We start from the raw sequence: 71,219 nt of genomic DNA on the forward strand, positions 1-71,219 counted from the left end.
ACATGAGATTTAATGGTCCATGATGCATTTTTCATGGCTGTGAGTTTGGCAGAGCCCTAAATATCAGTAACTGCGTGGATAGACAGCCTCTTGTAAACAGCATTGGCTCCCTCTTGTTGCATGCAGCAATTTTGCAGCAGGTCTCTTTGCAGAGCTTTGGAGGATAGGGTCATAATTCGAAATGACCTGGACAAATTGGAGAAATGGTCTGAGGTAAATAGGATGAAGTTTAATAAAGACAAATGCAAAGTGCTCCACTTAGGAAGGAACAATCAGTTTCACACATAGGCTACGTCTACACTGGCATGATTTTCCGAAAAAGCATTTTCGGAAAAGCATGTCTAGATTGGCAGGATGCTTTTCCGCAAAAGCACTTTTTGCGGAAAAGCGTCCGGGGCCAATCTAGACATGGTTTTCCGCAAAAAAGCCCCGATAGCCATTTTCGCAATCGGGGCTTTTCTGCGGAAAACAGTACTGTGCTGTCTACACTGGCCCTTTTGCGCAAAAGTCTTTCAGAAAAAGACTTTTGCCCGAACGAGAGTAGCACAATATTTCCGGAAAAGCAGACGATCTTACGGAAATTCAAGCAGCTGTAGACAGCTGGCAAGTTTTTCCGCAAAAGCAGATGATTTTGCGGAAAAACTTGCCAGTCTAGACACAGCCACACAGAATGGGAAGCGACTGTCTGGGTAGGAGTACGGCAGAAAGAGATCTAGGGATCATAGTGGACCACAAGCAGAAGATGAGTCAGATGTGTGAAGCTGTTGCAAAGAAAGCAAATATGATTCTGAGATGCATTAACAGGAGTGTCATGAGCAAGACATGAGGAGTCAGTCTCCTGCTCTACTCTGCGCTGATTAGGCCTCCGTTGGAGGATTGTGTCCAGTTTGGGTGCCGCATTTCAAGAAAGATGTGAAGAAACTGTAGAGGGTTCACAGAAGAGCAACAAGAACGATTAAAGGTCTAGAGAACATGACCTATGAGGGAAGGCTGAAGGAATTGGGTTTGTTTAGTTTAGAAAAGAGAAGATTGATGGGGGACATGATAGCAGTTTCCAGGTATCTAAAAGAGTGTTATAAGGAGGAGGAAGAAAACTTGTTCTCCTTGGTTTCTGAGGGCAGGACAAGAAGCAATGGGCTTAAACTGCAGCAAGGGAGGTTTAGGTTGGACATTAGGAAAAAGTTCCTAACTGTCAGGGTGGTCAAACACTGGAATAAATTGCCCAGGGAGGTTGTGGAATTCCCATCTGTGGAGCTATTTAAGAGCAGGTTAGAGAAATGTGTATCAGGGATGGTCTAGACAGTATTTGGTCCTGCCATGGGGCAGGGGACTGGACTCGATGACCCCTCGAGGTCCCTTCCAGCCCTAGTATTCTATGCTTCTATGAGCTGGGGCTGGCTGTGTGCTGGGCAGGGCAGGAGCAGTGCTCAGGGGTTCTGGTCTCTGTTCTGATCTTTTCTCCATACAGTTCCTTCTCATGCTGACCCTGATGATTCTTGTGCAAGATTTCAGCATGATCTGAATGTGAATGAATTCCTGCAGCTGCCAAGCCTGCTGACCATGACTCACGTCACCCAGTAAGACGGGAAACATGCTGATTTAGAGGAAGGCTAATCACAGCACTGCTTTATTGTTAGCAACAGCCACATGTACCAGAGCAGATTAAAATAAACGGGGGAGAGGGTTTTGTAGGGTGGGAAGATAAATTCGTATCTTTTTCAGGAACAAGTACTACTGAGTGTGCGAAGCTGGGTCCACATGGAGCACAGATTTCTCTTAATTGGGCCTAGGGGAAGCTTCCAAACCCCTTCCTGGTTGGCTCCCATGGGAACCAAGCAGGGCTGACAGAGCTCAAGGCCTGCTGTACATGAAGTAGGGTGACCAGGTGTCTGGTTTTCAATCAGAACAACCAGTCAAAAAGGGACCTTGGCAGCTGTGGTCAGTACATTGCCCAGGCTGTGACTGTCCGGTTGTTGGTGCCACACAGTGGGGCTGGCAGGCTACTGGCCACCTCACCATGTCACTCCCAGAATCAGTGACGTGTTCCTTCCCTGGCTCCTACCTGGGGGGGGGGCAACTAGAAGGCTCTACACGCCGCCCCCACCACTCTCATTGGCTGGGGATTGCACAGAGCTGTCTGGCCATATCTCTGCCTAGGAGCAAGAAGGGGGAGATGCTGCTGCTTCAGGTCAGCACTGCCCAGAGCCGGCCCCCCTGGTCTCCTTCCAGGCGCCAATCCCCAACTCCCGCTCCAGCCCTGATCCTCTCCCCCTCCAATTCTCCCAAAGCACCCTCCTGCCCAACCCCACCCCTCATCCCCAGTCCCACCCCAGCGCCTGCACCCCCTCAGAGAAGGGGCGGGGCAAGGGTGTTTGGTTTTATGTGAGGAGAAAATTGACAACCAAATCCGTAAGGGGTGTGAATTTTTTACCCATGTAGTGATGCTGATACAAACCCTAGAAGGGACGCAGTTATCCTGGAACAAAGATGCCATGTGCTGAGGATGTTTAATCTCCTACCCTGACAGGAATAGGTGGTGTCAATAAGCATCTTCATACCTGGATAACTCAGTCCACAGTCGGGAACTGAACCACTTCAGCCCAGTGGGGCCACTTTTGTGTACAGCCAGGCAGACTTCACAGGCAGGGGTTCAATCTAGCCCCAGGTAGCATTGGAAGCTGCTGCCATCAGGTCTGTCTTTGGGGCCTCCATCCTGAACTGGTTGGGCACTTCCATGGCACAGACTCCTTAGCAACCTACAGGTGAACCAACCGGCCTACATACTCATCCCCCACTTGCCCTAGTAAAGTGTCTCCTCCAGCTCAGGGTGAAGGCCATTGGCAGGCAGAGCAGGGCAACAGGGATGGGGTCCCACAGGAAGTAAGGCCCATCCCTCCCCTTGTCCTAAGAGCAGGCCAGGGAGCAAGTTTCCCATCCTGCAATTTTTTCCTCTTCCTGGTTTGGGACCAAAAAAACCCAAATCAGAATCTCAGACATTTTTGCAAACCAAGCCCCCCCCCCCCAAACCAAAAGCCAAAATGATTCAGCTCCATGAAAAAATTTTGTTTCATTTTCAAGAGAACAACCCTCCTGGGCCAGACGTGGCTCCATGCCGGTGCTGTAATGGAATAAGCAGCTGTATAAAGTACACCTAGTCTGTGAAAAGTGGGGCCAGGCTGTGAGGCCAACCCTTAGCACCCACAGTGCAGAGAAAGCAAACCAGCTCCAGTGAGCTTGGCTGAGGCAGAACATGGCCACATCACCTTGTAAACAGGCTCAGACAAGATTCTGAGCAGCGTAGGTGATTCCAGGGCATCCACATGGCTGCATCCAAAGGATAATGGTTAGGTTCTTCTGTCCTCCACTCTGGCATCCTCCTGCCTCGAAGCTGCTGTCCACACTCAGAGCCTAAGTGTAAATGAGCAGGACACCGAGGGTGTTATTTTGTTAATAAGGGCTGATCTTTGGCAGTTTTCCTGTGAGGACTGTGCATACACCTTGAGCGGACAAAGGGAATGTCATTAGCCTGCCACTCAGCTGACTTGCCGCTGTTGTTCGTGGGAGTCAGTGATATTGTGACTTTGTAGCTGCTTGCCTCCCAGTTCCCATCCCACATCTGCTGCCCTGGTTTGTACATGCACTGGGTTTGGTGCCATGACTGTAATGTCTGAGCCTCCCCCCACAACAGGAGCCTGCTGGGTCCTTCCTGGACAGATGGGAACTGAGTCACAGAGAGCCTAAGGATACGACTCTCAAAAGCACAGAACCAACCTACGTGCCACATCTCATTGTCAGAAGGGATTTAGGCACTTTGGAGTCCACATCCCAGAGATTTTCAATGAGCTATAGTCTTAAGTGACTTAGGTGACACTGTTGCAAAAAAAGCAAACATCTTTCTTGATGCATTAACAGGAGCATTGTGAGCAAGACATGAGACATCATTCTTCCACTCATGTGCTGATTAGGTCTCAGTTGGAGTATTGTGTCCAGTTCTGGGCACCACATTTCAAGAAAGATGTGGAGAAATTGGAGAAGGTCCAGAGAAGAGCAACAAAAATGATGAAAGGTCTAGAAAACATGAGCTATGAAGGAAGACTGAAAGAATTGGGCTTATTTATTTTGGAAAAGAAAAGACTGAGAGGGGGCATGATAGCAGCTTTCAAGTACCTATAAGGTGGAGGGAGAAAAACTGTCCTTCATAACCTCTGAAGATAGGACAAGAATCATTGGGCTGAAATTGCAGCAAAGGACACTTAGGTTGGACATTAGGAAAAACTTCCCAACTGTCAGGCTGGTTAAACACTGGAATAAATTGCCTAGGGAAGTTGTGGATTCTTCATCATTGGAGATATTTAAGAGCAGGTTGGATAGACATCTATCAGGGATGATCTGGATGGTGCTTGGTCCTGATGTGAGGGCAGGGGACTGGACTTTGTGCCCTCTCAAGGTCACTTCCAGTTCTAGTGTTCTGTGAAATGTGACCCTTACTGAGTAGCTCCAGGTGGCATAGAAAGCCTATGGTGGAGCAGGAATTGGAGCCAGGTTTTGGCAAAGCTTGACCATCCTTCCCCTCTTGCCTGTTACACTGGACCAGGCTGGCAGTGTGCCAGGGTCTGTACATAAGCACATGCCTCCACGGCGTAAAGGAGCCTCAAGTATTATGCTGCAAAATGTTTTGTCGTTTAGGTTTGCTTTGTGCCTACTGTACTGCCAGGCTCTCACATATCCATTGCCAGGGCCATGGAATCACCCCTTTTTGTAATCCAGCCACTGCTCATCTCCTCAGGTCATGGGAGGACGGACACGGAGAACACACTTTGCCATGCAGTGACGTAGTCACAAGGGGCCTCTTCTACTGCATGCAACAAGTTCTAGTGACAAGCACCTGAAACAAGAACCCTATGTGGCAAACACTGAGAGCTCACATAAAAAGTGCCCATTACACCAATTCCCCTGTATTTTCTTGGCTGGATTGAATGGCAAATTGTGCAGGTTTTAGCTACCCTTTATTCTTCCTGCCCTCTTGTCTTTGGACTCCCTTTGGGACTCTAAGGTTACTGTGGAAGAGGTCGTGTTTATCCGGAAGACAGACAGAGGTCTTCAGTGAACGTGGGAAGCTTGGCAGCTTGAGAATTTACTCCTTTATTTTCACAATCGTCTTTCAATTTAAACAGCACGCGTTTCAGATTACCGGCTCCTGCTGAGTTGGATGCGGAGATTTTAAGGCCTCCCTAGGAGGAAGTGCCTCCTCAGAATCCCTAGCCCTCTGTGTGCTTTGGAGACACTACACACAGAACCGACTGAAATACCGCTTGCTCTTCTGTTTGTTTGCTGAGTTTTGAAAGGAAACAATTGTATGCCATTGGCTTTGGCAAGTGCCCCCTAAAAGTGCTTGATAAGCCCTTCCCTAACCTTGACTTCTTCTTCACCAACCCTGTTGTTGCAACCGAGAAGGACTTAGACTGAAATCCAAGCAGAACAGAGGGTAAGGAGACAGTTCTGTATTTCTGTGGGAAACAGGATCCATCTTCAAGAGCCAGGCTGAGTACAAGGGGATCTTTTGGGCAGGATCTTTCTTTGAAAGAAATGCTTTCCCCAGCCTGCTTCCCTGCTGGAAGCACTGTAGAACATGAGAGCAATTTACACCACTTCCGCCTGTCTCACACTGCCATAAGAGATGTCCCCCAACTGTTCCTAGAGTTCAGTGGATGTGCTGCCCTTTGCATTTGGCCTGACTTGGAGCATGGAGGTTTGGGGAACCAAGTGTCATTCTGGGGCTACTGTTTTTCCAGGCTCAGGTCAGGGCTCAGCTGGTGGCGTGACCCCCCCCCATGACATATCTATACCACTCAACCCCTCCCAATCCTTCCCCCCCCCCGTGTGCACAGCACAGTCAGCAGGTGAGCATCTCTCCCCAACATCACTAGCTCCCCCAATGGGAGAGAACTCACCGGCCGCTTTAGTGCATCTTCATTAATGCGCTTCAGTGGTGCCAGTGCCCCGAGGCCCCACTCCTTCCCAAAGCTCCACCCACTCACTCCATCCCCCCCCCTCTGTTGCTTGTTGTCCCCACCCTCATTCACTTTTGCTGGGCCAGAGAGGTATGGGTGCTGGCTTGGAGAGGGGGTCAAGGCTGTGGCAGGTGCAGGAGAGGATTCGGGTGCAGGGGGGTAGGTGTTCTGGCTGTGGAGGGGGGTTAGGGTTGGAGCAGGAGGTTGAGGTTCAGGAGGGGATGTGGAGGGCTGGGGGGTGCAGCAGGGGGTCCTGGGCATGCATCTGCAGCATCTCCATCCCCGCTACTAGTAGGCTTGTGCGACCCCAAGCAGGAAACGCAACTGCAGTAGGGTTGAGGGTGTTACAGCTGCATGGCCAGGAGGCACTGCCAGCATGGGGCACTGGCTCCTGGGAGCTCTGACACAATGTCTCCAGGTAGCAGTGAATACCTATGTCTGTCTGTGGGGAGACATTTGTATCTGCGCAGGGCTCCACACACTGCTCCTTGAAGGGGCCAACAAACCTCTGTGGCTCTGGAAGCGAGGAGAGGGGACACATGGAGCCACACACTGCTCCTTTCTGCCAGCACCGCCCATCAGCTCCCATTGGCCACAGTTTCCCATCTCAGCCAATGGGAGCTGAAATGGGTGAGGCTTGCTGAGGCTCCTCCCCCCTGATGGGGCTACACTGGCCACCATGTGGGTCAGGGCAGGCAGGGAGCGGCCAACTATCTAAATCAATCATGATGGACCAGTTGGTGATCACTGAGTTTGAGCACCAGCCAGGCAGGCCAGGGGAGAGGCTGGCCACCCCCAGCATGCAACAAGCATGTCAGGCATGTGATCACAGCTGCCCTTTCATGTCAGTGCTCTGCCACCAGCCGAGCTAGCGTGGGCAGGGCTCTAGGAGGGGGGCAGACAGGCCTAGTGCCAGCTGCGTGGGCCCAAACCAAACCACAGCATGTCACACCTTTCTGTCTGCCGGAGGAAACAAACCACACAGGGCAGCTGTCAGTCAGGCCTTTCCTGCAGCCCTGGGAGGTGCTGAGCTCCTGAGATATGAACGTGGGCAGAACAGAATGGATTCATTTAGTGGGAGCTGTAGTAACTGCTCGGCAGGGACCCCAACCAGGGGCGGAGCTGGTCACAGAGATGTGCCACTTCTGGATTCCTCATCCACTGTCTGGACAGAAATTCCGTTCTTTGTTTCCCCTCCCCACCCTTCTCCGTTCCTGGCTGCAGAACGGTTCAGCCTGGGACAGTGTCCCCTGTGGTCTGGGCATATTGTCTCTGCCCCAGGTTCACAGCCTAGCTTAGCACAAAAGCTGGAGCCAGCGCTCTAGCTGAATGCCCTGATGTCCTTTCTGTGTGAATCTGCAGGGCGTTCATAGACTCCTGCATCCAGGGCTTCTCTGGTATAACGAGTCGAACTGCCGGACCCTGGTCATTGGTAGCAGGGCTTGAACCTGCAAGTGTGGGGCTAAAGCCAAGTGTCTCTAGCATGAGCTAAAAGCAGCCGTCAAGCTCTCTTGGCAGTGGTCAAACGGGGATTTCCCCTGGTCTATCGCTAGTAGTCAGCATGGGCCCATTTTATAGCTTTGATTGTACTACACACACACAGAGACGCGCGCACACACACACATGCCATCATCACAACCGTGCACATGCACACACACACACACCATCAGCAGGCACACAGTGCAGTCCCCGGGGCACGGACTGACTCATTCTAGCTTGTTCAGCATCTAACCCAATGTGAACAAGCCCTGCACTGAGCTTTTGTGAGATTCCTTCCTGCAGATACTTAGTAATAAAGGGAAAGGCCCAATCGATGGTGACAGTTACTCTGCTGCCCAGCTGGAGGGGCAGCACGAGGCAAACGAGCTGCCCTGGTTGGACAGGCACTAAAAATAGAGGTGTTTGCTTTATTTGACATTTCTGGGAAAACAGCATTTAATTGTGCATTGATTTTTCAGGCTGTGGGACTTTGCCCGGCGGAGGACTGTGATGATGAAAAGGTGGATCAACCCTGGGGTGAGCCTCATAAAGCCCTGACCTTGCCAGCCCCTGGACTGGTATGTCTTGGAGTTGCTCCATAGGTTTGTGATATATCCCTCTTCTCTGACATGGAGAAAGAAACCATGGGCACTTGGGCCCAGGCCTGCAATTAGACCCCCAGCAGCCCCGGGATCCGCTCAGAGATCTCAGTGGGGTTCTGGGCAGGCAATGCAGAGCCAGTTGCAGACATAAGGCCTTGTGTGGTTACACAAATGGAAACCTGGCACGCAGGTGGCAGTAGAATAATGTATGGGCCGAACAAGATGATGTGAACTGGGCCTGGCCTTCTTCCAGTACTGCCAGCTCCTGCACTTGCATTACAGCCCTCAACTTTGGGGTGTTTCCTTCTGTAGAGGATCACCTGCGTCCGTGTCCCCTATTTCCCGGATGCACCCCTTTGTGCTTATTTGAAGTTATTTGGTTTATTACAGGCTATTGCCTTACAAATCCCGTAACGCGATCGATTGCCCTCCACACGCTAGGGAAGGGGGTTCGGGCTCACCCTTGCTCCGAACCCCGACCCAGGGCCCTAAGGTCAGGACTCACATCCCCACCTAGCGGAGGGGGTTGAAACCCCTAAACTCCCTCGCTCTTGGGGTCCACGCCCCCATCCTGGGCCACTTCTTCCCTCGCCTCTGTCCGTCACTAGCCAGGGGACCCCGGGTTAGGACTCTCCCAGGGTCTCCAGAGCGCTGGCCCGCCTTGCCTCTGATGCTGGGCTCCGGCTCCCCGGGGATCCGCCTCCCCACCCTCAGGCATGGAGCCTGTTTTTAAATTGCCTGCCGGACGCGGGGGGATGACGCCCCCCTTGACGTCATCCCACCGTGCCGCCTCCGAGTCTCAGAAAGATGATGTCACCGTGGACGTCATCGCGGCCGGCCCCCAATCCCCGCGGGTGCGCTCACCCGAGCCGCTGCTCACACGGAGCGCCACTGCTCCCCGCCCAGGGCTCTCCGCGGCTTTCTGCCCCGACGCGGCGCAAACCCGCCTCCCGGTCTCTGCGGAGACACGGGGGCTTTAGGAGGAGCGGGGCCGCCCCTCCACACCTTCCCTGGCTCATGAAAATGTGACAAAAAGCACCAACTCTGGAACAATCCCTTATTCCCAATTGGACCCCCTCCCCCATTCCTGCAGCCAGCACAGGGCCTGCCGTGCAGGCTAGCTGCAGGTGGGAGTTGGCTGCCACCTCCCAGTCAGTGGCTCATGGCACGTGGCCCATGTTTGTTCTCTGTCTGTGCTCAAAACACACAGGACGTTACCCACATGCTGGAAGTTTCAAGCCAGGTAACCTGGGGGGACTTTGCTTTGGCAGCCCCTTGTTCGGAGTCCTCCTGCAAACTTCTTGCTGGACATGGAGCCGGGAAACGGCACTGGAGCTGCGCCAACTGCTGCTGTGGGATTGAGCACAGAGCCCACCTGGCGCTCTCACCAGAAACAGGCTTCCACCTTCCCTGGGCTGCATCCCACTGGTTCTGTCCGTGCTCAAAGGATGGCCATGCTACTGAGTGGCTGACAGGCAGGGAATGCTGGGCCAGCAGAGGAGGTGAGGAGTGCAGAGCAGGGCAGCCGGGGCCTAGTGTGTTGTGAGTTTTGTGGAGCCCCAGCAATCGGAGGTGCACAGGTCCACAAGGCTCCCTCTCCTGCCCCACACCCAGGTACCCCAGCGCTTCCAGCCTGGCACATTCCTTCCTGACCCAGCTGTGAACAAGCGCATGTTCCGCCTGGGAGGCCGTGCATCTGCTCCAAGCCCGGAGCCTGACTCACTTCCACCCACGTGCTGGGGCTCACGCCCTGTTGGGATCGTCAGCCTGAGCAAGGCTGTGGAGATGTGCGCAAGGCCAGGCTGCCTGCTGAGTGGCAGGAAACAGGGCAGAGCTCAGGTCAGGGGAAGGCCAGAGGTCTCCCCCACATTTCTCGAGAACCAGAGATAGTCACACACTCTTGTTAATATTAATGGCAGCCACACGCCAGACTCTAGAAATCACATCCCTGGGGCTCCTGAATATCTCACCTTGGCAGATGTCACCAGCATCCCACACGTCTTCCTTCGCGCCCCCCTCCCTTGCCACGCTTAGGATCAAACAAGGGCAGGGGGATGCAGCCCTGCAGGAGGAAACTGTGGAAGCTGAAATCCCAGGTGTGTCTGCAGCCACTTAGCCCTGCAAGCCAATTCAGGAGGGTTCTTGCATGCTAAGCCCATGAAGCGCCATTCCTTAGGGTTCAGCCCCACACAGTCTTGTGCTGAAGGGGAGTTGTTGTTTGTCTCTTGAGTGGTGAAGTGAAGAGCTCCAGATGCAACGGGCTTTGCCCAGAAGGGAGTGTTAAGAGCAATGTCCGAGAAATGCAGAATCCCAGACCAGTCTCAAATGTGGTTCATGTAAAGCACATGCCCTGAAGAGCTGGCAGCGTGTCAGTCCCCGGCCTGTATTTGATTATGTGCAGAAAACACATAACTCAACACAAACTGATGGGCTGAGGAAAGGAGGTCAGATTTTAGCAGCATGCAGACATACAACTATAAACCTGTCACAAAACAACCTTGCTCTCCTTCTCCAGGCCTTTGTATGCTCTCAACACCAGTGTGTAGGGTTGCCAGATGGTCTCCCAAAATATACCGGATACACAGTATTTTCTGGTCGAGCAAAAAAAAAAAAGAAAAGAAAAGGAACGCGGGATAATAAGCCCCCCCCGTTCTGGGACTCCCAGGCTGGGGGGCAGGGCCACAATTGGCACTGGGAGCCTGTGATTGCGCGGGAGCCTGGCGGGAATGCGGGGGGATTGGCTGGGAGTCCAAGCCACTCCCCCCACCAGGCTTCTGCGCAATCACAGGCTCCTAGTGCCGATCGTGGCCCCGCCTTCCAGCCACTCCTCCCATCCACGCCAGACTTCTGTCCGGTGCGCAACTGGAAAAATCAGAAAATACCGGACATTGCACATGTCCAGTATTCTCTGATTTTTTTACCAGACAAAGAGCGCAAATACTGGACTGTCGGGTAGAATACCGGACACCTGGCAACCCTACGTGTGTCTGCGTTTCACACTAAGGGGGGTTTGTATTCATTTCCTTGATCAAATCATAGACAGTGAGATATTGGATCAAAGTAGGCAAAGCTCAAGAACAAGCAGAACAAATCAAGTCTGTAAACCCTTTTCAGAGCATTCCCTGGAGTGGGCGGGGAAATCTCTCAAACAATAATATTCCCTGTGACTAAGGCTGGGTTTGCATGGCCTGCGTGCACAGCCGTGTCTCCTTCCCTTTGCATGAATATTCCAGCCAGCCAGTCCACAGGAAAACAAGTGCATTCCTTGGACTATGGCAGGGTAGGCAGGTGAAGTCTGATGTGCCAACTGTGAGTATTTGCACCTGATCCCTGCTTCCCAGAGATTGCATCATTAGAAATCTCCCGTTGTAGGCCAAGGAGCAAAGTGGCTTTGTGATCAAATGTGCAGCTGAAAAGCCTCTTTTTACTTTTTAGCAAATTCAAATCTTCCCTGAGCTCTTGAGAGACGCTGGCCTGGAGAACATGCAGGGAATGCTCAGAACATACTGCAGTGTAGACGCCAATGGTTCTTTGCACACCTGATACACGGCAGGTTCCCACCCAGATCCCTAAGGGTATGTCTACACTACCCTCCTAGTTCGAACGAGTGGAACGAGGTGTACCGGTAGTTCGGAATAGGAATCCTAGTCCGAACTACCTAGTTTGAGCCCCGTGTAGCCGCGCTGCACGGGGTTCGAACCAGCGGGGTTTTAAAAATGGCGGCTCCCCGCTTATGCAAATGAAGCCCGGGAAATTCAAATCCCGGGCTTCATTTGCAAGTGCGGTATGCCTACATTACCCCGCTAGTTTGAACTAGGAGGGTAGTGTAGACATACTCTAAGACCCCTCCACGACCCGAACTCACGCCCAGAGCCTGTACCCTGAATCTCCTACATCCCAATCCCCTGTGCCATCCTTGACCCCGCCCATAACCCAGTATCACTGCAACTATTTTCAGAATGCGGGTGCTGAACTGCGCTCCCCTGACCTGTTCACACCCCTCACTGCTTCAGGCTGGGGTCACACCAAGGGCTGCCAAGTCTCCTGGACTGGCTGGACCGGATGCCTTTACCACAAATGGTGTTCAATATGTCTGCTGTGGGAGAGCTGGCAAGCAGGCCCCAGCTGGAAGCAGCTGTGGAGACCCAGGACAAGGCCAGGAGCAGAGTCCCAGGCCGGTGGTGGGAGCCCCAGTGGCCTAGAGCTCCACTCATGCCAGCTGGGCTTGTCGGGAACAGAGCCAAACCTGAGCAGTGCTGCCAGCCTGGAGGTTGTAGTGCCCAGAGCAGAGAGCCGAGCCCAGCCAGCCCTATACACAGGGGCTGCAGCTGCCACTGCGGGGTGAGCCTGACTGGATCTGCCCCAGGGCCTCCCCCCAGATTATTTATGGGAGGCCATAGAGGGGTACTGAGCCCACTGGTCTGAGGTACCCAGGGGTCCTGGAGTGAGATCTCTCCTAGCCTGCCCTTGCTACATGACAGGACCCAACAGAATGGCCAGAAAAAGCAGGGAGGGTCCCAAGAGCTGCAAACACTGACCCTCCTGCATTGTGCAGGCCCCTAGAAAGGGGTGACTCCCTGCCGGACTCTTGGCCAAGCTGCAGGAAGCCAGCCGGATAGGGAATGGTAACCCGGGGCAGGAATGTTGCCTTTCCAGAGAGAGCAGCAGAGCACAGCCCCGGCACCCACGGCCCCCACTCACGCTCCATAAATTTGCTCTGACAGCTCCTCCCTTGGCCCACAGGACAGGAGCTGCTCCTCCAGCAAGGAGTTTTCAGCTGAACCAACACAGGCACCAAGGGGAAATTCTTTGCAACCGTTTGCCCTTCAGTCAGCAGCACAAAGGAACGCAGCAAAATCCTCCCGTCACCCCAGACCCCAGTTTGAGCTGTGACCTAAGAGAGCTTGGGCCCATTTGCTCAGTTAGTTTTTCTGCTTTGGCCAGTAACACCACTTAGAGCTGCCCTACCCCATCCCCATCAATTCAGTCCCCATTCATCAGGGTCCATTGTGTGTTGGGCTCGGGGGGAGCGCTCCCTGGACTGGGGAGGAGAAATCAAACTCGCTCTGCAGGCAGAAACTCAACTGAAGACTGAGCAGGACTGGGAAGATTCAGGGTGACTTTAACAACATAAAGAATAAAGAGTTAAGAATGGGCTCTGTGATGGAGCAGGGACAGGTCAATGGCCAGACCAAGTCAGACTGGAGAGAAGGTGTATGTTGTTAACACCGAGGGTATGTCTAGACTGCGCAGGCAGTCTGGACGCGCTGCGGTCGACAAGGGAAGCCTTTGTCGACCGCTCTGGTATGCCTTGTGAAATGAAGTTTACCAGAGCGGTCAACAAAGGCTTCCCTTGTCAACCGCGGTGCGTCCAGACTGCCCCGCTGTGCCGCCAAACAGCTGATCAGCACAGCGCGGTGGCCATTTTGATGTAAATGAAGTGGCGATTATTTAAATTGCTGCTTCATTTTCCTATATCTAGTAAACTCATCTACATGGCTCTGTCGATGGAGCCATGTAGTCTAGACATACCCTGAGAGTAAATCACCATTGGAACAATGTACCAGGGGCGAAAGGGGGTATAGCATGGAACCTACCCCTCAGCCCATCTGTCCTCACCACCACCACTGTCCCCCCCACTTGCCATCTGCCTCCACACCTCACAATCAGTCTGGAAGGGCATATTGAGTGGAGCCCTGCAAGGATCTTTCCTGGCTCCAGTTCTAGCCAATATCTTTATAAATGATTAGGATAGTGGCACAGAGAGAACACTTACAAAGTTTGTGGATGATACTAAGCTGGGAGGGGTTACACACACTTCGGAGGGCAGCATTAGAATTCAAAATGACCTTGATATATTGGAGAAATGGGCTGAATTAAATAGGGTGCAATTCATTAATGTCAAATGAAGAGTCCTACACACAGGAAAGAACAATCAAATGCACAGAGTGGGAAATGAATGTCTAGGAAGGAGTACTGCAGAAAAGGATCTGGGGTAATAGTGGATCACAAACTAAATAGGAGTCAACAATGTAACACAGTTGCAAAAACAGCAACCATAATTCTGGGATATACTAGCAAAGGGTGGACAACCTGCAGACCAAGGACCACATGTGGCCCATCGGAGTTCTAGTTGTGGCCCATGAGACATTGTGTTTATTGTTGCCCACGTGCAGGGTTGCCAGGTTCTGCTGGTTTTTGTCTGTGTTGGGTTTTTCCTACAGGTGTTGCTAAAGTGACATGCATGGAGAGCAGGGGTACGTAATCATTTTTGATGGGGAGTGGCACTCCAAGATTTTGGTAAGTGGTCAAGGGCTGCACTTTTCCATGGGGATGGAGCTTGAGTGCAGAAGGGAGCTCAGGGTAGGAGACTGGGATGCAGGAGAAGATGTGGGGTTTTGAGAGGGAGTTTGGGTGAAGGACGGGCTTGTGACCGGGGGCAGAGGATTGGGGTGCAGGGGTATGGGTCCAGGAGAGGATTCTGGCCTGGAGGAGGAGTGCAGGAGGGAGTGCAGGGTCTGTGAGGAAGCTGTGACCTGGAGGAGGGGGTGCAGAGAGTTTGGGTGATGACCTGGGGTTGTTGGGGGGAGGGTGGAGCTGGGGTGCCAGAGGCAGGCTCTGATGGGGAGGTGCTTACCTAGACAGCCTCAGGATGCTCAAAGTGACTGTTCCCTATGCCTCATGGTGCTGCGCCGGGGGAGGGGAAGGGGACTTTGTGCTCTGCCCCGAACCCCAGCACAATCATCACAGCTCCCATTGGCCAGCACGCAGCACAGAGAGGCACAGAGAGTAGCTGGCTGCTTTGAGTAGCCTGGGACTGCGGCTTCAAAGGCGTGGTGGGCTGGATCTTCAACACCCCTTACATAAAAGCCAGGGCACATGAAGTGGGGTGCATACTGATTGCACACAACATTGGTTGTGAGAGCTGTACGCCCCTTCTGCTGCCAATCAAAGCGATGCTCTGGTTCAGTTGGCACACCCCACAAATTCTAGGTGTGCAAGCGCAGTTAGCAAAACTGCTCTAGCCCAGGAGAGAGGACAATCTTGGTTATGACAATCTTGTGGCCCCCTGAGATGAAGGAGGCCGCTCATGCAACCCACCCGGTAGCCTGGATTGCCCATCGCTGTACACGTGGGAGTGTTGGATGCCAGACATGCAGAATAATTCTTCTACTCTATTCAGCTCTGATTCGGCCTCAGCCGGAGTATTGAGTCCAGTTCTGGGCATGTCAAGAGAGATGTGGACAAACTGGAGAGAGACTTGAGAAGAGCAGAAAACATGATGAAACGTGGCCTATGAGGAAAGATGGGAAAAATGGGGCCGGTTAGTCTAAAGAAGAGAAAACTGAGAGAGGATGTAATAAGTCTTCAAATACATAAAAGGTTGTTAGAAAGAGGGAGTGATAAATTGTTCTCCTTAACCACCAAGGACAGGAAAAGAAATCCTGGGCTTAAATCGCAGCGAGGAGTAGACATTAGCTGCCTGGGTAGGCTGTGGAATCTCCCTCCCTGGAAGTTTTACAGAACCGGTGAGACAGACACCTGCCAGGGATGGGCCAGGTAATACTTAGCCCTGTCTTAGTGCAGGGCTCCCGGCTAGAAGCCTATTGCACTTCCTTCCATTTCTGTGATTTCTGAGATTGCAGGGCTTTGCCAGCAGGTCTCAGTCTGGACCCACAAGCACATTCTGCTTTTGTTCCAGCCTTGGCCCCCTGCTGATTTGCCAGGAAACCCAAATCGCAAGCTGATCTGTTGTTCTAGCCTTGGGCCTTCCGCAGCTGAGAGGTGCCATCTCGGCGCTCACTTCCCACCGTGCCCGAAGGGGGAAGGGGGTGAGAACAGACACGCTCCTCCCGTGGTGTGAAAGAGGCTGTGAAGCAAGGTCCCTAGAGGAACTAGGCTTCTGCACCAGCCCACCTGCTCCCCACACAGCCCCTGCTCTTGGGGCCAGGAGGGTCACTGATTTTTTGTTTCATTCATTGTGATGATGAGGTTTCCCGGAGCCTGCTGGGGCCATTTCTGGGCAAGTCCTGGCACTGCAACTCACAAGCCCTTGGACTTTAGTGTCCAGGACAAAAATAGCTCCCAACGAGAAGTGACCTTTGCCAGTCTAATAAATATTGACTTGCTCAGGATGAGGTTGGGATGCTCTCAGAAACCAGCAAAGGGCCCCGGGACTTTACTCCTGAACCAGGTGCCTGTCCCACAGGCAGCAGCCAATTGCACCGAGCTCCTGTCTGCCCACCCTCGTTCCACACTGCCGGCACCCAGGAGAAGAAACACCTGGGAGTGAACAGGCTGTTGGTGCCACTTCCTCTCTCTGGCTGCTCAGAACCCCCTTCCTTGCTCCAGGGCAATGGGCAGGTCCCATAATTCCCCTCCAGCTCCTTTTCTTGGGCACGTTCCCCCCCGTGCAGAGACTCTCTGGCACATGAGAATGCTGGCACATGGGCAGGAGGCAGCGGGAGCCATGGAGGCTGCTATCAGGCAGGCCCCTGGTGAAGTGAGCAGCAGCTTCCCATTGCTCGCATGTGGCCCTTGAGCACGCAGAGCTATTGCCTTCAGTGGAATCTTTGCTCAATTCAGGATCACTGCCCAGGTTCCCTGTAAGCTGAGTGCTAGGTGGTGCACATCCATGCATGCCTTGATGCAGACAACAACATTTATTCCACACATGGGTGGAAATAAACGGAGGGAACATTGATCATGGACCCTGGCTTTGTGGGATTGTTCAGGGACTCTTTGTGTCCCAAATGTCACTGTAGATAGGCATTGCAATGGGTGTGGGGTGCCCCAGGAAAACCACATGTGAGCTGGAATTGCTGAACCAAAGTGACCATGGAGCCCTGAGCGGTATTTTACAGTAGCCTGTTCAGTGGCAGGAGAGCCCAGTGGTTAGGGCAGAAGCCTGGGACCCATAAGACTGGCATGGATCCCTTTCTCTGCTACAGACTCCCTGTGCAACCTTGGCCAAGTCACCTAGTCCCTTGTTACTTGGTTCCCGCCTGTGCGGGGTGAGGGATAAACCTAGGTAGGTAGGGGCCAGCTCAGCACCAGAGCTAGACAGTTGCAGTCACTGCACCAAGCTGAGTCATCCCCTCTGACCTGGCCCCTTTCCCCCACCCCCTACATCATTGGCCTGAGTCTCATTATAGGCCATGATGGCTGCTACCAGCCGGGCTGGGCTGGGCTGCTCTGTACTTGCCATCCCAGAGCTCCTGCTGCCTGGTCACTCACTTCATTTCTGACTCGTGCACCTGGCTGCACCAGAGGCTTCTGTGGCTGGTGTCTTTCTGGCAGGGAGGAGCAGCCAAAAGGGGGTAATCTCTGTGGCCAGGAAACCCTGCTTTCTACAAATAGCTCATTCCACCACAAACTCCCAGCCACGGCACTGCATGTGACTGGGTCTGGGGCCTGGTTTAAACACCTTTGCCGTTAAAGCCCTCTTGCAAACTCCTGCATGGACCAATTTGTGTCAATTTCCAGCCGGCTTATGTCAGTTTGTCTCCTCTGGAGCTTTGCCTGTTTGAAGGGACTTGCCTATGTGCACTTTGAAAACAACAAAATTAGAGGCAATTAAAAATGAACCTTGGCAGGTGCCCAATGCAAAATTTCCACCCATGGCAGCTGTATGGGCCTTGAGATTCCCCCCAGAACGGTGCCATGCAGGGTAGAGATCTCTGCTCGTAGAAGGCACTTCAGTGGCTGGAAGCGGACGCTGGACACATTCAGACTAGAAATAAGATGCAAATGTGTAGCAGAGGAGGGGCATGGAGCATTGAAACCATGTGCCCTGGGTCACTTGGAGCCTTTACATCAAGTTCTCCTCTAGCTCAGCAGAACGTAAGGCCTGTGGCAGAAACTACCGGGTGTTCTGCATGAGCGACTAGTGGCCCCTCAGTAACACTCGGGGTGGAGGTGGGGTGGCTGGCCAGTGTCCAGCACCAAAAGGGAGGGGGAAGTCAATGGGAAACCACCCCCTAAGACTGACAGTGCCCGGGAAAACGCGGAGAGGCCAACAATCCAGGTTGGCCTGATTGACAGGGTGGGCAGGCTCATGAGTGGTCAGGAGGCCAGTGGTGTGTGGGTTTCCACTCTGCATGGGAGCTGGAATGGCCTGGGTCAGACAGAGAGCTAAGGAGAGAGCAGGGGCCCCAGAGTGCCAGACAGGGAGAACCAGAACCCAGAAAGCAGGTCAGTGTTGGGAGCAGAGCCACAGCAACCAGAGGCAGAGGGGCCAGGGAAGCAGCCCAGGGGCTGGAGGAAGAGCAGCAGAGAGTGGAGCTGAGGCTGGAGCGTCCGGATCTGGTGCCATGAGAAGCTGGGCAGAACAAGGGGGCCCAGGGCAGAAGCCCAGCACCGGGAGACACCATCATCCAAGGGTCCTTGCAGGCCAGACCTGGAGGGGATCACAACCCCAACTGCGGGATGGGAGGGCTGACATGGGGAGAAGGTCCCTGCCCCCCCAAAATGCAGGGGTGTGGCTGCTAATAGAGTGAGTATCCCTGCAGCACAGACCAGCAGCATCTCTGCAGCATGGACCCGCAGCACAGACCGGTAGCACGGGCCCGCAACATCCCCGCAGAACGAACCTGCAGCATAGACCTGCAGCATCCTTAGACCATAAGAACATCAGAACGGCCGTACTGGGTCAGACCAAAGGTCCATCTAGCCCAGTATCCTGTCTGCTGACAGTGGCCAGCACCAGGTGCCCCAGAGAGGGTGGACCGAAGACAATGATCAAGCGATTTGTCTCCTGCCATCCTTCTCCAGCCTTTGACAAACAGAGGCCAGGGACACCAATTCTGTCCCCTGGCTAATAGCCTTGTATGGACCTAACCTCCATGAAATTATCTAGCTTCTCTTTAAACTCTTTTATAGTCCTAGCCTTCACAGCCTCCTCTGGCAAGGAGTTCCACAGGCTGACTACACGCTGTGTGAAGAAGAACTTTCTTTTATCTGCTCCCCATTAATTTCATTTGGTGTCCTCTAGTTCTTCTATTTAGGGAACTAATAAATAACTTTTCTTTATCGGCCCTCTCCACACCACTCATGATTTTATAAACCTCTATCATATCCCCCCTCAGTCTCCTCTTTTCTAAACTGAAAAGTCCCAGTCGCTTTATGGACCTGCAGCAACCCCGCAGAATGAACCAGCAGCATGGACCCGCAGCATCCCCGCAGAATGAACCAGCAGCATGGACCTGCAGCATCCCCGCAGAATGAACCGGCAGCATGGGCCCGCAGCATCCCCGCAGAATGAACCGGCAGCATGGACCTGCAGCATCCCCGCAGAATGAACCGGCAGCATGGACCTGCAGCATCCCCGCAGAATGAACCGGCAGCATGGACCTGCAGCATCTCCACAGCACAAACCTGCAGCATGGACCTGGAGCACCTCTGTAGTATGGACCCACAGCATCCCTGCAGCACAAACCTGCAGCATCCCTGCAGCACAAACCCACAGCACAGAACTACAGCATCCCTCCAGCATGGACCTACAGCATCCCTGCAGCATGGGATGTGTGTGGGGGGGGGGGGGGCGGAGCTGGGACCTGTGAGGGACAGACTATGATCTGGACTGACATCCCAGTGATGCTGTGTGTGACATTCCTTGCCACAGAGTAGGGTGATGGGTTTTCCTTTAGCCGCACCCATTTTTTCCTTGTTCTTTTAAAAAATTGTCTGCTGTTTAATCAATCATATTTGCTTTGAACTGTAGGCAATAATCAGTGGGCCAGGGAAATGCCCAGTTCAGAGAGCACCCTGGAGTGGGGACACCCAGGCTCTGCCCCAGGTGACACCAAGGTCCTGTGCCCAGCCTTGTTGGGGTAAGGAGGACTTTGCTAGGGGAATGGGATGGGAGGGCATTGGGTGCAGGAAGTTGGAGTGGGGACTCAGATCCTGTCACTGGCCATGGGACTGGGGTCGTGTGCAGGCCAGGAAAGTCCCCCACAAGAGCAGGACCGTCCCCCACTCACACTGTGTGACCCGTGTGCTGCAGGCCAGGAGCTTGTACTGGTTCCTCTTGTCTTACATCTCCAGATCTCTGGCTGCAGCGAGAGCAGGGCAGGGCCAGGCACTCTTCTGTCCCACATCAGCATTTGCTAGGTCTGTGACCCTTCTGGGTTTCTAAACAAATGGCCTTTTGTCAGGAAGCCTCGTGTGTCTGCGCCTGGAAAGTCCGGAATCCCAAGGGGCGGAGGTTCCAATCCCAAGCAACGGGAGCTCAGCAAGAGAGTTTGCCTGGTTTGAAAATGTTAAGCTTTTGTTTAACGAAAGGATCCCCTCCTTTCCCTTGCTACAGCCCTCCGGCTAGTCCAGAGGTGCAGACAGGTGTCTGCAGGCTGCAGCCACACGCCGGCAACAGGGCACTGAGGATCTGGGGTGTGGCATGGCACATGACTGCATGGCCAGGCTGGCTGGAAAGTGACGAGCTGCATGGGAAGGGCCCAGCTCACTCACTGCCTGCAGGGAGCGTTCCACTGTGCTCTTCTTTCTGTCGCAGACACAGTGTCCCCACCTACACTGGGGAATTATGTCAGCATATGGACCCAGCCCCCACCAGCCCTGCCTTTCCTGCTGGGGCCCGCTCCCCATGGAGCCAAGCCGCCTACTCACCCTCCTCCCCACGGGAGGCATTCTGGGGACGGAGTGTGGGCGGGAGCGGGCTGGTGGTTTGGGAAGGCAATGCCTTCCCCTGCCTAGCAAACCCGCCACCCATGCATCATCACTGTTTCACTCAGTGGGCTTGTCATGGGGCATCTGCCCTGAACTGGCCCTTTAAGAGTTAAAACCCAGCCATGGGAGAACTCCGAGATGGTGGAGCCCACAGCTGTGGCAGATACAGTCCTGGGGCTGTGTAAATGAGTGAACAGGAGCAGCTAACAGGGCATTTGGAGAGGAAGTTCTCCAGGTAAAGGAGGAGGAAATACAGGACCTTGAGGTAAGTGGCTGCCTGGAGTGTGTGTTTGTGGGGGTTATTTGCTGTGTGCTGAGCTTGTCTTTGTTTGTTTGTTTGAAGGAGCTTCTAAAAGGTTTGAAATCTAGAAGCTTCTGTTAATTGGCTGAGCCTCAGTCAGGGGGAGGGGCTACCAGGGCTTTAAAAGCTGTGAGTCAGTGACTAGGGAGCTTGTGAACAGGAGCAGCTAACAGGGAGTTTAGAGAGGGAGGTTAGAGGGTGCTAGTGACTTCTGACCTTCTTTAAACAGAACTTTTATAATAACTTATATTCCAGACATTTAATAAGAAGCCCAGTTTATGCTTAAACTTATTCATAAGAAAAATGGAGACAGAAGCCCAGAAGCAGAGTGGGGATGTGATGGCGTGTTGGGGTTTTCCTGTCTCCTACTGGCTGGCGGAGTCTGTTCGTGCCATTACAGGGGTGCAGAATAGAGGGAGTTTATTGCTTCTCCAGGATACAGCACAGCACAGATGTAATCTGGTTACAGGGCAGGCCTAGGATGCCTTAGCCCCCCTTGAGATGGGGGAGACTGGGCCCCTAAATTCCAGCCCCTTTCCCTAGGCTGTCTCCTCTATGCTCCCAGACAGAAACCAACTCACTCACTTCCAGCCCTGCCCCCAGGGCTCCACTCCCCTTCTCCCCATTGTTCTGCTTCCTGGGAGATCACTGGTCAGACAGGTATGGAGCCCCCTTTGCATAATGACTCATCCCCTGCCCTGCTGGGCCGTGCTACAGACAGCAGCCAGTGGAGGTCACCCACTGCCCAGCATAGCAACCAGCAAGGTACCCCCCAACTATGTCACAGTGTATGTAACATGTATGATTACCTGCTCTGTGGGCGTATGGCATATGTGTGCACCTGTTGCAAGGAGCTCCTGGCCCTCAGAGACCGAGTTCGGGCTTTGGAGGCCAGGGTGGCTGAACTGGAGGAGCTAAGGGAGGTAGAGAGCTACGCTGATGAGACTTTCCGGGACACTGTAGTACTGTCCCACCTCCAGTCTGAGAGCCCCAGTGCTCTTAAGGAGGACGAAAGTCTCAAGGGAACAGAGCATTTAATGGGAGCAGAGGGAAACCATCCTGTACTTCGGACCCTCCTTTCAGAAGATGTTGCGGTATCCTCTCGCACTGAGGATACCTCTGAGGGGGAGGGATTGCCAGTTAGGAAGAGGCAGGTGTTAATAGTCGGTGATTCAATCGTTAGAAACATAGATAGTTGGGTTTGTGATGACTGGGAGAACCGTATGGTCACTTGCCTGCCTGGTGCGAAGGTTGCGGATCTCTTGAGGCATCTAGATAGACTTATGTGTAGTGCTGGGGAGGAGCCGGTGGTCGTGGTACATGTAGGTACCAATGATGTAGGGAAGGGTAGGAGAGATGTCCTGGAGGCCAAATTTAGATTGCTAGGAAAGAGACTGAAATCCAGGACTTCTATGGTGGCATTCTCGGAAATGCTTCCAGTTCCACACGCAGGGCCAGGTAGGCAGGCACAGCTTCAGAGTATCAATGTGTGGATGAGACGATGGTGTAGGGAAGAGGGATTTGGATTTATTAGGAACTGGGGACACTTCTGGGAGAGGGGGAGCCTATACAGGAAGGATGGGCTCCATCTAAACCAGGGTGGAACCATACTGCTGGCACTAAACATTAAAAAGACCATAGAGCAGTTTTTAAACTAGGAGATGGGCGAAAGCTGATTAGTGCAGAGATGCACGTAAATCGGATGGAGACTTCCCTTAGAGGAGAATCCATTGATAGAGATTTTCTAAGCTGTAGTCAGAAAGAGAGGAGGGGAGAAGACAAACCATGGGCCAGAGCAGACAAACAACCGCATACAAAGGAATCAGGGAAGGGCAGACAAATAAGCAGTGGCAAATTCTTAAAGTGCTTCTACACAAATGTTAGGAGTCTGACTAATAAGATGGGTGAACTAGAGTACCTCGTATTAAAAGAGGAGATTGACATAATAGGCATCACTGAAACCTGGTGGAATGAGGAAAATCTGTGGGACACAATCATACTGGGATATAAAATATATCGGAAGGATAGAGCAGGCCGGGTGGGTGGCGGAGTGGCACTGTATGTGAAAGATAATATAGAATCAAATGAAATAAAAATATTAAATGAATCTACATGTTCCATAGAATTGCTATGGATAGTAATTCCATGCTCCAATAAGAAGAAATTAGCAGTAGGGATATACTATCGACCACCTGACCAGGACAGCGATACTGACATTGAAATGCTGAGGGAGATTAGAGAGGCTACCAAAATAAAGAACTTTATAATAATGGGGGATTTTAATTATCCCCATATTGACTAGATACATGTCACCTCAGGAAGAGAAGCAGAGATAAAATTTCTCAATGGCTTAAATGACTGCTTCTTGGAGCAGCTGGTGCAGGAACCCACAAGGGGAGAGGCAATTCTCGATTTAGTCCTGAGTGGAGCGCAGGATCAGGTCCAGGAGAGAACCATTACAGGACCACTTGGGAATAGTGACCATAATATAACAACATTTAACATTCCTGTGGTGGGAAGAACACCTCAGCAGTCCAGCACTCAGGCATTTAATTTCAAAAAGGGGAATTACACAAAAATGAGGAGCTGGGCTTGCGCTTTGGAAATACCAGCTGTTTAATACCAGATGGCACTTCTGTTCTTACCTCTGGCCTCCGGCTGTGTCCTGTGGCCAGGCAGCGTTATCAGAGCGTCCAGTGTCTCTGTTGCTCCAGAGAAGTGACTCAGGATTGGGGGGCCTATTTCTGGTGGCCCATTACGAGACCCCTTCAAGGGACTCGTCTGGCAGAGGGCTTACAGCTGTTGGCAGCTCAGCTCTGACCTCAGCCACCCCTCCAAAGCCTGTTTGGAAAACCTCGTCCTGCGAACCGGAGGCCTGGAGTTTTGTTATAGTGTGCGCCCCCCCCAAGCCAACTGCTGGTCTGTGCCACCCTAGAGCCCCAGCCATTTCTGCCTCCCATGGCTCACAGGGAGACAGAGCTCAGTTATCTGATCCAGCCAGGAGGTAGAATGAATTGTGGCTACAAAATGTAACGTGAGGCTCCAGAAGCCGTAATCCCCATGGAGGGGAAAAGCAGGCAGGTAGGCTGGCTCACCAGCTCTCTTGGTTGCCAGAGGATCAGATAATGTTGAAGGATTTCAGGAAACCTTTCCTGGGCTGCTGGAAGCCACTAAATCTACCCTGAAATGTGCTGATTGTAGAGCACGTCCATTTGCTGTCTCCACACTGGCATATTGAAACTACCAAGGTGTGAGAACTTATATGGACACCCACGATCTGACAAAACAAAAATTGGTGTTCACACTTGCTCCCTCTGTACACAGATTATGTCCACACTAGGGTTGTCAGGTACCCAGTTTTGAACTGGACAGTCCAGTATTTGAGCTCTCTGTCCAGGAAACAAATTGAAAAAATACTGGACATATAAATGTCTGGTATTTTCTAATTCAGTTTTTATTATTATCATGAGTATCAGTACATAGTTGCATACTGCCTGGCTGGTAGACACGCTCACACTGCATGAGCATGTCTACCAGCCAGGCAGCACGCAACTATGCAGTACAGAGGGAGGATGGGGGCAGGGCCGGGGTGGGATTAAATCCCTGGGGCCAGACTCGCCCATGTGCCCCACTGGGACTGTGCACAGGACAAGTAGCACCCTGGGATCTGCGTGCACCCGGGCCGGGCCAGTCCCACTCCCCGCCGGCCGGTTCCTCCCACTCCCCTCCCGGCCAGCCCTGCTCCCCAGCAGCCAGTTCCCCCCCGGCCAGCCCCACTCCCCTCAATCCCCTCCCGGCCAGCCCAGCTTCCTGCCAGCTGGTTCCCCCTGCCATCTACTCTAGCTAGCCCTGCTCCCCCTGATCTCCTCTGACCAGCCCTGCTTCCTGCTGGCTGATCTCTCCCTGATCTTCCCCAGCCAGCCCCACTCCCCTCCTGGCTGGTCCCACCCCACTCACCCTGATCTGAGATCAAGTGTGTCCGGTATTCTTTTTAAACCATCTGGTAACCCTAGTCCATGCTAGGGATACCATCATTGACAATATGAGCAACGTGTTGTGGGTATGTACCTATCAGGGCTCCTTCCCCAGTCTGGCACGATAAATGCAGAAGTGGGGGCCAGCAAGTGTTTCCCAAAGCCTTATGTACCAGGCTTTCGTATCAGACTTTCGCCAAAATCTTAAAATCCTAGATTTTGGGAATAGAACTTCCACTGCCACCACCCAAATATTAATAAAGAAATCAGGGGAAGATCATCTGGGAAATCTCACCCCTAAAATAAGAACCAGGACCCACAATTAACCAGTCCCAGGTTAATAAAAAGAAGAGAGAGAACTTTTAAGCATAATGACTAGATGGAGAGGTAACAAAATATACTCATGGAGAAACTCCATGGGCTAAAACTTAGTTAAAGAGAAAAGCCAAACATCTTTTAAGCAGTGTACAGATATTAGATCCCATACCCAAAACATAAAACAATAAAACCTAACAAATTTATCCAAGCTTTACCCTACTTACAGAAAGCGAAGAATTGTTTCTTGGAGAGAGAGAGAGATGTTTGTCTCTCTCTGTAACTGCAGAGGAACTCAAAGGCTGTGTCTAGACTACATGCCTCTGTCGGCAGAGGCATGTAGATTAGACAGATCAGCAAAGGTAAATGAAGCCGCGATTTAAATGATTGCGGCTTCATTTACATTTACATGGCTGCCGCGCTGAGCCAACAAACAGCTGATCAGCTGTTTGTCGGCTCGCCGCTAGTCTGGACGTTCCCCCTGTCGACATCAAAGCCCTTTGTCGGCAGCCCCGTTATTCCTCGTGAAATGAGGAGTAACGGTAGTTCGAACTAGGAAGCCTAGTTCGAACTACCTAGTTCGTGCCCCGTGTAGCCGCGCTGCACGGGGTTCGAACCAGCGGGGTTTTAAAAATGGCGGCTCCCCGCTTATGCAAATGAAGCCCGGGAAATTCAAATCCCGGGCTTCATTTGCAAGTGCGGTATGCCTACATTACCCCGCTAGTTCGAACTAGCAGGGTAGTGTAGACATACCCTTAGAGAGGAGAACAGGCAACCCAGGAGTGGATGGGGTAAACAGAACGCTTATAACTCCACCCAGTTGCCCAGTCCCCCCAGCTGTGCCCTCTGTATGCAGTCCCTGTGCCTGGCATCCTCTGCCCCTGGCCTGTGGGACTCAGTGTCCTCTGGGCCCAGCCCTCTGTCTCGAGGGGTCCTGCCTGGGCTGGCTGCCCTGTGTATTCCAAACACCGGGCTTTGCAGAGTTTTATTTCTGTGCCATTCAAATATTCTCTATTTTTGTAGGACCTACAGAAAAGTGGCTGCACTCCTCGGGTGCAGCAGCAGTTCATTTGCCAGCATTAGTGTCAATGCCACTCTCCAGCCCTTGACAAGAGGACTGTGCCCTCATGTCCCTGTGCTGAGCTGGCTGGCCCCTGCCTTTTTTTTTCTTGCTGAATGGTGCCTTTCCATAGACACAGGCTCACTCTACTAATTTAGCAAGAAGAGCGGTCTTTTTAACTAGCCCCCACACCTCTTGGTCCCTTTCTTACAAATGTTCAAATGTCCTATGTGTGTGTACTTCTCCTTGAAGACAGGTGGTGAGGGAAACAGGAATTTTGCTTCAAAGAGGGGTAAAAGAAGTAGGAGGGATAGGAGGGGGGTGAGAAGTTGGCTTTAAGGTGTCTGCTTGACCCTTCAGAGCCAGGTTCTCTGACTTAAGGCAATTAAAAATCATCCATGCAGTATTCAGCCATCTCGACTGCCAACACACTAATAATAGTGTGCTGCTTCTCAGCAATCTGCTGCAGAGTTTCTACTTTACTGCTAAGATTATTAACTTTCTCCCACAAACATGACAGAACCTCACACAGAGCCTGCACCAGCACAACCCTGGGAACCTCTGGACGCTAGGGAGGCCTCCACTCACTCTTGGATGGCAGACCAATCCTGAGGAGCCCCAGATGGGTCCACATAAGGACCCCTTCCCATTTCCCCACCAACTTGTTAATAAAATCCCTAACAGCTGTTGCAGTAAAGAGCCCACGAGATTTATCCATGTGATCCATCAAGACACAATGATCAGGCACAACTCTCCCCTGGGATTCTGTTTGTGACCCCAGATGTTAGAGAAGAAACAGGCCACTCAGAATGATGGGTTGGGGGGGGCCGAGGTTAACGTGTGTGGGCAATAAAGCAGTTCCGTTTACCCCACCTGCTACTGGGTCGCTTGTTTCTTCTCTAAGGCTGTCTCTACACTGGCGAAATCCTGCACAAAAGCAGCCGCTCTTGCACAAAAACTTGCTACTGACCGCGTGTTCTTGCGCAAGTAAACTGACGTTCTAATGTATGAAATCAGGGCAACATGAATTTCTTGCACAAGAAAGCCCTATGGTTAAAATGGCCATCAGAGCTTTCTTGCACAAGAGAGCGTCTACATTGGCATGGATGCTCTTGCGCAAAAGCACATGCCAGTGTAGACGCTCTCTTCTGGAAGAGATTTTGCCCAAGAACTCTTGCGCTAAAGAGTTTTTGCACAAGATCACGCCAGTGTAGGCATAGCCCATGGCCATGTCTACGCTGCAGGCTTTTGCCAGAAGAGAGTATGCTAATGAAGCGCTCATTAGCATTTGTCGCACTGTCATTTGCATATTCTCTGCCGATGCTTTTTGTGCAAGAGGTTTTTGTGCAAAAACAAGCAGTGTAGAGGGGTCAATTTTGTGCAACCCCCCCCCCCTTTGAACAAGATCTTTAAACCTCCTTTTTTGAGGCCCTAATCTGACCTCCCCATATGTGACGGTGCTGTGCACCACACCACACAAGGGCATGTCTAGATTACATACCTCTTTCGAAAGGGGGATGTAAATTAGACAGATTGAAATCGCAAATGAAGCTAGGATTTAAATTTCCTGCATAGGTGTGTGCACGGGGTGTGCCGGGTGTGCCCAGGCACATCCTAATGTCTTGGGCCAGCTAGCGTCTGCTAGAGGAGAGGGATTTGTGACGGGGCCCCAGCCCCTCACTTTAAATTCCCCATGGCCATCTATGGGGCACTGTGGGGCAGAGAGAGCGCATGCGCGGTGTGCTCAAATGCCACGCAACAGGTGAGAGCGGAGATGCCCAGGCGTGGCGTGACATCACAGCCTGGGACTTTAAAACTGCCCGTCCCAGCTCCAGACGTAGCTGGGGTCTGAGTACAGACGTTGGCTGGCCTGAGCCATTTTTGCACCTCGGGGGCGTCTCTGCCCGTCCCGGCAGCACCGTCCTGTACCTTGGGCTGGCTCTGACTCCAGCCCCGCGAATTGGAAGGCAGAAGCTGAAGGTAAGGGAGGGGAAGGGGGAAAAATTAGAGGAAGGGGCTTATGCTGAGGGGAGGGGGGCAGGTCAGGAGAAGAAAGAGGAAGGCACCAAGGGACAGGGTAGAGGGGAGACAATGAGGAAAAAGGCAGGAGGGGAGGTGCCAGTGGGAGGGAGGACAGGGTGATGCTGAGAGAGGAGAGGGTAAGAGCATTGGGGACTAGAGGGGGGAAGGGGAGGTGCTGGGAGAAGGCTTGAAAGAAGGGGTGGGCATGAGGAAGGCAGGGATGGAGCAAGGCATGTGTGAGGGCACAGGGGCATGAGGGGAATGGGGGCAGAGGGTGGTGAGGGGGTGGGCATCAGGGAAAAAGAAGGCAAAGGGGGCAGGGGCAGTGAGGGAAGGGGGACGCACCAAGAGGGTGCAGAGGGAAGGTGCAGGTGCCAGGGGATGAGGAGGGGTAGCTCACATGATCAGAAAGGGGCTACTGAAGGAGTGGGCACAGTGGGGAGAGAAGGGCTGGTGGAGGGGGCCAGGTCTCAGGAAGGCTGAGGGCAGTGAGGAGGGCAGGAGTCAGGACAGCAGAGGAGGGTGAGGGGTTGGGGGGCAGCAGGTGCCAGGGGAGCTGATGGAGCAAGGGGAGGAGACATGGCAGCAGAGGGAAAGGGTAGAGGTTTATGAGAGATTTATCAATAACTTGGGTGCTACAGTGGCACATGAACTCAGTACTGGTGCACAACACAAAATTCATTCTGTTCATGGGAGGAAACTCTTAGAGGGAACACTTCTCCCAGCCCCCGAGTTAATGTCACACACCTTGGGGTAATGCAATTGCAGGATAGTTGCATGAGGGAAGTTTGGAGGGGCAAATTAATCCCTAATGGTAGGAGGATGGTGGGAAAAGTCCTTTGGGGGGGTGTCACATGACACTTTTTACTTCTGGTCATGTGTCCATCTAGCCTGGAGAGTGTTACCTCCAGAGGTGTGGCCAATGGGGGCCAGGGGCATGGGTAACAGAGGTCAGGGGTGTGGCTAATGGGGGTCAAAGTATATTTTAAAAAAATTCTTTGGGTGCACACCCTAATGAAATGTGCAGTGCACGCCTATGATTTCCTGTGCTTCATTTGCATAATGGTGGCCAAGTGTTGTTTCGAAAAAGGGCTTTTCAAAAGTAAAACCGCCATCTAGAAAGAACGTGTGGCCACCATTATGCAAATGAAGCACAGGAAATTTAAATCCCGGCTTCATTTGCAATTTCGATCTCTCTAACTTACATCCCTCTTTTGAAAGAGGGATGTAGTCTAGACATGCCCAAGGTGACCACTGGTGATTGCTGCCTTATGGCCCTGCAAACTCCTCTCTGCATGGCTCTCAACCCTATATCTGTCTCTCCCTTGTTCCTAGCAGGGCTGGATTAAGGGGGGAGGGGGCTAGCTGGGCAGCTGCCCAGGGTGCCAACCTATAGGGGGTGCCTGATGGCAGCTTTAAGGGGCTCTGTGCAGCCGATGCCCCTTAGAGCTGCAATCAGGCGCGCAGCACGCTGGGGGGCAGGGCCGCACATGCACCCTGCACCTGGGGGCGGAGCCGCGCATGCATCACGCGCCCGTTGCCTGGGGCGCAGGAATGGCTCGAGCCGGCCCTGGTCCCTAGCCCTAACTCCTTTAGATCACAGTGTTCAGAGGAGTGGCCACATTCAGCAAAAGCAACAAAGAGCCCAGTGGCACTTTAAACACTCACAGATTTATTAGAATCTTGGGGCCTAAGCTTTTGTGAACCGTATCTTGGACTCCCTGTTCTCCGTGCATTGCCTCTGAGAGAGCATGTTTGCTGGCTGACTCACGTCTCATTTCCTGTCCTATCTCCAGCTCCCTTTGATTTTTATTTTCTGTCCCCACGTTACCTCTCACCCAAATGGCATCTGGCCCTTCTCGCCTTGCTGAGGATTTTGCTCCGACTCCTGAGGAGCTCTGAAGAGCACTGGGGCTGGCTCCCTGTCTGGGGCTGCCTTTGAAGAGTGTGTCCCAGCTGGTAGGGAATACCCCAGAGGCTAACTTACCAAATCGCAGGGCTTTGGGTGACAACTAGTGCAGCCCTTCAGAGCAGCAAGCCAGGGGTACAAAACTGTCCATGACAAGGGCCCCATTAGCTGAGGGTGTGTCCACCACAATGGGGAGGGGAGCATGCAGAGGGATGGGAGAAGGAGCAAGGGGAGCTACTGGGACTTGGAGGGCAGGTGGCTTTGGGGGAGCAGACTCCAGGAAGGGAAGCATCTCCTTCACTTTCCTGCACACGCCCTGGAAGGAAATAAGAACCAGGGGCCAGAGGGATATTATTAATGATGTGTATTACTGCAGTGCTTCAGCTTTGTTCTGTGTGCTGTGCAGAGGGGGCGGCCAGTCCCCACAGCAAAGGTCTGGGGGGAATCAAGGCTTAGGGGGAAGTGGACAGGTTCTCCCCAGATGGCTACGCAGGTTCCCTTCTGCCAGAGAGGCTGAAGCTGAGTGCAGGAGACAGCCAGTTCTGTCTGTCAGCAGCTGCTGCACGTCCCATCCTCTCAGCAGGGAGGCTGACTGCAGTTATTCCAGGACCTGGACCGGGTCTCCTTTCAACCAGGCTTTCCAGTCAAAACCAGACACCTGGCAACCCTCACCTCAGGCCCCAGCCGAGCGTGTCGGGTCGTGTACAAATACAGCAGAAGGGAGAGGCCCTATGCCAGGGCACTAAACAGACAAGAGTGGAGGGCAAACGCAAGCCCAGCGAGGGGTGTGACCTCTCCAGGGTCACCCAGTTGATAAGAACTGGTCTAGTAATTCTTTACCAGCAGTGCTCATTGCAAGTGCTGCCCCTTTGCAGTTAGTGATTCCCATAGCAATCTGCAGGAAGTTGGAGAGAGGAGCACAGGTAGGGTGGCCAGGTGTCCGGTATTGACCTGGACAGTCCAGTATTTTCGCCTCCTGTCCGGTAAAAAAAATTCAGAAAACACTGGACACCTAAAATGTCTGGTATCTTCTGATTTTTTTTTTTTTTTTTTCCCAGCCAGGAGGCGAAAATCCCAGGTGCTTATCTGGTTCTGCAGAAGAGCTGTCTGGCCCGAAACAGGGCAACAAGATGGCAGATGGCCACCGGCAGCCTGTTCAGGCCAAAAAGCCTCAAAGGCATTTCTTAAAGGGGCCATGCTGGGTTTTTTTAATTTATTTCATTTTTTTTGCTTAATAACTCTCGGGGTCCTCTTTTTTTTTTTTTTTCCCCCCCAACAGAATTTTTCCCCTGGTGTGTTTTTTTTTGGGGGGGGGGGGGGGGGGAGGTGGGAGGAATGTTCGGTATTTTTGGTTAAGCCATCTGGCAACCCTAAGCACAGGTTGCAGCAGGGAGGAGTTTGGCGGAAGTACCAGTAAGCCAGTCTGTGTGCGCATGGCTGGAATGCTCCCTGAAGTTGCAACATCTCTGTAACTAGATCTTTTAATATGGAGTCAGTTTAGTTTTACAATCAGGGAGCCCTCTTGTGTTATTACCCAGCAACAATTTGTATTTTGGACTATTCGTTGTGTGGATTAATTATTTATACAGATTTGCTGAATATTTGCACACGTAATTTACAGCTTCTGGTTTGTTCAGAAACTGTTCACTTTTCCCTACCTTGATTTGCATTTAGAGGATGGGCTTTCCAGAGCAGGCACCATTCCTTTGTTCTGCCAGTGTAGCACCAAGCACACGGGGGCCTGGTCAAAGATGGGTGCTATCATACTCTTTAAATAGTGTATTGCACCAAGCAGAGTGCGAGGAGGGGGGCTGTAGGCTCCTAGGCACTACTGTAATATACCTTAAGTCAGTGGTCTCCAACCTTTATAACCACAAGATCACTTTTTTCAATGTGAGCGAAATGTAAGATCTAACTTAAACCCAATAATAAGCCATCTTGTTAGTCTTTAAAGTGCTACATCGTTCTGTCTTTTGTTTCAGCTGCACCAGACTAACACGGCTGCATCTCTCACAACTCAAACCCAGATAACCTTCCCCACTTTTTTCCCTGGCCTTCTTTGAGGCCCTGCCCTGCCCCACCCCACCCCTTTTCCTAGACCTCACCCTGTTCACTCCATCCCCCTTCTTCCCCGAACCTCACTCACTTTCACCATGCTGGGGTAGGGGGTTGTGTTGCAAGTCTGGTCTTCGGCTAAGGGGTTTGGAGTGTGGGAGGGGCTCCAGGCTTAGCTCAGGATGGAAGATTGGAGTCCAGGAGAGGTTTCAAAGTGCAAGCTCTAGAAAGGAGTTTGGGTGCAGAGGAACTTGCGTCTGGGACAGGAGACTGGGTGCAGAAGGAGGTTCAGGGCTGGGAACAGGGGTATAGGATGGGCACCATTTAACTGAGACAGCTTCTGGGTGGTGGAGCAGTGGAGTTAAGGCAGGCTTACTCCTGCCCTGGTCCTGCGCTACTCCTTGAAAGCAGCTGGCATGTACAGCAATGGCGCCATGGTGCCATGTGCTGCCCCTCATCTACAGGCACTGAACCCACAGCTTCTACTGGTCACTGTTTCCCTGTTATTGATCAATGGGTGATGCAGGGGTGGTGTCTGCAGGCAAGGACAGCATGTGGAGACTCCCTGCTCTGCCTTTCTCAGGAGCTGCAGGGATGTGCCAGCCACTTCCAGGAGCAGCAATTACCACAGGGATAACTACTTCAATTAGGCATTTGAGAATTCACTACTCAAAATATTAAATTTAAGTGTAAAAGAGAAATGAAAATTATGAAATGCACAAACCAGTGAAAACCCAAAACTAAGAAGCAGTAAAAGTAGTAACAACAGTCCCCACGTATGTGTCTGGTCAGGAGGTCAGCGTGAAGGACAGTGTGGCTATGTCTACACTGGTGGCTTCTTGTGCAAGAACATGTCCACACCGCCATGTGCTTCTGCACAAGAGCATCCATGGCCGTATGGACGCTCTCTTGCACAAGAAGGCTCTGGTGGCCATTTTAGCCATAGGGCTTTCTTCTGCAAGAAACCCCTGCCACGTCCACACTGTCCTCCTGCACAAGAGAGCCTACACTTGTTAGAAAAGAGCGTAGCTCTTGTGCAAGACGCTCTCTCTTCCCACGCCGTCCTGTAAATCTTCTTGTGCAAACGCGGGTGGGCAGTGTGGCCGCTCTGCGGAAGAACCTGCCAGTGTAGACATAGCCACAGCATGACAGACACACACACTGTGTGAGAGTGACAGATTTCTATTGCCAAGCTCCCTCCATCCCCTTATTTCTGTGTGGAGACGGGGTACAGAAGTGGGGGGAGGAGGGACACCCTGACATCAGCGGCCCTTCTCCCTCCCACACCCTGCACAGAAAGCAGGGGGCCAGCTCCAAGGCAGAGGCAGGAGCAGCATGGAAGTGGGTGGAGGGGCAGCTGAAGTGCCAGTGCTTGCTAGCTTCCCAGCCAAACCAGTCGGGATCCCCTGTCAGAGGCTCCAAGATTTACCCGTAGATCTTGATACTGGTTGGTGACCACTGCCTTAAATCATGGCACCAACTTACTCAGGGCTTGAACAACACTCTTCCCTAGGCCCAGCCCCCACTCTCCCAAAGCCCCCATCCCTTCCTGCCCCTCCTCTGCTTCTTCCTGCCCCCGCTCAGTGTCTCCAGCACACCGCGGAGCAGCTGGAAGTGGGGGAGGGATGAAGCTGATTAGTGTGGCCTTCCAGTTGTCGGGAGGGCAGGTGGGGAGGAGGTGAACATCCGAGTGACCGGTAGGTGGGACACAATGGAGAGACAGCCAGGTGCTGACCTTCGGGGCTGCCAGTGGATGCTGAGCAGTCACTATTTTTTTGGTCAATGCTCCAACCCCCAGAGCCCCATGGAGTTAGTGCCTATGCCTTAAATAATGTACAGCACCTACACCACCAAAGGGCTGGTCTATGACGTGGGCTGGTAGGTGCTACCGTAATGCACCTTAATAATGTACAGCACCTAGCACAAGGCAGGCCAAGGGGCTGGACCATGGCAGTTGCCCGGGTACTACCACAATACCAATAATTGTCATGCTGTTTGTGCTGTTGAGTCTGGCTTGGACTGATGAGGAGAGACGGCAGCACAGAAAGGGAATTTTCTGGGGCAGACTTTCTGACCCTGGGACCCTTGAGCAGTACAGTGAGTGCCAGGCACTGCCCACGTGCTCCCTGGCCCTACACAGGGTGACCCTGTATCCGGCTGTCCTGGGAGCCAGCCCTGGGCTATCCTGGAAGTCACAGATGTAGGTGAAAGGCAAACTCCACTCTCCCAGGCCCCACTGATGTAATGTTTCCAGGAGCAGCGTGTCCCAGCGAAGCTATAAACATGTGCAAGGCATAAGCAGACCTTTATCTGTCTGCAGGGCCTTGGGCTGGCTAACATAGAATGAAAACAAGTTGTTTTCCAATAGCACTGCAGTGGAGAGTCATCAGCTGGCACACACGCAGGACGGGCCCTGTGGGAAGCATCTCGCGCAGGCCCCTGCCTCTTCCTGCCCTGCCTGTGCTGGGTAGCAGTCACCTCGGTCTCATAGGCACTGGCATGTGGGGCCGAGTGGGGCTGGGATCTGCAGGAGGCCAGCGGGATGTTCTCAGCTAGCACACTGCAGCTGTTTGGATCACAGAGCCATGGGGCTCTGGAGGTTGGAGCATTGACCAAAAAAATAGTGACTGCTTGGCATCCAGCACTACATGCTGAGTGGTCTGTGTGTTTGAGCAAGTCAGAAAAGATACCTACCCACACAGTAATGCTAAAGGAGAACCCTTGAACTCTGCAGGTATTTTTACCTTGATGTCTGCACCATTTGCTTCTGAGATCTCCTGTCAGTGATATCTATAATCGTTGTCATTCTCTTGTGTTTCCCATTCCTGATATCATTGGGAACATGGTGTGTTTTCGCTGATTTGTTGTTTCAAAAAGCAGCTGCCAAAGAGTCACATTTTACTAATTTTAAATGCCAGAATTTCCACAGACACATATATGTTCTTAATAAAAGAACGGTGTTTTTATAGAGCAGAACAGAAAACAGGACTGTAAGTTACATACAGCCAAGTCAGATCAAAGTGTAGCTATAGAATTTGTCACCGTTGACAGATTTCCAAGTAACCTGAAAATGTTCCCGCAAAATGTTGGTGGAACAGCATTAGCTGAAATGAAAATCATGTCTTTGCTCACAAAAGAATTACAGGAAAATAAAAGAAACTGGGGACTTGGTCTCTGCTGGGAATTTGGCCTGGCATCATCCGTCAGTTCTTGCTTTTGTAACTTGGCATGGAAACTTTCCTGAGCACTTGAACTATTTACAAAACTCTACTGTAAGCACTTGATTGTACCGTGCCCCCCACGTCCCTGCCAACCACATCCCCACCCTCCGTGCCACATCCCCCTTGCCCTCACCAGCTACGGCCCCTGAACCTGCTAGTCACATCATGCCCCTATCCTCATCAGGCACAACACAGCCACCACCACTCAAACTCCTGTGCCAGGCTATACCCCTGGGCACAGCCTGGCATGGTTTGCCATCACTTCTGCCCTGCCATATCAATCCCTCACTTGGGCCACACCATGCCACCCCCCGCCTTCCCCAGCCACAATGCACCATGCCCACATGTCTGCCCACCAGTCTTTACACACCTCTGCCCCCTGTTCCAGCAACCATGCCCTGCCCTGCTCAAGACCTGCAGGCACGGTCCTCAGCCCCAGGGCTGCCTGGTGGCTGCCACTCACAGGGCTTTCCTGGCTCTGGGTGGTGTAATTTGCACACACTCCCTGCCTTGTTGACACAGGACAGGCAGGTTGGGACCGGGCAGGCTGCAGCCGAGGTGCCACTCTGCCCTGCCAGACTCGGCATGTGGGTTTATTGTTAACTCAGAGAATCCATGGGAGAGAAATCCAGCGAACTCTGCCCCAGCGTCCAGGCCCGCAAATGCCGCCCGGCCTGCTCAATGCCAGCTTGGGACACAGGCCATTACCTTCTTGTGGCAGGCTTAAGGGCAAAACTGCATTCCCTCTGGACTCCTACCACAGCTGTCCCTGTGCCAGTCCCAACCCCTGCCCTCAGCCATGTGTGCCAGCCCCTCCACCCTCACCCCCTGCCCCATCTCCAAAGTGCCATCTTCCATTCTGTTCTCCCTGATCTGCTGCCTCCAATCCCTGACCCATCCCCCACCTGCTGTCCCCTGATGTGCCACTCCACCAGATTCCTGTCCCCTACCCACAGAATCCTAGAGCACTAGAACTGGAAGGGACCTCGAGGGGTCATCAAGTCCAGTCCCCTGCCCTCACGGCAGGGCCAAGCACCGTCTAGATCATCCCTGACAGGTGTCTGTCCAACCTGCTCGTCAATATCTCCAGGGATGGGGATTCCACAACCTCCCTGGGCAATTTATTCCAGTGTTTAACCACCCTGACAGTTAGGAAGTTTTCCCTAATGTCCAACCTAAACCTCCCTTGCTGCAGTTTAAGCCCATTGCTTCTTGTCCTATCCTCAGAGGCCAGGAAGAACAATTTCCCCTCTTCCTTCCTGTGACACCCTTTTAGATACCTGAAAACCGCTGTCATGTCCCCTCTGTTTTCTTCTTTCCAAACGAAACAAGCCCAATTCTTTCAGCCTTCCCTCGTAGCTCATGTTTTCTAGACCAGTGGTTCTCAATCCTTTTTATAAAGTACACCCTTTAAAAAAATAAGTCTCCTCAGTACCTACAGTTTTCTGACACACAATTTTTTTCTACTATTGCAACACATTTGTTTAAACAATGTAATCGGAGCTGGGGGGGTGATGACATTTTTGGGTGTAAAAAGTACAAAAACAATAAAAAGCTGTAAAATTTAAAACAAAAATTCAGTTTTCTCCAAATTTCAATTGTGTTGATGTACCTCCCCAGACTTCTCTCGAGGACCCTTAAGGTTACTCATATCACTGGTTGAGAAACATTGGGACCTTTAATCATTTTTGTTGCTCTTCTTTGGACCTATTCCAGTTTCTCCACATCTTTCTTGAAATGTGGTGACCAGAACTATACTCAATACTCCAGCTGAGGCTTAACCAGTGCAGAGTAGAGTGGAAGAATGACTTCTCGTGTCTTGCTCACAACACTCCTGTTAATGCCTCCCAGAATCAGGTTTGCTTTTTTTGCAACAGTGTCACACCATTGACTCATATTTAGCTTGGTGTCTGCTGTGACTCCGAGATCCCTTTCTGCCAGACTCCTTCCTAGGCACTACTCCATCCTCATCTTCAGCCCCCTCCCATGCTGTCTCCCACCATGCGCCAAGCCACTCAATTTTTGCTCCCTCCCTTTTGTGCCACCTCATCCCCACCTCTGGCTCCCCCTTTGTGCCACTGTAGCGGGGTTCCCGCTCTGCCACCGCGCCCCTGCCGTCTGCTCGGGAATTATATCTGCCGGCAGGTGGTGCGGTCTCTTCGAGACACTGCCCTCCGGCAATGTCCACAATAGCCTGAGCTTTTCCCCCCTTCCGGGGGAAAGTTCGTTGTAGGCCGGCAGGCCTTTAGGAGGAGGATCCTCCACCCTGGTACACTGGATGGCTAGTCCGTCCTATGGCCCTACCGTGCCTTAGAGTAGTCCGAGTCCTGGCCCTTTAAAGGGGCCTATCCGGATCCTGGCCGGGTGCCAAAACCCTTATACGGATGCCCAGGCCCTCCAGCAGGGCAGGGCAGCAACTGCTGGCCAGGCCCCAACGCAAGGCGGGGCCGCAAACAAACCCACAGGTCTGTAGGAGCTCCTAGTTCAAGAGCGGGGCAGGCAGTGCAGCTGCAGCAGTGGCAAGGGAGTGGGAGACTGCCACCCGGTTAGTGGGTGGCAGGGGGGGCGCAGGCCCACCCACTCCACTGCGCCCCGGCCCAGGGGCCCTGGATGCAGCCGTTCAGCTGCTACGGGCTCAGCAGGGGCTCCAGCCCGCAACTTGCTGGCCTAGGGCTGTTTTCAGCCCATGCTACCCCCTGGGCCACTCCTCGTCTCCCCCCCCCTTCCCCAGTACCTGTAGCCCCAGCGGCCTGTCGGGGAGTTGAAGCCCGCGTCGTCTCCGCAGGGGCCGGCGGCCCAATCCAGGGGTCAAGAGGTCGGAGCTCTGTAGTGTCCAGCGGGGCTTGTCCGGCCCGGCGTTCCAGTACCCACCGGGGGTCCAGCTGGTCCAGCGGCTCGGTCCCGTCCTCTGGGTCCTCGAGTGGTTCAGCTGGCGGGCCAGGCCAGGCCTTAGTAGCCCTGGCAGGGAGTCCCTGGCCGGCCTCTGGGAAGGTGGCTGAGGGCGGCCTAGCCCGGGTCTTAGCCTCCCCAGGCAGGAGCTCCAGCCAGGCCTCTGGGTCCTTCGGAGGCTGGGCCCTGACTGAGCTTTGTGGCAGCCTTCTTATAGTCCTAGCCCCGCCCTTTGACTTCCGGTCAGGTGAGGGGGCGGAGCTAGGCTGGCCCCAAGATGGCTCCCAGAGGGTTTCTTCTGCTTCCGGCTCAGAGAGCGGCCATTCCACCCCTCTACAGCCACTCCTCACGTGCCAGCTCCACACACACACTATATCCCACTCACCAGCCCCACAAACCCTGTACCTCACCCTGACACATAATTCCCCCATCCCTGGGTGCCAGCCCCACACTGCCTGTCCATTATCTGCTCCACACTTCCTACTTGCCAGCCCCACACACCCTTTCCCTCCAGGAACCAATGCCACACACCCTGCCCGCATCTTCTGCCTCTGACAACCAGGTCCCACACAGCCTCACACACCCTGCCTCCTTCCCCCCCATGCCAGCCTGACATACCCTTCCCCCACCCCCATGTGCCAGTCCTACACACACTGCACCCCCAACTCCATATGCCTTCTCTCCACTCCTTGCCTTCCTCCCATGTGCTTTGCCCATGCACCCTGACCCCCACCCCAGGGTGCAGTCCCCACACACCCTCACACCACCCTGGGTGCCAGCCAATTTTGTGACACACATGAAGGACACTGGCTGTGTGTGCCTGTGAATGTCCCCGCACCCCAGTAGTGGAGGGCACCAGAGGCTGGAGCCTAGTTCTTGGCTCCTAGAGATTTAAGCAGAAGGTCCCAGGTTCCAGTCCAGCTGAAGTCTGCAGTTTCTGTATTGCTACGTGGTCAGGATTTGTCACACACAACCAACCTCTGCAGCCAGGGATCAAGTTCGGGGCTTGGCCCTGATCCACTGACAACTCAGTCAGGTCAGGGTGACCTTGGCTGTGGAGCAACGTGTATCTTAGTGTTGGCCAAGCTTGTGAGGGCCCTGCCCACAACTCCTCAGCATTTCACTTGGTGTCTGTAACACAAAGGCATCTGGGCACCAGGTCCAATACATTGCAAAGCACCAGGAATGCTCTGGACACCCTACGGGTCTGGGGAGAACCAGAGAAATAAAGGGGGACACAGGGACACAGTCACCTCTGTGATGGGCACAAATCAGAGCCTCATTTGTACCTTGTGGCTCAACATCACCCTGACCTGCTCTGCCCAGCCTCCCACCAGAGCTAAGCATGTTAACCCCAAGTGACTGCGCCTCAGCAAAGAGCCATGGTGGGAGAGGGAAGGGGGGCTGACGAACAACCCTGGGCATGGGCAGGAGAATGGAGGACCCTGGCTGGGGCAGGAGGCAAGGAGGCACCAAGAGCCTCTGGCAACAGGGGAGATGGGCTGGGGGCGGCAGGGAGCCCCTGCAGTGGAGAATGGGAACTTGTGGGGTGGGTGAAGGGATTCAGGGTGCCCCTAGGCGGTGCACAGGGTGCCCCTAGGCGGTGCACAGAATGCCGAGTGTGTGACAGGAGCTTCTTGCATTTGTGTAGCTGAGTTGTGCTGGGGCTGGGCCTTGCTAGCGAGGGGCAGCTTAGGGTGCAGCCTCCCCACCCCGAGATCAGACGCATCTCTGCACAGATTCCCAGTAGACCAAGGGTTCCCACACTGGGGGGCGTGAAGGTCACACACACACACACACACACACACACACACACACACACACACACACACACACACACACACACACACACACACACACACACACACACACACACACACACACACACACTCCCCTTGCTATTTTTGTTTTTCGGCCCCACTTGGTTCCTTTTTTTTTTTTTGCTCAACAAGTTTTGCTGCTGGGGGAGGGGAGGGGGGGCATGAGGGTTTCTCAAAAATCCAAAAGGGGGCATGATACTGAAAAGTTTGGGAACCACGGCACTAGACAGATTCCCTCGGACACGCTTTGTGAATGGTGCCCACAAGCTTCCTAATAGTCATGGGAGCACTGCTCTGCCTCTCTAAGGGGCTCTGAGGCCTCGGGGGGACCGGTGCCATGCTCCAGGTGGTGCTAAGGCCGAATCACGTCCCTATTCAGCTATGGAAAGTAACTTCCAGAGAACTACAGGACAGTTCTCCAGGCTGGGATCAACGATCAAGGAATGAATGAATCACATGGTCTGGAGTAGGGACGTTCGATATCGGTTAATAGAATATGTTGGAGGCAAAGGAGAAGTAAGGGGACAGTTAAAATGGTGGTTGTTCTTTCTCACCTGTTAATGTTATTTGGTTCCTTAAACTGTTGGAGTGTTGTTGTCTGTTAACCCCCTATCCCTTCCCTGAGTGAGTGCAGAAGAATGTCTGAGGTAAACAGCAGGAGTAAACAACAATGCACACGGCCCCCAGCAGAGAGTGCACACGGCCCCCAGCAGGGTGTGCACACGGCCCCAAGAGGCCTAGACTCAGAGGCTGCATGTGGCTGATCCTTGAAGGAGAGAGGGACAGAGAGGAAGAGAGACACAGTGGTGGTGGACTATCAAGTGAAGCCTCCCAGAACGCCCTCTGCTCGGATCGCCTGGCCAGCGGACCAGCTTAGGAGTCAACTTGGGAAGATCAAAGAATATGAACTGCCTTCTGCTCGCCTTATCATCCTGCCTGGGACTGTAAGTGTGATTGAATGTATGAATGAGATTCCCCTCCCTTCCCAGTTTTAGTTGAATAAAAAATCCTTTACACTCCCATGTGGTGATCCCCTCTCCTTAGTGTTTAAAGCAGTTGCAATCCACATCCCCTTGCAACAGAATAGTCAATTAATGTCATGAATTCTCATCAGTTACTTGGCTATTCCACAGTCCCTGGGGCAGGGCTGGCAGCTATTGCGCTCCGGCCCTACTCCCAAGGAGCCCCCCGCCTCTCCATGGGGTACCGGGGGAGCTGGTCTACAAGAGGAGTCAGTTTAAAAACCAGCTCCCCTCATGGACCAGCTGCCTGCCACCCCACGCTGTTACCTCTGACACAGAGGCAGCAGTGTGGGGTGGAGCTCCTGGACCCAGCATGAGCCAGAACTGAGCCGGGCTGCTGACCCGCCTGGCTCCTAATACACGTTAAGTGCAGAGTCACAGTGGGGGTAGGTCTTGGGCCTGGTGCAAGCCACGACTGAGCTGGGCTGCTGACCAGCCTGTTAAAAAATGTGCTGGCAAGTGGGGCGGGGGGAAATGTGTGTAGTCTGTAGCATTAACCTAGAAGCTTTTTCTTATTGATTAATCAGCTACACTGTTACATTCCTAGTCTGGAGATGTGCAGGCCTGGAGCTCACAAGTGCTAGTTCATCTTGGAGTCAATGGGAGCCGTGAAAACCAGACCCTGCATGTCTCAGAGCTAGTGGCCACCCTGGACCATTTGGTCTTTACACTTTATGCCTCCCTCCAAAGTGACCTCCCAGGGGAGTGTCCTGGGAAGGACCATTCGGCACAAGGGAGTGAGCGTTCAGCTCCTTTGTGCTGTCCCAAGAGAGGGGGTCCCAGTGTCAGTCCAAAGCCCAGCTACTGGCTGTAAGGGCCCCCTCCCGCCACTGCTGTTCTGTGTGGTGGTAGGAGGCCTCCGAGCAATTGATGTGACTGAGGCAGAGGCGTGCCCATCACCCCCTGGTTCATGGCAATAGCAGAGGTGCACAAACACGGGCGCTGAGCAATTTTAGGCACAAGCAAATTGGTGGCAACCGAGCGGGAGCTTTGTGGACTGCCAAGGTGACTTCAAGCAAGACTTAGGCAAAGTCTGGGCTTCGGGAGCCACATATCTCTCACACCCAGCTCCTTACTCCTGTGGGGACGCTCTTGCACCAAGCCATTCCCATCCGTTTTTCCATGCGCGATTCCTGTGTCCAGCTCTTATAGTCATGAGGGCTGGGGCTGCAGCAGACCAAACACCCAGCTTCCGACACCCTCCCCCGTGCACCGGTGCTGTGGGAGGGCAGAGCACAGGTGTGGGCTGGGGGGCAGATGGAGGGAACAGTCCTTGTGCTTGAGGGTTGTATCAACAGGTGTGTTGTAAGCAAAACTCGTGAAGTCATTCTGCCGCTCTACTCTGCACTAGTTAGGCCTCAGCTGGAGTACTGTGTCCAGTTCTGGGCACCACATTTCAAGAAAGATGTGGAGAAATTGGAAAGGGTACAGAGAAGAGCGACAAGAATGATTAAAGGTCTAGAGAACATGACCTATGAAGCCAGGCTTCATGAACTGGGCTTGTTTAGTTTGGAAAAAAGAAGATTAAGGGGGGACATGATAGCGGTTTTCAAATATCTAAAAGGGTGTCACAAGGAGGAAGGAGAAAATTTGTTCCTCCTGGTTTCTGAGGACAGGACAAGGAGTAATGAGCTTAAAGTGCAGCAGGAGAGGTTTAGATTGGACATTAGGAAAAAATTCCTAACTGTCAGGGTGGTCAAATATTGGAATAAATTGCCAAGGGAGGTGGTGGGATCTCCCTCTCTGGAGATATTTAAGAACAGGTTAGATAGACATCTGTCAGGGATGGTGTAGACGGAGCTTGGTCCTGCCTTGAGGGTGGGGGGCTGGACTCGATGACCTCTCGAGGTCCCTTCCAGTCCTATTATTCTATGATTCTATGCAGTTATCCCAGAGCTTTGTGCATTCATGGATCAGGAGAAATGGCTCCATGTAACCGTCTCAATCTGCACAAGGCTCAGCCCAGACCCTGGAGGCTTTGCCAGGATGTGTGGGGCAGGCAATGGAATGTGCCGGCCACTATGTTCAGTCATGATGGAGCACTTTATAGACTAACAAAACATGCAGATGGTATCATGAGCTTTCATGGGCACAGCCCACTTCTTCAGATGACTGGAGTTATGAGTAGGGGATATGAAAACTCGAAATAAATAGGAGAGGGGAAGGAGAGGGGGGGAAAAAGGAAGGGGTGTGTGTGAGACAGGGCATCATTAAATATCTGGAGAATGGGTACTTGAATCTAAGCAGATCAACGTAAATAGATGCAAAGTCAACAAACATGTGGACAAGGGGCATCCAGTATGTATAGTGTGCTTAGATTTCCAGAAAGACTTTGACAAAGTTCCTCACCAAAGGCTCTTACGTAAATTAAGTTATCATGGGATAAGAGGGAAGATCCTTTCATGGACTGAGAACTGGTTAAAAGGCAGGAAACAAAGGGTAGGAATAAATGGTAAATTTTCAGAATGGAGAAGGGTAACTAGTGGTGTCCCCTAAGGGTCAGTCCTAGGACCAATCCTATTCAACTTATTAATAAATGATCTGGAGAAAGGGGTAAGCAGTGAGGTGGCAAAGTTGCAAATGACACTAAACTGCTCAAGGTAGTTAAGATCAAAGCAGACTGTGAAGAACTTCAAAAAGATCTCACCAAACTAAGTGACTGGGCAACAAAATGGCAAATGAAATTTAATGTGGATAAATATAAAGTAATGCACATTGGAAAAAATAAACCCAACTATACATATAACATGATGGGGGCTAATTTAGCGACAAATAATCAGGAAAGGGATCTTGGAGTCATCGTGGATAGTTCTCTGAAGATGTCCATGCAGTGTGCAGCAGCAATCAAAAAAGCAAACGGACTTTTATGAATCATTAAGAAAGGGATAGAGAATAAGACGGAGAATATCTTATTGCCCTTACATAAATCCATGATACGCCCACATCTTGAATATTGTGTACAGATGTGGTCGTCTCATCTCAAAAAAGATATACTGGCATTAGAAAAGGTTCAGAGAAGGACAACTAATATGATTAGGGGTTTGGAACGGGTCCCATATGAGGAGAGATTAAAGAGACTGGGACTTTTCAGCTTGGAAAAGAGGAAACTAAGGGGGGATATGATAGAGGTATTTAAAATCATGAGTGGTGTGGAGAAAGTGAATAAGGAAGAATTATGTACTTGTTCCCATAATATAAGAACTAAGGGCCACCAAATGAAACTAATGGGCGGCAGGTTTAAAACAAATGAAATGAAGTTCTTCTTCACAAAGCGCATAGTCAATCTGTGGAACTCCTTGCCTGAGGAGGTTGTGAAGGCCAGGACTATAACAGGGTTTAAAAGAGATCTAGATAAATTCATGGAGGTTAAGTCCATAAATAGCTATTAGCCAGTCTGGGTGAGGAATGGTGTCCCTAGCCTCTGTTTGTCAGGGTGGAGTTGGATGGCAGGAGAGAGATGGCTTGATCATTACCTGTTCGATTTACTCTCTCTGGGGCACCGGGCATTGGTCACTGTTGGCAGACAGGATACTGAGCTGGATGGACTTTTGCTCTTACCCAATATGGCCATTCTTATGGTCTTATGTTATGTTCTTATGCCTAGCTTGTTTCAGGGTAGAAATGTTGCCAGGCATTGAGCCCTAGCTGTGGTCATGCCACAGTTAATAAACATCTCGTCTCATTTCACGCTTCGGCTCCACTTCTGCCCACAGCAGCGCACATGTGCAGCAGCACCATGGCAAGGAGGGGCCCGAGGGGGCCAACGAGACATTCTGGGTGTGTAGACTACACCTCTCTGATCAAACACGTCAAAATTGCTAATGAAGCCGGGATTTAAATATCCCGTGCCTCATTAGCATAAACACGGACGCCGCTTTTTTTTTTAAATGGAGTTTTTTTCCAAAAAAGCCAGCAGTCTAGACGCGGATCTGTCGAAAATAAACCCTTTTTCGACAGATCCTGTAAACCTCATTTTTTGTAAATACAGGATCTGTCGAAAAAGGGTTTTTTTTCAACAGATTCATGTCTAGACTACAGGGTTTTTTTAAAAAACTCTGTATCGAAAAAAAAGCAGTGGCCATGTTTATGCTAATGAGGCATGGGATATTTAAATCCTGGATTCATTAGCAATTTTGACGTGCTTGATTTGCATCCCTCTGTCGACAGGCCCCAGTCTTACCAGAGCAGGACGGCAGAAGCACCAGAAGAGCTAGCACAGCATTCTCCAGGACACGTTTTGCTGCATCTCTCAGCAGGAGCAACATGTGAGCTGCTTCTGCCACTGTTTTGCATGCACTCTGGATGGGACCCTACATTCATGATGGATTACACTAGACCCACCCTATTCCCCCCCGCCTATGGTGCAGCCACAGCCTGTTATACAAGGGTGTGGAAGCCACCCAAGACCTCCTGTGTATCATGGCTCTGTCCCTAGACACCTGCATGACTTGAGAAGCCGAGACAGATGCTCTTTTTGCTTCCTTGCATGCCAGTGCCAGGCACCAGAGGCAGGGAGATGGCAATGTTGCTATCGGCTAAAGAGCCTTCTTCCAAAGCCCTCCTTTGGGGGCTAACGCAGGCATGGAGGCAGGGGAGATCAGTTCCCATGGGGTGAGTGGGAGAGGTTAGCCTTAGACACACTTTAAAGGGGCACTCTCAAGATTTTAACCATCCTCAATCAGTCCCCTTCCTTGCCAGTGTTGCTAATAATCCCTTGCAGCACTGACACCAAGACCTGAGTCTGGTATGATGCGGTTTCCTTTTTGCATTTCACTTGGTGTGGCTAGCAGAGCAGTACAGCTCCCTTCTCTTTCTGGCACTAGAAAACTGGTACAAATAGGCTACGTCTACACGGGTGGCTTCTTGCTCAAGAACAGCTGGATGTCTACACTGCATGCGCATTCTTGCACAAGTAAATTTACACTCCAGCGTCAGAAAACTGGGCTTCTTCTGGAAGAGTTATTCCTCTCCCCATGAGGAATAAGCCCTCTTGTGCAAGAGCTCTTGTGCAAGAGGGCAGTGTAGACAGGCAACATACATTTCTTGCACAAGAAACCCCTATGGCTAAAATGGCCATCGGAGCTTTCATGTGCAAGAGAGCATCCACACTGCCATAGATGCTCTTGCGCAAAAGCACATCTCTTGTGCAAATGCACATGCCAGTCTAGACATGCTCTTGTGGAAGACTTTTTGCGCAAGAACTCTTCCGCAAAACAGTTCTTGCGCAAGAAGCTGCCCGTGTAGACATAGCCATAGTGCTGTTTTTGTTTCCCAGCTGTGACATGGACCCTGCGGTATCTTGTAGTCTCTGGGTTCCCACAGAAGGGAAAGAGTAAAAACCTGTGCAGGTATAGTTTGTGCCTCTGCTGTATGTTGCTGTGCACAAATTGTGATTTTACCTTTCAGCGAGATTCTAGAGCTGTCTCCAGGAGGCAGCTGTCATCCTAAATTCATTTCAGCTGTAGGCTTATTTGTTCTCGCATCATCCTTTCAATTAACCTAAACTTAAACATCATTCTGCTAGACAGTGCCTGGCTCCTGCCTGTGTTGATGTTTATTAAAATCACTACTAGTGCAAACAAACAAACCATTTCAAAACTTGTGAGACACCAAGTTTCAGGAACTTGCAATATCCAGGAGACTACCCAAGCCAAGTAACTCCAGATCTCTCCTTTACAGTTTTGCTTTAAAAGCTCAAATAAATGCAGAAAATTGTGCTAATGCAATGCAAAAGCCAGGCAAAAGCAAGCACTGAAACATTAGAAAATTCCCACATTTAAGTTCTCTCCTACTGCCGGCTTGGCCTTATCTCAAGTCCTGCATGAGCAACCTCAGCATTGCTAAATGATAGCTTGAGTTTTGCAATATTAGGAGGGGTATGTTTTCTTACTCCCTACCTCCTGGAGTCAGGGGTTCATGTGAGAATCTCATCTTTCATTTTCAAAGCAAGACCTGCATTTAACAGGGGGGGTAATTAACCAGAGCAACCTTTTCCCACAGGTCATGGTGGATTTTCCATTGCCGGCACTTTTTCAGTCCAGATTGGCTGTTTCTCTAAAAACACTTTAAAGACTAACAACACATGTAGATGGTCTCATGAGCGTTCCTGGGTACAACCCACTTCTTCAAATGACTGGAGTATCCAGTCCACATCCTAATGACTTCAACCGACCAGCCACACAATGGAGGTGCTAATTGTTCTTATCAGCCTTTTGTAACTTGAACAATCCATTCACTGTCTTTTTTCTCCTTTTTTCCCCCACCCCTTCCCTTATTTATTCTTGGATCTGGACTTTTAATACTCCGGTCACCTGAAGTAGTGGTCTGTGCCCACGAAAGCTCATGATCCCATGTACCTGTTTTGTTAGTCTTTAAGGTGCTGCTAGACTATTCGTTGTTTTTAAGTTTTTCCAGTTACAGACTAACTCAGCTCCCCCTCTGAAGCTCTCTAAAAACAGCCAAACAGCTCCAACTCCGGGGAAGCTGCCTTGCTGCTCTTGGGGTAGGGGGCTTGCTTTGGGGCTGCACAGCCAACTCCCTGCTCGTATGGCAGTCAGGGTGGAGCATGGGTGGGACTCAAACCCACACTCCCAGACTCCTGGGGTGGGTGGGGAGGACCTGTTTGGCTGCAGGTGTCCGGCCTGAGCTGTGCTGGGGTCAGATTAGATGATCACAGCAACGTTGGATTCTGTGCCTGTTTCTAGCACTTCTTGTGGCAGAGAGAAGCCTGGAACTGTTGTGAGAATGTGACCCGAAGGCAATGGAAAGGACCCAGCTTTGCTGGTTGCTGGGGCCTGCCTCCTGCAGTGTGTGTGACCTGAGCAGCCAGCTGCTGACTCCTGCAATTAATAACACGGAACAAGGCTGCCCGCACTGGGTTGGTTTGTTCTGCGTGGGGCTTTGGCTTGTGCAGGTCACAAGATTCACAGGTTTGTGGAGAGCAAACTGCAGCTACTCAGCCTTGTTGCCCACAGACTCTTGCCTGCACTGTGTGCTGGGGCGGATTGCCCAGTGGAGTCACCTGGCTCCAAAACAGTGACAGCCCCATTTTTCATGAGCTTTGGCAGGAACCAATTGCTATTTAGGCGCCTCGCCCAATTCAGGATACATTGGGGGCATCAGGGGATCGGGCCCGAGCCTCATCAAAGCCCAAGGGGGTGGGCTGGGGGAAGAAGCACTCAGTCAGTATGTCTGTGCAGTGCCAAGCGTGCTCCATGGCTGTGCAAGACCCAGCTCAGAGGCGTAGGGAAGGTGCCACCTCACTAGCTAGCTGCCCTGCAGTGTGGGCACCCAGGACAGACAGCCCCCAGAGCCATGCAGGCAGGTGTCACAGCGCACAGTGGCAGGTGCAGGGATGAGAGTTCGTGGGGACTGTGGGATGGGGCTGCAGTACTGGGAGAGGCTGGAGGGCAGCACCTGGCCATGCTGGGCATGCACTGGAAAATGGGGTGCCAGGCCACAATCACCCTCTTGGCAGGAGTTTTGAGCCTTGGCACTCTTTCCTGGGCTTCCTCAGAGGCCTGATGCCACCTAGCACCTCTGGGACGAGCTGCAGGGGGGCAACTGCCCCCTTCCCACCAGCAAGTGAGTGTCAGATCATTTCAGGTCCAGGCGGACTACAGTATGTCATGTTCTGCTCGCATCTCAAATCTGGGGAGGGCCCTGCCGGGGACTTCTCTGTCCTGTCTATTTAGCATCATTTCTGACTGCCACTAATGTGCTATTTGCCCCAGAAACACACCACTCCAGATGGCTAATGAAGAAGTTAATGAAACCAGACCTGCCCCGGTCCCTGTGTAAGCAGAGTCTGAAGGAATGCAACCCTACAGCTAGCTGGCACGGGAGAGAACTCCCAGGTGAGGCTATGGAAATACAGTTTGCTCTTGCTTTGCTTGGGTATGTTAGCTATTCTACAGATGGAGGGGTATTTTGCTCACTGTAATCAACTTAATTTGTGATCCAACCCTGTTTGTATTAAATGCAGGGACTGCTAAACTATGGTTACCAATGTTTGTACTTTGGTGGGGATACAGAAAAGCAGGACTGTGATAAACTGTTCCAAAGGAATATAGATAGTATCGCGAGCTTTTGTGGGTACAACCCACTTCTTCAGATAAATGGAGGAAAGGGCCCAGAGGTACAAATATATAGCAGAAAAAGAGGGGAGAGAGGAAGAGGTAAAAAAACCTGTCCATTAAAGCATCCATGCTAAATGAGGCTAATAGAGTGGGCTGTAAGTGCCTGATACTTAACTTTTGATGTCATTTGCAAATGAAGGCCAATTCTGCAATCTTTTTATCTAGTTGGTTCCTGAAATTCCTCTGCAAGACAATGGCTACTTTTAAATCCATTAGTGAGTGCCCGGCCAAGATGAAATGTTCCCCAACAGGTTTCTGTGTGTTACCATTGCAAATATCTGATTTGTGCCCAATAATCCTTTTTTGTAGAGATTATCTAATTTGGCCAATATACCTGGCAGAGGGGCATTGCTGGCACTTGATGGCATAGATCACATTAGTGGAAGTGCAGTTGTATGAGTCTCTGATATGGTGGCTCTTGTGGTTAGGTCCTGTGTTGGCGTTGCTTGTGTAGATGTGTGGACAGAGTGGGAAATGGTGCTTATTGCAGGGGAGGCGTATTGCAGGGTTAGATCCAGGGTGAGTATATTTGAGTGGTGTTCTGTTATTTTGTTTGTTGAGCCTATTTTGAAGAAACAGATGTATCACTAGTCATCACCTACAGTCCACAACTCAGACTCCTCCAGCGCATCATTAACAATCTACAAACTATCCTGGAAAATGATCCCTCACTCTCACAGGCCTTGGGGGCCAGACCAATCCTTGCCTACAGACAACCTCCTACTCTCACACACATTCTTTCCAGCTGCCAAGCAGCACACCTCAGATATACTTGACCCCCTTGCCTCAGTAGGGCATTGGCTTCATAGCAGGTTGTTAACCATTTCCCTGCTACAGCTTTCTACCTCCCTGCCTAAGGGAATTACTCCCTTTCTCTCCCTTCCACATGGTTTGGCCACCTTTGCTTTCCTTCATTATTCCCAGCCCAAAAATATAACCATGAAACCAAGGCTGCAGAAAGTTCTTTGCACAAATGGCCCGAATCCCACAGAGATGTGAATTTCATTTCCCGGCAGCAGGCAAAGAAGGCAGAATGGTTCAGCTGCAGGCTGCTTATTTAAACTGACAGAATCTTCATCATTAATTACAAATGTGCTTTTATGTTGAAAGGAAAGTGCCTCCCCTGAGCCTTGGGCTAGGGGTGTGCTTCTTTTGCCCACACTCTTTGCTCACATTGCATCAGTGTTCGGCTAGCTGGTGTGGATTCCTGTTGCTCCCTCTCATTTCTAGGTGGGCTGTGATGTCTGTATTTTGCATGCTGGAGGGCAAACCACATCTTCCAAAGGCAGACGTCAAAGAGACAGAAATACAAGATGAAAAAGTTTTGTTTTGTTTTGTAATGAATTGGAAAACGTTCCTTGCTTGTTCACATCTGAGGTCTACTAGCAACACACTGAACAATTTGCTAGGCCAGTTTATGGTTTTGCCATCAGCTCCCAGAATTCCACCCTGTTAGAAGCTCTGTCTAGGGCAGTCTATTTCCAGTCACTCCTGACCTCACGTTAAGGGAATCAGTCCCTGCCCCCTCTCCATTACTGCTCAGTAGCAGAGCAAGGGCTGATGGCAGTGCTGGGGGTGGAACTGTGGAGATTTGAGGCTAGAGAGGGAGCTGGGCTGGGGGTGGAAAGGGAATAAGGGCAGAACTGGGCTGGGAGCCAGAGCAGGGCTGGAAGTAGGGTGCTCCTTGCTGGCTCTGCTGTGTGACCTCCCCTTCCCCCCAGAACATTACTGGGCCTGCAGTTTGGGGACCACTTATTTCTGGGCCAGAACGTAACGGGGAGAATAAGAGGCTAATGATAATTAATAATCTTTAGCTCTTCTCTAGCACTTTCATTAGCAGCTTCCAAAGTGCTTTCCAGGTGAGGCAGCAGGCCCAGAGAGAACAGGCTGGCAACACAGACCATGACTAAGGTTGCCTTTTCATGATCAAACTCTATTGGCTTTTTCTTACAAATTTCTCAAACTTTAATAATTTGGCTAAAACTTTCCATGCCTGGTGTCACCCTGAGGGGTTCATTTGTTTGTTTAAAATTTCACCCACGATGTTTCAGCCATTTCAGAGAATGAGGTGAAGGGGAAACATTCTGGACATTGGGTTAAAGATGGGCAGTGAGCTGTGTTGGTGAAAGCCTGCCCAAAGCTAGCCAGGTGGGAAGCCTTTGCACAACTGCCGTGTGCACACACCCAGTCGAGACATTCCAGAAGTGAGTCAAATTGCCCCTGCAATCACTGCGATTGGGCCATTCCTGGGCCCTGCCCAGGTCCCATAATTAAGAGCAGGGAGGCCATCTGTTATGCCAGAGGTGGCCAACTCATGGCTCTTGAGCCACACATGGCTCTTTGCTCATAGAAATGCAGCTCTTATTAGGGTTAGAATCATAGAATCCTAGAGCTGGAAGAGACTTCAGGAGGTCATCAAGTCCAGCCCCCTGCCCAAGGCAGGACCAATCCCAACTAAATCAACCCGGCCAGGGCTTTGTCAAGCCGAGACTTAAAAACCTCTAGGGATGGAGATTCCACCCCTCCCTAGGGAACCCATCCCAGTGCTTCACCACCCTCCTAGTGAAATAGTGTTTCCTAATATCCAACCTAGACCTCCCCCACTGTAACTTGAGACCATTGCTCCTTGTTCTGCCATCTGACACTGCAAAGAGCAGCCTCCATCCATCCTCTTTGGAAACTCCCTTCAGGAAGTTGAAGGCTGCTATCAAATCCCCCCTCACTCTTCTCTTCTGCAGACTAAACAAACCCAAATCCCTTAGCATCTCCTCGTAGGTCATGTACTCCAGCCTCCTGACAATTTTGGTTGCCCTCTGCTGGACCCTTGCCAATACGTCCACATCCTTTCTATAGCAGGGGACCCAGAACTGGACACAACACTCCAGGTGTGTCCTCACCAGAGCTGAATAAAGAGGAATAATCACTTCTCTAGATCTGCTGGCAATGCTCCTCCTAATGCAGCCTAATATGCCATTAGCCTTCTTGGCTACAAGGGCACCCTGTTGACTCATATCCAGCTTCTCATCCACTGGAATCCCCAGATCCTTTTCTGCAGAACTGCCACTTAGCCAGTCGGTCCCCAGCCTGTAACATTGCTTGAAATTCTTCCATCCCAAGTGCAGGACTCTGCACTTGTCCTTGTTGATCCTCATCAGATTTCTTTTGGCCCAATCCTCTAATCTGTCTAGGTCACTCTGGACCTTGTCCCTGCCCTCCAGCCTATCTACCTCTCCCCCTAGCTTAGGGTCAGCCACAACCTTGCTGAGGGTGCAATCCATCCCCTCATCCAGGTCATTAATAAAGATGTTGAACAAAAACCGATCCTTGGGTCACTGACCGCCAACCTGACATTGAGCTATTAATCACTATCTGTTGGGCCCGACAGTCTAGCCAGCTTACTATGCATCTTACAGTCCATTTAATCCATACTTTCTTAACTTGCTGGCAAGTATATTGTGGGAGACCATATCGAAAGCTTTGCTAAAGTCAAGGTCTATCACATCCACTGACTTCCCCATGTCCACAGAGCCAGTTACCTCATCATAGAAGCTAATCAGATTGCTCAGGCACGACTTGCCCTTTGTGAATCCATGCTGACTATTCCTGATCACTTTCTCCTCTTCCAAGTGCTTCAAAATGGATTCCTTAAGGATCCCCTCCATGATTTTTCCAGGGACTGAGGTAAGGCTGACTGGTCTGTAGTTTGCTGGTTTGTCCTTCTTCCCTTTTTTAAAGATGGGCACTACATTTGCCTTTTTGCAGTCATCAGGGATCTCGCCTGAGCTCCACGAGTTTTCAAAGAGAATGACCAAAGGCTCCGCAATGACATTTGCCAACTCCCTCAGTACCCTCGGATGCATTAAATCCAGACCTGTGGATTTGTGTATGTCCAGCTTTTCTAAATAGTTCCTAACCTGTTCTTTCTCTACCGAGGGCTGCCCACCTCCTTCCCATATGTTGCCTAGTGCAGTAGTCTGGGAGATGACCTTGTCTGTGAAGACAGAGCAAAGGAAGCATCGAGTACTTCAGCTTGTCCCACATCATCTGTCACTAGGTTACCTCCTTCATCCAGCAAGGGCTCCACAACCTCTCTGATCACCCTCTTATTGCTAACATGCCTGTAGAAACCTTTCTTGTTCCCTTCACATCCCTTGCCAGCTGCAATTCCAATTGCGCTTTCGCCTTCCTGATAACTGCCCTGCATTCTCGAGCAACATATTTATACTGAGATCCAGGCTGTTAATAAAAGAATCTGGGGCTTTCTGGCACTGGGGAAGGGGAGAGGTATTGGGTTAGAGCAGGGAGGCTGGGGGTGCCTTAGGGTTATAGGTAAATAAAAATAAATATATAATACATGTCTTATAAATATATAAATACATAAAGGAAATATATAATATGTGGCTCTTTGCACTACTATCCACAGCTATTTTGGCTCTTAAACTGTATCTAGACAGCAGGCTTCTTTTGGAAGAAGCTTTTCCGGAAAAATCTTCCGAAAAAACTTCTCCTGAAAGAAAGCGTCCACATCTCCCAAAAGAGAGCGAAAGAGAGCGTCCAAAGCACATCAGAAAAGCAATCTGCTTTTTTGAAAGTCTCTAACTGGGTGGCCACTCCTGTTTTATGTCATGTAACCCAGGTGCATAATGGGGAGATCTCTCTTTAAGAGCCCCCTTGGGGGAGGTAGGAATGAGTTGTGTCTGGGTCACTGTTGCTAGGTAGATTTTGCACCTCCACACCCAGAAGCTTCTGGAATTGGAGGTGGTAGTTTGGGGTCTGCGTCAGTAGGTTCTGGCTCTATTGCTGGGATCGGACTCTATGAGCAAGCAGTCTAGGCAGCTGCTTTGCCAAAGCCATGTGCCCTGCTTAAGCTGGGAGAGGCTGGGCCAGGAGCAGAGAGCAGGCTTCTGTCCCTCACGCTGAGGCAGGTAGCGATGGTGCTACCAGGGCACATGGGCAATGTTAATTTTAGATAGGGAAACTACAAGGGAAAATAACTTTTGGTTTAGTTGTAGGTGTGGAATGTGATTTTGATTTTAGCCAAACTCTTCTAATTACGAAGCTTCAGGGGGTAGCGGAGTTAGTCTGCTACTGAAAAAACAACAACCAAGGGTCTGATAGAACTTAATAGACTAACATGAGCTTTCGTGGGCACAGCCCACTTCCTCAGATGACCGGAGTATGAGTTTAGGATGTGCACACCTAAAATAAATAGGAGGGGGAAGGGGGTAGCAGTCAGAGAGCAGAAGGAATCATTAAGTAGCTGAAGACTGGGTAGTTAGAATCTCAGCTAGTGTGATTCTTCAGCTCCTCTCTACATGTACCAATGGGGAAAGAGTCGTTTCTATTTTGTTAGTCTCCGTTTTTGTATTTTCTTGTAATAGGGTTTATGTCTGTTTTCTTGTGACTTAGCTAAGTGATTAATCAGTGAGCTGGCTGGCTAGTAGTGATCCACAGCAGGGAAAGAGCTGCTTGGACTTCAGCTAGCAAGTGGATGGAAGATGGTTCAGAGTCTGATTCAGCATATTGTGCAGATCTGGTGATCAGACACTCCCTGAGACTTAGGTGAACTAGCCTTAGGCTTTGGGATCTCTGAGTTTCTTCTTAGTGTGTTTTGAGTGGACTGAACTGTTAACATTTTACTTTTGGTTTTCTCTTTATGTTTGTAGTAAGTGTGAAGATAGTGTCCGGGGGTTATAAAATAGCTCTGTTTAGTACATTTCTTTAGTTCCTTTTGGGACTTGAAGGTGGAGAGGCTGACCTTGTGCAATCCTTGCTGAAAATCCTTCGAGATTGAACTCTGGGTCTCCAGCTACTTTCTGTGGGAGCTGGAGAAGGGCAGGGAGGTGGGGAAGGGCCGGGGAGGCAGGCCATGCAGGGAAGGAAGCTGTCTGATGGCAGAGCTGGGGATGACTATAGGTTGGTGGTGGGGGAGACAGTGACTTGCAAGGAGATGGGAAGGGGAGAAATGGGACACTCGTTGAATGCTGTCTCATCAGAAATGCTCCAAGGGGGAGGTCTCCAACCTTTTTAATCACAAGATCACTTTTTTCTATTTAAGTTCAATGTAAGATCTTCCTCAAACCCAAATACCTTTGTCCCACTTACTTCCCACCCTTTTTCCAAGGCTTCACCTGCTCGCTCCATCACCCTTCCTCTCCCACCATGCTCACTCACTCTCACCAGGCTTGAATAGGGAGTTGGGGAGCAGGCTTTGGTCTTGGGCCAAGGAGTTTGGAGTGTGGGAGTGGCTCTGGACTTAGCCCAGGTTGGGGGATTGGGGTCCAAGAGAGGTTTCAGGGTGTAAGCTCTGGGAAGGAGTTGGGTGGAGGGGGACTCATGTCTGGGGCAGGAGGTTAGATGCAGGAAGGGATTCAGGGCTGGGGCGGGTATAGGATGCAGGCTCTGGTTGGGCACCATTTAACTGAGACGGCTTCTGGGTGGTGGAGCAGTGAGGTTAAGGCAGCTTACTCCTGCCCTGGCCCTGCACCACTCCTGAAAGCAGCTGGCATATACAGCCGTGGCTCCTTGGTGCCACGTGCTGCCCCTCAGCTACAGGCACAGAGCCCACAGCTTCTACTGCCCATGGTTCCCCATTATCAATCAGTGGGAACTGCAGGAGTGGTGTCTGTGTAACCCACACACCTAGTGTGTTTCACTGTCCGATGCAGTGGCACCTAGACCACAGCAACAGCCAAGAACAAGAGACTTCTACAGCATAGGCTGAGAGCCAGCTGGCTTTTTAGCTCAAAGGGTAGAAGGTCCTATACTAAGCTCCAGGTTCAAACCTGCCTGGTGGTGGTTACATCTGCAGATAAGGACAGCTTATGGAGACCCCTTGCTCTGCCTTTCTCAGGGGCTACCAGTACTTGCAAGCTACTTCTAGGAGCAGCAATTACTACAGGGATAATACTCCACTCATGACAAATTCAGCATTTTAGAACTCGCTCCTCAAAGAATTAAATTTAAGCGTAAGAGAAATGAAAATGATGAAATGCACAGACCAGTCAAAAACCCAAAGTAACCACTTTGCAAGCAGTAAAAGTGGTAACAACAGCCCTCCACATGTATGTTGAGTCGGGAGATGAGCGTGAAGGACAGTGTGTGTTTGTGAGAGTGACAGATTTGCATTGCCAAGTTCCCTCCATCCCCTTCCCTCTGTATAGAGATAGGGTACAGGAGTGGGGGGAAGGGATACCCCTCTTTCCCTCCCAAATCCTGCACAGCAAGTGGAAGGCTCCCAGGGGGCAGCTTCAAGACAGAGGGCAGGAGCAGCATGACAGTAGAGGGAGGGGCAACTGAAGTGCCAGCGCTTGATAGCTTCCTGGCCAAACCACTCAGGATCACGTGTCAGAAGCTCCAATATCTACTAGTAGAGCTCGTGACCAGTGTGCTAAGGTGTTTGTGCAGGGAGCCTGAATTCTGGCCTAGCCTTACTTGGGAGCTGGACATACACAAATCCACAGGTCTGGAAAACCTCCACTTAGTTAACAAAGGTGGCTGCCTGGTCCTCTTCACATGAAGGGGTGGTCTGGATAATACATGTATACTGGTCAGGCGTGGCTCATTGACACAGGCTGGGACTGGGGGTATCTATTGCTGGTTCCTGCAGTGGCTGGCAGAGTGTTTGTGACCCCTGGCAAGCGTGGCCCTTTGTGGATGCTGGCATGCACGCAGCTGCTTACAGTGTCACAGTGTGGGAGGGAACCCAAACTGATAAGGCTGAGGACTCAGCTGCAGCCCTGTTCCGGGTGGCACTCTGGTGGGGGGACCTGTCACAACCACAGGGCCCAAAATTTGGAAGGCACAATGGGCTTTGTCTCCCACATTGCCACAGGGGCCAGTATGCTGCCCATTGCCCCAGGGCCCTCTGACTCATTGGTGTGGTGCTGCTAACCCATCTTCCAAAGGGACTGTGCTCCTGGGCCATTTGGCTTGAAAACAGACTCTCCATTGAAGTCAGCAGACTGGCTTTATCTTCCCCTGGTGGGCACTTCTGGCAAATGGAGCTTCTGGGGCTGGATTCTGGAGGGATGTGGGAGAGCTGATGCTTCATCCCTGCACTGATGATGTCTCCAGAACAAGAACTGGAATCTGGCAACATTCCTTGTTCTGACCAGCTCCCAGGTGGAAACCAGGGCCTTGGATTCTGCTCCTCCAAGGCTGGTTTGTTTGTGGGAGGAGACAGGCCTCTCATGGGAAAAAAGCACATCCAGGCTAATTGCTGCTGACTTGGTTACTTTAGTAACTGTATCCATAGTGATGGCACTCAGTCACTTTGACAGTTGAAACATCTTACAAATGATTTTACAGCTGGGCACGAGCTTCAGGTAAGGGGCTTTTCCCCACACATTAATGACCGTGAGCCACTCAGCTACTGCGGTAACAGGGGCTATACAAGTAGTGTTGTTCCATTGGCCCAAGCAATTAGTCAGTACTTGGAGTTTTGCAGGGCTGGTTCCCTTAGGAGGTGATATGGATGCTATAAGTCAAGTCATTCTTTGCAGCAATTCTGTTTATTTACAAAGAGTGTGCCCAGAGTCCTCTTCCCCTGCACACAATAGGAACAAACAATTTCAGCCAGGGTTCTTGCTCAGAAATTCTGAAGCCCTTGCCTTTCCGATTAGCCCTGTGCCCCAAGCAGCTCTGTCTCAGGGCCATGATTGGGATGTCTTCTAGCTCTCTGCTGGCTTTTCCCCCAACTCACACAGCTTGCCAAACAATCCCATTTACATTTGCAACCAGTAACAAGTACCCTTCAGACCACTCAGCTTATCCTGACCAAGCTTTCTCTTGTGGCTGGTGCTTTGGATGGTAGCCCCCTAGGCTACGTCTACATTGCAGGCTTCTTGTGCAAGAACTGTTTTATGCAAGAGTTCTTGTGCAAAAGGTCTTCCACAAGAGTGCGTCCACACTGCCATGTGCTTTTGTGGAAGAGCGTCCATGGCAGTGTGGACGCTCTCTTGCGCAAGAAAGCTCTGATAGCCATTTTAGCCTTAGGGCTTTCTTGCGCAAGAAATGCCTGGTGCCTGTCTACACTGCCTTCTTGTGGAAGAGCTCTTGCGCAAGAGGACTTATTCCTCATTGGGAGAGGAATAATTCTTGCTCAAGAAGCCCTGTTTTCCGATGCTTTACTGTAAATTTACTTGTGCAAGAACACGTGCAGTGTAGACACTGCAACTTTTTGCGCAAGAACATTTGTTCTTGCGCAAAAAGCCTGCAGTGTAAACATGGCCCTACAGTTTCCAGCTATTGCTACATAAAGGACTTTTAATTGCTTCTTCCATTTAACCTAAAAGAAGGATGCATAGCACATCATGGATAGAAAGATGGCTAGAAGGCCAAGCCCAGCGGGTCGTGATCAACAGCTTGATGTCAGGATGGCGGTCAGTTTCTAGTGGAGTGCCACAAGGTTCGGTTCCAGGACCGGTTTTGTTCAATATCTTTATTAATGACCTGGATGAGGGGATGGATTGCACCCTCAGCAAGGTTGTGGATGACACTAAGCTGGGGGGAGAGGTAGATACGCTTAAGGGCAGAGATAGGGTCCAGAATGACTTAGACAAATTGGAGGATTGGGCCACAAGAAATCTGATGAGGTTCAACAAGGACAAGTGCAGAGTCCTGCACTTGGGACGGAAGAATCCCAAGCATTGTTACAGGCTGGGGACCAACAAGTTAAGTAGTAGTTCTGCAGAAAAGGACCTGGTGGTTACAGTGGATGAGAAGCTGGATATGAGTCAACAGTGTGCCCTTGTAGCCAAGAAGGCTAATGGCATATTAGGTTGCATTAGGAGGAGCATTGCCAGCAGATCCAGAGATGTCATTATTCCCCTTTATTTGCTTCTGGTGAGGCCACATCTGGGCTGTATCTACACTGGGCCACTTATTCCGGAAAATCAGCCGATTTTCCAGAATAAGCTGCGAGCTGTCTTGTGACAGACCGGGCCGTGTCTGGGCACAGCTGAAGGCATCTGCTCAGGGTGAATTGCTCGAATCCGGGGCTCCTTACAGCCCCCAGACTGGTGACCTCTCCAAACAGGTCACAAACCAGTCCCACAGAGCGCTTCAGCAGCCTGCCTGAAACCTCACGAGCAAAACCCCTCCAACACCCCAGCAATAACCGTGCCCCAGATGGGGCAGGTCCTACACAGGTGGGGGGTCCTAGCACCCAATCCCACCTACCCCGAACAAGTTCTGTCCGGTTCCAGGAAACCAGCCACAGATCTCTGGTCAATTTATCCTTTGGACCTTACCCACAAATCATGCTGGGCCAATCCTTTAGCAACTAACAACTAAAGGTTTATTAACACAAGAAAGAAAAGCATGAGAGTAAGGTTATTAAAGTACAGTACGTTACATACACCGACTCTCCCAGTTCTCGATGCAGGCTCTAGCAGAGATGTTGCAGCTGCTGATTTAAAAGTTCTTATTGCGCATCCTAAGATCAGGATGGGTCCACAGGTCTTTCGGGCCCTTCAATCCCTGCAATGCTGCCTCCGGGATGAAGTGCTGAGCTGAAGACAAAATGGCATCGACCACATGGCCTCTTTATACCTCCTTCCTGGCCTCTTCTAGTATGTAGCAGGTCACCTGGACAGAGGCCAATCTCTGTGTTCCCTGCTGGCTGCTCTCAGGTGACAGCCCCAATTCTTTAGGTGTGTCCTCGGCCCATTAAGTGCCATTGTCCCACAGGGCCTCGCTAATCAGCCTGTCCATAGCAATGCTTAACCACATTCAGAGAAATATTCAGCTTCCATGCAGATTACAGATTCCTGCCTACACACACAGTCATTATACACTCACATAAATAGCGTACATAAGATCAGCAAACAATAAGCTCCCATTCAATACCCCACATGGCTCCCTTTTATACCATTTTCTGGGGCCAACACCCCCACCTAAGGGTGCAGCAGTGATCCGGCTGCTTCCCTCAGATTCCAGTAACGTGACATGTCTACACTGGCCCTTGAATTTCCGGAAAAGCAACGATGCTCTACTGTACAAAATCAGCCGCTATTCCGGAAAAACTATTCTGCTCCCGCTTGGGCATAAGTCCTTATTCTGGAACACTGTTCCGGAAAAGAGCCAGTGTAGACAGCCCAGTAGTCTTTTCCGGAAAAAAACCCCGATCGCGAAAATGACGCTCGGAGCTCTTTTCCGGAAAAGCGCGTCTACAATGGCCACAGACGCTTTTCCGGAAAAAGGGCTTTTCCGGAAAAGCAGCCTGCCAATGTAGATGCTCCTTTTCCAGAAATACTTATAACGAAAACTATTCTGTTTTAAGAATTTCTGGAAATTCATGCCAGTGTAGACACAGCCCTGGAGTATTGTGTCCAGTTCTGGGCCCCCCACTACAACAAGGATGTAGACGCATTGGAGAGCGTCCAGCGGAGGGCAACCAAAATGATTAGGGGACTGGAGCATATAACTTATGCGGAGAGGCTGAGGGAGTTGGGTCTGTTTAGTCTGCAGAAGCGAAGGGTGAGGGGGGATTTGATAGCAGCCTTCAACTTCCTGAAGGGAGGTTCCAAAGCGGATGGAGAGAGGCTGTTCTCAGTAGTGACAGATGGCAGAACAAGGAGCAATGGTCTCAAGTTGTGGTGGGAGAGGTCCAGGTTATTAGGAAAAACTATTTTACTAGGAGGGTAGGGAAGCACTGGAATGGGTTCCCTAGGGAAGTAGTGGAGTCTCCATCCCTAGAGGTGTTTAAGTCTCGGCTTGACAAAGCCCTGGCCGGGTTGATTTAGTTGGGATTGGTCCTGCCTAGAGCAGAGGGGCTGGACCTGATGACCTTCTGAGGTCTCTTCCAGCTATATGATTCTATGATCTACCAGCTTCAGCCAGGTCTGTGACTGACTATAAAGCAAAGATCTTCTTGATAGTAGCTTGAGAAATTCTATGTATCACAAAGCAGCACCCTGGCACCGCCATATTCGCCACTATCATATAATTGTGATATGTTCCAAAGATGTCTCAGAGTGAGCATGTAGACTATAGAGAAGGCTTGATCCACATCATAGCAAAAGATTTTTCCAGCAAGCTGGAAAAAATATAAAAGTGAGGAAGTCACATAATGATTTGTCCTCATTTCCCCACAACTCAACATCTGGAAACATGTCGAGAGGAAAAAGACTTTGACCTGGGGGAGGGAGGCCTGGGCTGGAAGGCAGTTCCAGCCTGGGTATTGACAATTTGTGACCTGTTTGTACCATCTATCAGGGTGAGCTTCCTTGATTCAAAGTTTGGTTAGTGTACTGTATAGAACTCAGATTGTGGATTTACTTTTATTTCTTAGCTAGCCAACTTAGATCTCGCCGCTCACTAGTTACAATCACTTAGAACCTCTCTAGCTTGTTGATAAGGGATCTGGTTTATATTTCACCTAAAACAATGGGTTTTGGTTGAAGTGCTTGGGAAATCTCAGCTCAGTTTACAAAGCCTGGCGTGTGTCCTCTCCATACCGAGGGAGGGCGGACTGGTAAAGAACTGACACTGGACAGGCGTCTGACCAGGGCAAGACAGTACAGTTTTGGGGTGTGAGGCTGGGCAGCAAGGGGGAATTGGCAGGAGTCTCTCTATTGTTGGTTCTCGAGTAGATGGAGAATCATTGCGTCATCCTGGAAGGAATCTGAAGAGATCTAGTCCAGTCCCCTGCACTCCTAGGGTATGTCTATGCTACAAAGTTAATTCGAACTAACAGACGTTAGTTCGAATTAACTTTCATAGGCGCTACACTAGCGCTCCGCTAGTTCGAACTTAAATTGAACTAGCGGAGCGCTTAGTTCGAACTAGGTAAACCTCATTTTACGAGGATTAAGCCTAGTTCGAACTAGCTAGTTCGAATTAAGGGCTGTGTACCCCTTAATTCGAACTAGTGGGAGGCTAGCCCTCCCCAGCTTTGCCTGGTGGCCACTCTGGCCAACACCAGGGAAACTCTATGCCCCCCTCCCGGCCCCGGAGCCCTTAAAAGGGCACGGGCTGGCTACGGTGCCCATGCCAGGTGCAAGCCTGCCAGCACCCAGCCAGCAGACCCTGCACCTGGCACGGCTCGAGCCAGCCACCCGATGCCCCCCAGCCCTCCCCCTCTTCCTGGGACCAGGCTGGCGGCTCCTGGGAGCTTGCCCGGGACCGCAAGAGGCGGGCACCCACCTGGGCTAGTGCAGACATCATGGACCTCGTCCACGATCTCCGCACTAGGCACAGGAAAGTGGCCGGCTAAGGCAGGAGAGCTGCCACCCTGGCCACCTAGGAGAATCAACGGGGTCCACTGAGACCCCCGACCATGAGCCCTGAGCTTACAATGGCCGTCCTGGGTCAGACCAAAGGTCCATCTAGCCCAGTAGCCTGTCTGCTGACAGTGGCCAACCCTAGGGACCCTGGAGGGTATGGACCGAAGACAGTGACCAAGCCATTTGTCTCATGCCATCCCTCGCCAGCCTTCCACAAACCTTGGGCAGGGACACCACTCCTACCCCCTGGCTAATACCACTCCATGGACCCAACCTCCATGACTTGATCTCACTTCCCTTTAAACTCTGTTCTAGTTCTAGCTTTCACAGCCTCCTGCAGCAAGGAGTTCCACAGGTTGACTCTTTGCTTTGTGAAGAATAACTTTCTGTTACTAGTTTGAAGCCTGCTACCCATTCCTTTCCTTTGGTGTCCTCTAGTCCTTCTTTATGGGAACTAATGAAGAACTTTTCTGTATGCACCCTCTCCACCCAACTCCTGCTTTTAGAGACCTCTATCCTGTCCCCCCTCCGTCTCCTCTTTTCTAAGCTGAAAAGTCCCAGTCTCTTTAGCCTTTCTTCATATGGGACCTGTTCCCAACCCCTGATCATTTTAGTTGCCCTCCCCTCTCCCAGCCTCTCTGTTCCCCTCTCCCACCTCCTTTTCCCAGTATCCCCCAGTTTTGTTCAATAAAGACAGATTCCATTTTGGAAGACACGTTATCTTTATTTTGTACATCAAGAAGAGGGGCTAGGGAAGGGTAAGTGGAAGGAGGTGAGGGAGGAATGGGGCACGAGCCCCCGATGGGGAGGACTGGGCTGGCTCTGCGGGCTTCTGGGGGTGGAAGCTCTCCTGCAGCCCCTCAATTGCCCCCTCTCCCCAGATGGCAGCCTGCGGCAAGTGCAGCCGGGCTGATGGCCGAGTGGTGTGATGTGCCCAGTGTGGGCACTCAAGGCACTCCAAGCCAGGACTGCTTTGCAAGCGGGGCACCCCTGAGAACTGTCTGTCCGGGGTGGGGGTTGGGACCCTTTAAGCACAGCCCTCAGCTAGCCTGAGACAGCATCTCCACGCTCTAAGTCCTCCTCTGATGCCCTGCCGGCACTGCTTCCGGCCATCCTTAGCCCCGCGTCAGGGTCCACTTAATGTGGACATGTTAGTTCGAATTAGCAAAACGCTAATTTGAACTAGTTTTTTAGTCTGGATGCGTTAGTTCGAATTAGCTTAGTTCGAATTAGCGCTGTAGTGTAGACATACCCCTAGAAGGACTAAGTATTACCTAGACTATCCCTGATAGGTATCTGTCTAACTTGCTCTAAACTCCAGTGATGCAGATTCCACAACCTCCCTAGGCAATTTATTCCAGTGCTTAACAACCCTGACAGGAAGTTTGTCCTAATCTCCAACTTAAACCTCCCTTGCTTCAATTGAAGCCCGTTGCTTCTTGTTGTGTTATCAGAGGTTAAGAACATTTTTCTTCCAGTATTCATGTAACTCAGTGGGGTGTGTCCCTGCTGGGGGATGTCTGTGTTAGTGCAGTGCCTACGCGAGGTTTGAAACTTAACAACAGCATCTCAGTGTAAGAGGGAGTCCAGGTTGGTGGGACAGAGGGCTCAGTGGTCCCACCACTTGCTATGCTGGAAGGGCTTGTTGAACTTCATCCCACAGCTAGTAACACCTGCCAGCACACTGGCTCTGAGCTGGGTATTGTTACCCAAAAATTCCCACTGAAGAGCACCCAGGGTTACACTAGTATGGATTTATTGATTGAGGAATTAACACTCCACTATATGGTGAAACTAAAGAAGATAGAGCTGCCACTAAAGGTTTAAACTAAAGGGGAACCAGCTATCTCTCTCTCTCTCTCACACACACACACACACATTCATTCATTCCTGCCCTCAGGCACTCACACACTTACACAGGCATATGGGTTGCAGAAGGAGCAAAGGCATGTTGGTTCTGGAGGATCTGTGGGTATGTCTACACTACAAAGTTAATTCGAACTAACAGCCGTTAGTTCGAATTAACTTTAATAGCAGCTACACTATTTAATTCGAACTAGTGGAGCGCTTAATTCGAACTAGGTAAACCTCATTCCACGAGGACTAACACCTAGTTCAAATTAAGTAGTTCGAATTAAGGGCTGTGTAGCCACTTAATTCGAACTAGATGGAGGCTATTCCTTCCCATGTTGCCCTGGTGGCCACTCTGGGCCAAACCAGGGAAACTTTTCTGCCCCCCTCCGAGCCCCGGAGCCCTTAAAGGGGCACAGTCTGGCTACAGTGCCCATGCCAGTTGCAAGCCTGCCAGCACCCAGGCAGCAGACCCTGCACCTGGCACAGCATGAGCCAGCCACCCGCTGCCACCCAGCCCTCCGCCTCTTCCCGGGACCAGGCTGGCGGCTCCCAGGAGCCTGCCCGGGACTGCAAGAGGCGGGCGCCCACCTGGTCTAGTGCGGAGATCGTGGACCTCATTGAGGTTTGGGGGAGGCCTCCAATGTCCACAACCTCCACACTAGGCACAGGAATGCGGCTGTCTAGGGCAGGATAGCTGCCAGCCTGGCCACCAAAGGCCACATGCGAACCCAGGAGCAGATTAGCATGAAAATCAAGTTGGTTCAGTGAGACCCCCGACCCTGAACCCTGAGCTTAGAACATAAGAACATAAGAACTGCCGTACTGGGTCAGACCAAAGGTCCATCTAGCCCAGTAGCCTGTCTGCCGACAGCAGCCAGCACCAGGTACCCGGGAGGGGATGGACTGAAGACAATGACCAAGTGATTTGTCTCATGCCATCCATCTCCAGCCTTCCACAAACAGAGGCCAGGGACACCATTCCTACCCCCTAGATAATAGCACTCCATGGACCCAACCTCCATGAATTTATCTAACTTCTCTTTAAACTCTGTTATAGTTCTAGCCTTCAAAGCCTCCTGTGGCAAGGAGTTCCACCGGTTGCCTATGTGCTGTGTGAAGAAGAACTTTCACTTATTAGTTTTAATTTCATTTGGTGTCCTCTAGTCCTTCTATTATGGGAACTAATGAAGAACTTTTCTTTATGCACCCTCTCCACACCACTCATGATTTTATAGACCTCTATCATATCCCCCCTCAGTCTCCTCTTTTCTAAGCTGAAAAGTCCCAGTCTTTTTCGCCTCTCTTCCAAACCTCTGATCATTTTAGTTGCCCTTTTCTGAACCCTTTCCAAGGCCAAAATATTTTTTTTGAGGTGAGGTGACCACATCTGTACACAGTACTGAAGATATGGCGTACCATAGTTTTATACTTCCCCTCCTCCTCCTTCCCTTGGCTTCCCCCATCCAGCTCCCTCGTCCCAGGTTTCTCCCTCCCCTCTTTCACCCTCTCTCTTCCCCTCTCCCACCTCCTTTTCCCAGTCTCCCCAGAGGTTAATCCCCCCCCCTCCCAGTTTTGTTAAATAAAGAGAGTTTATATTTTTGAACACACGGGCTAGGGAGGGGTAAGTGGAAGGAGGTGAGGGAGGAATGGGGCAAAAGCCCTCGATGGGGAGGACTGGGGTTGCTCTGCGGGCTCCTCGGGGTGGAAGCTCTCTTGCAGGGCCTCCTGGATTATGACAGCCCCCCGATTGATACCCCCCCCCGGATGGCAAGTGCAGCCGGGCTGATGGCCGAATGCCGTGATGTGCCGAGTGTGGGCACTCAGGGCACTCCAAGACAGGACTGCTTTGCTGTCCCTCATCGAGGTAGACAAGCATCCGGGGAACCCTGAGAACGGTCTGTCCGGGGTGGGAGTAAGGTCCCTTTAAGCACAGCCCTCGGCTAGCCTGAGGCAGCAGCTCCACACTCTGGGCTCGTCTACACTGGCCCCTTTTCCGAAAGGGGCATGGTAATTTCAGAGATCGTAATAGGGAAATCCGTGGGGGATTTAAATATCCCCCGCGGCATTTAAATAAAAATGTCCGCCGCTTTTTTCCGGCTTTTAGAAAAGCCGGAAAAGAGCGTCTACACTGGCCCCGATCCTCCGGAAAAAGTGCCCTTTTCCGGAGGATCTTATTCCTACTTTTTATTCCTTCAAAGTAGGAATAAGATCCTCCGGAAAAGGGCGCTTTTTCCGGAGGATCGGGGCCAGTGTAGACGCTCTTTTCCAGCTTTTCTAAAAGCCGGAAAAAAGCGGCGGACATTTTTATTTAAATGCCGCGGGGGATATTTAAATCCCCCACGGATTTCCCTATTACGATCTCTGAAATTACCATGCCCCTTTCGGAAAAGGGGCCAGTGTAGACGTAGCCTCTAAGTCCTCACCTGATGCCCTGCCGGCACTGGTTCTGGCCAGCCTTAACTTCGGTTCAGGGTCCACTCAATGTGGACACATTCTTTCGAATTAGCAAAATGGTAATTTGAATTAGTTTTTAGGTCTAGATGCACTAATTTGAATTAGCTTAGTTCGAATTAACTAATTCGAATTAAGTTAGTTCGAATTAGTGCTGTATTGTAGACATACCCTGTCTACTGATCATGGCTGGGGAGCTTTCAGGAAAGAAAGAGAGCTTCTGGCTGCAGAAAGAGGAGTGTCTCAGAAAAGAACTTCTGCCACATGCTCTCTCCTTTTATTGCCTCTGTACAAGTCCTGTGACTCATCCACATTCATCACCAGGGAGCATGCCCAGACTTCCCTTGTTCCAAGTCTCAGAGCAGCAATGTCTCCTTGATTGGTCTGATGACTCATCACCTGGCTCCACATGTTCAGACTTGCAGTTTTTAATCCCAAATACATAATAATCTCCACTCACATACCCACATTCCTATCCCAGGGGAGAATGCAGTTTTAGAGCAATTTAGAAGCAGAGTGGATGAAAGTTACAAAATCTTACAAAGATGCAAAGTTTAACAAAGATTACAAGGAGTTCCAGAGTTTAAATGGCAATGCAGCTGAAACAATTACAGAACTTTGAGAATCATTTACAAATCATCAGTAATGAAGTGATTTAGAATAAAACTGCCCTCCCTCTCAGCAATGCAGTCAGCAAGTTTTTGTCAGTCTCTAAGTCCGTGGTCACCAACCCGTCGATCGGGATTGACTGGTCGATCGGGAGGGCTTGACCAATCGATCACGAGGTGTTTGAGGCCCCCCCCCCAATTGCCTCCACCCGCAAGAAGCCCGCTACCTACCTCCGAAAATGGAGGTAGTGCAGGCTTCCCATGGGGCACCCTGTCCCCTGCCCCAGCACCCACTAGCATCCTTCACCAGTATCATTTCCCTGCTCCCACCAGCACAGTTGGGGCCACATTAGTGAGGCTTGCGGGGGGGGGGGGGAGTTGGAGGAGGGTTTTTTTGCATCTCACTTGTGTGGCCCCCCAACTGACTTTTCTGTGGGTCAGTGACCCCTGACTCAAAACAGGTCCCCTGCCCTTCTCATAAATAAAGACAATGCAGAAACTTTTTGTGTTTGACATAGTATTTTATTTAAAAATGAAGACTGGCCAACAAAACTGCAATCGGGGCCAAGCCCCTTTATCTGGCCACAGCATCATAACACTCCTGCATCCCCCCCCAGACCCTAGATCTGAGCCTGTCATACACTGGACCCCCCTGCCCTAAGCCCCTCACATACCCCGACCCAAATTCCTGCAGTCTCACATCCACAAGCGTCCATCTGACCCCAACACTCCACAGCCTGGAGCCCTCTCCCCGACCCTGCGTCCCCTTCTCCACCTCCTCCTGCATCCAAATTTCGTCCCAGAGCTTGCACCTTTCACCCCTTCCTGCACCCAAATCCCTCATTCCCACCCCAGAGCCCACACATCCTTTCTCAATCCAGTGAGGGTACGGCTAGACTGAAGGGCTGTGTCTACACTGCACCCCTTTTCTGGAAAAGGGATGCAGATTAGACACATCGTTATTGCAGATGAAGTGGGGATTTAACTATCCCCTGCTTCATTTGCATAAACATGGCTGCCGCTTTTTTCCGGCTCAAGGCTTTGCCAGCAAAACGCGCCAGTCTAGACAGGGATCTTTCGGAAAATAAAGCCTTTTCCTCTTAAAAAAAGGAATAAGGGATCTTTGGGAAAAGGCTTTATTTTCCGAAAGATCCCCGTCTAGACTGGTGCTTTTTTCCGGCAAAGCCCCGAGTCAGAAAAAAGCAGCAGCCATGTTTATGCAAATGAAGTGGGGGGACTTAAATCCCTGCTTCATTTGCAATAACGATGTTTCTAATCTGCATCCCTTTTCCGGAAAAGGGGCGCAGTGTAGACACAGCCAAGGAGTTTTTCTAGGATTCCAGAGAGATCCTGGAAAAACTCTTCCGCATCCAGGGACACGTGTTCTTTCGCTTTTTTTAGTGGAAGAGGAAACATGCTCTTTCGGTAATCCCTGTACTCCTCATTTCACGAGGAATAAGGGGGCTTCCGAAAAAAAGGTTTTTTCTGACATTTGGTTCAGTCTAGACAGGCCAAATGTTGGAAAAACATCTTCCTACAGAAGAATCGGAAAAAAAATTGGGAGTGTAGAGTGTATAAGGGCTGGAGATAGCAAGTGATGGAGAGGCGAAGAATAGAGGCGGGGCTTCAAGGAAGGGGTGGAGTTTTGAGGGAAGGATGGGGCAGTAGATCTTGGCTTGTTCTGATCATTAAAAAGTGATCATGGGTGTAAAAAGGTTGGAGACCACTGCACTAGGGCAGGGGTCTCCAAACTACGGCCCGGGGGCCGGATGCGGCCCGCGAGGCCCTCTCATCCGGCCTGTGGAGACCTTTTTGGATTCAAAGGCAGAAGAAGTGAGATTGTTTCAAAACCCATTTGAAGCAGATGTGGCCAGTTGCCCAGATGAACTGCAGCTGGAAGTCATTGAGTTGCAAGCAAATGACCTCCTTAGGGACAAGTTCAAAATAGGACTGGTGGGTTTTTACCAGTTTTTGCCCAAGGAAGACTTTCCTAATGTCAAAACTTTTGCATCAAGGTACCTTTCAATCTTTGGAACAACATACCTGTGTGAACAAACATTTTCAAGAATGAAATACGTGAAGAACAATTTGAGAACAAACTTGTCCGATGATAATCTCAGGTCACTGTTGATGTTAGGGACAACAAACTAAAGCCAGAAATGTCTGCTATTTTGGCATCCAGGAAACAATTTCACCATTCACACTAATACAGGTGTTCATGTGTAGTGTATGAATGTGTTATTAAATAATAACTGAATAAAATAATATTAAATAAATAATTAAAAACAACATCCATGTTTTGATTGTTTTTTATTTGGACCTCAAGTGTGTAGTCGGCCCCCGAACTGCTGTTTGATAGTTAATGCGGCCCTTGGGCTGAAAAGTTTGGAGACCCCTGCACTAGGGGAACAATCTCTTGACTCCTTGCTCCTGCTGTGCCAAAGGAAATGCTGTAGCCCCTGGGGGCCGGGGACATGCAGGGGTGTCTATCAGGTGCTACTAGACAGTAAGCTGCAATAGGAAGCTGCAGTGGGGTTGGAGATGCTGGGTTGGTGGGTTTGAAGGGGGGATGTAGGCTTGAAAGCCCTGGGGGTGGGGGGGTGGGGGCTGTGGGTCCTCCATGATGCTGGCTGCAGCATCTGCCTCCTTGCCCTAGAGCTGGTTTCCTTGCCCCTAGCTGGGCTGCTGCTGGGTGTGACGAGATAGCAGGAAAGGTGACTTGTCGGTCCCTCTAATTAACCCGGCGCTAGCTCAGTGGAGCATTGTCTGCTGCATTGTCCCCATAATGCCTCAGAGTGGGACTTACTGGCATGAAAACGGGGGATTCACTGTGTGAAGCCCGAAGCCCATGTCAACACAGCTGTTGGTTGGCTGGTCTCCAGCTCCGGGACCAGGTCCCTCGCAAGGAGGCAAACATGGCGTCAAATGACCCTAAAGCCTCAATGTGGCCGTTCTGCTTTGTGGGAGCACAGTGATGCCCAGCTCTTGCTAAGAGCACCAGTGAGCTGGGGATGGAGCACTAGGCCCATTGGTCAGTCTGTCCGGGGGGCACTGTGCCTGTGAAGGAAAGCTGGTGCATGCAGGAAGGAGCAGCTCCAGCAGGGCTGCTGTCCGGGGGAGGCTACTGTGCAGGTGGAGAGACTGAAGCACAAGCTTGCACTGTGGCCAGGCCATTCTGGGAGATGCTCCTGCCTCTCCAGATGCATCCCCTGTCCTACGCTTTATAGCATTGAGCACCAGGGAGCCAGCCAGGAAATGGGCCCTGCCCTGGGAAGTGGTGTCTCCACCACAGAACCGCAGAGCAAGAGGTGACTTTTCCCACAGCACCCACAGAGCCCCTTAGAGCTTGGAGCTGAACCCAGCTCTTCTGGGTCTCAGTCCTGCGCCTCAGTCAGCAGCTCCCTTCAAGCGCTGTCTGGCACCACAGAGGGGCCCTGCCTGGCCCCTGGCAGCTAGTTTTGGGCAGCTGGCCCAGGCCTGTTTGAGGTCTTTTCTCTCTGAGGAGCCACGACCCCTGCTGAGGAGCCCTGTGTGAATTGGAGGGCTGGATGGTCAAGGAGGAGGAAACATTTGACTAA

The 71,219-nt window shown here is 51.3% G+C and overlaps 1 long non-coding RNA gene across 2 annotated transcripts; it reads right to left on the bottom strand.

Moving 5' to 3' along the window:
* Positions 1–13,557: 13,557 nt before the first annotated feature.
* On the bottom strand, positions 13,558–41,029 carry LOC149520887 (uncharacterized). 2 transcript variants are annotated; one of them, XR_016348196.1, is made up of 3 exons: positions 40,894–41,029; positions 36,911–37,038; positions 13,558–15,386 (listed from the first exon to the last, which is right to left on the bottom strand). It is a non-coding gene; the product is annotated as an uncharacterized LOC149520887 (long non-coding RNA). The 2 variants fall into 2 exon arrangements; XR_016348197.1 differs by lacking the exon at positions 13,558–15,386 and adding an exon at positions 34,291–35,289.
* Positions 41,030–71,219: the final 30,190 nt, after the last annotated feature.

This window comes from Pelodiscus sinensis, chromosome 32 (assembly GCF_052426305.1).
Source record: "Pelodiscus sinensis isolate ZL-2025 chromosome 32, ASM5242630v1, whole genome shotgun sequence".
In the NCBI taxonomy this organism is placed as follows: Eukaryota; Metazoa; Chordata; order Testudines; family Trionychidae; genus Pelodiscus; species Pelodiscus sinensis.